This window comes from Leptonotus elevatus, chromosome 7 (assembly GCF_054856555.1).
Source record: "Leptonotus elevatus isolate MCC_2025b chromosome 7, RoL_Lele_1.0, whole genome shotgun sequence".
Lineage (NCBI taxonomy): Eukaryota > Metazoa > Chordata > Actinopteri > Syngnathiformes > Syngnathidae > Leptonotus > Leptonotus elevatus.
Genome location: NC_141245.1, coordinates 14,320,093 through 14,381,885, shown reverse-complemented (window position 1 = coordinate 14,381,885; position 61,793 = coordinate 14,320,093). Strand labels below are relative to the sequence as shown.

At 40.4% G+C, this 61,793-nt stretch overlaps 1 protein-coding gene, 1 long non-coding RNA gene and 1 other non-coding gene across 3 annotated transcripts; all 3 read left to right on the top strand.

Moving 5' to 3' along the window:
- Window positions 1–4,118: 4,118 nt before the first annotated feature.
- On the top strand, window positions 4,119–12,902 carry LOC147171039 (uncharacterized). The gene is made up of 3 exons (XR_015095609.1): window positions 4,119–4,176; window positions 6,569–6,667; window positions 11,626–12,902. It is a non-coding gene; the product is annotated as an uncharacterized LOC147171039 (long non-coding RNA).
- Window positions 8,328–8,399, top strand: trnaa-cgc (transfer RNA alanine (anticodon CGC)). The gene has a single exon. It is a non-coding gene; the product is annotated as a tRNA-Ala (tRNA).
- A 12,855-nt stretch (window positions 12,903–25,757) lies between the features above and the next one.
- LOC147171038 (protein c-ets-1-B) lies at window positions 25,758–54,500 on the top strand. The gene is made up of 8 exons (XM_086081056.1): window positions 25,758–26,095; window positions 41,234–41,353; window positions 41,898–42,098; window positions 42,359–42,436; window positions 44,171–44,416; window positions 46,112–46,372; window positions 50,238–50,356; window positions 51,759–54,500. Exons 1-8 carry the CDS (start codon window positions 26,029–26,031, stop codon window positions 51,972–51,974), a joined length of 1,308 nt encoding a protein of 435 aa, XP_085937182.1. The 5' UTR covers window positions 25,758–26,028; the 3' UTR covers window positions 51,975–54,500.
- Window positions 54,501–61,793: the final 7,293 nt, after the last annotated feature.

The following is a 61,793-nucleotide window of genomic DNA, read 5'->3' as shown; positions in this document are numbered from 1 at the left end:
CTTATTAATTAATTTAAGCATTAAGCAATCTTAGACATGGATGACACGACAATAACGACAAACACATGTGCCAAACACCTATCGATAAACTCCAGAAAAATATTAAATGGTCTTGAATTGAGATCGAACCCGGCAAATTCAGCAACATTTTGATTGTCAAAGGTCAGTTTGCCAATGAGAGGTTTTTACATCAATGATGACCCCATACCAACAATTACGGAGAAGGCCATCAAAATCTCTTGTTGATGGTATATCGCAGACCTCAAAGACTTTGAGCAAGTGTAACAACTCAGGCAGGATACCATGAGCGGCCTCAAGCAGATAAACAGAAAAAAAACCTGAAGATTTGGTGTTTTCGGTTTGGACTGCTTCCCTGTCTCATGTGGACCAGCTCCACCGATAAGGTCGCCCTATCCCATGGCAGTTGGCTGGAGAGATGGTGAACGTTCACGTAGGGAAGTGGCTTGGACTACCAAGATGTTTCACTAGCATAGAGAACTCTCCCTGCCAATCGCAAGCCTAGTGGAGAAGTACAAGTAGCCAGAATTGATCCCCACATAATTCCAGGACCCACTGTCAGACATGATGCTCCAACTCTAGCATCGAAACAAAATGGAGGCCATCTACAACAGTTTCTGAAGTGAAGGCTTCTCTGAGACAACCGGACGTATAGTAGTTGGTCATGTCCAATATGGCAGTGGGTCTTGGTTTAGACCAAGGACACCAACATTGCAAAATGTTGCTCCATCTGAATGTCAGCACCTGGTAGAAGAGGAGGTTTGCCACCGGGAAGAAATGGGATGGCGTGGAGAGGAGGAAGATCACATGGATGGAACATCAAGTCTAACAAAGTAAACTTCATCATAGGAGCCGATTATGTACTGCCATCTCCAACCAACCTACACCTCTGGTTTGTAGAGGATCCACTGTGCTACCCCAGATACCCTAAGACACATCATGGAGGGTTGTAAGACCAGTCTTGCTCATGGAATATACATTACATTGTATTCAAATATCCCTTCAAGTCACAAAATTCAACTTTGCTGACAGAGTTATCAGATCCAGGTCCAAAAAGGGAAAACCGTGCCACAGTTTGGCTTTAGCCACAGGTGCTTCTACTAAACCAAAAAGCAAACTGTGGCAGGATTTTGACTTTCCAGACCTGGATTTGACACACCTATTTATTAAGCACTTTTCCACGCCCACTGGAATTGCAATTTGAATCACCCCCGATTTGTGCACAGCACTTACTACTATTTAAACAATCTTAAGGCGTTTCCAAACTTCAATGTACCACTGCACTGAAATCTAATGACGTTCTGCCAAACAACAGACATACAGATTGTGGATCCTACAGACAATGGACGCTTGGTGTTTTGTTGCCCATCCATCCATTTCCAACACGACTTATCCTGTTCAGAGTCACAGGATCCTATCCGAGCTTCAAGAGAAAAACGTAGTCCACCTTGAACTGGTCACCAGTCAGTCACACCAACAACCATTTATATTCACATTCAACATAAACAAGAACTGAACCCATACTGCCTGCACACAAGGCAGACGAGTGTACCGCTACACCATCAGTGACAGTACGTTGTTGTTTATTTGCAACCAGTCCTCTTTCCATATTAGCAGGTCTTGAACCCGGCACTTTCCATTCCCTTTAGCCTGGCATAAACTCTTTTCATAAGATGAATGCCTCTCATTCAGTGTTGCATGACATGAAATGGGCAAATCATTGATTTACTGAATGTTCCCACTGTCTGATTTGACGGTTGATAGTCACACTTTCACTTTCTGTTTATAGAAAAACGCTAACAAGGCATAGACAGAGGACTAGGAAAAGAATGGCAGATTGGTGTGGTGGTAGAAAAAGGCACGGGGCAATGTGATGATAGTGTCTTCAAGTACACTTTGAACTGCTGAGCCATCTAATCGAAACAGCATTGCTGCAGATCCAGCCAAGATTCATCCTCATTTTGATTTAGTTTTGTCTCAGCACACAGGAGTGCGTTTCACTCTCCACATGGCAATAAGTCATATCCTTGCCTTTTGCCCTCGACGTGTTGCCCATGTGTGTCCCCCGAGGGCCCCGCATGACTGCTGAAACCCATCAAAACGAAGAAGGGTCTTGAGAAAAGGCAGCCTGAACCCCTTCTAGTACTCATTCATGCCCCTCACCTTGGACTTGACTCCCTCCCCCCTACTTAAGCCCCACACTTCCAGACACACATCCCCTTACCCCTGTATCTGAAGATTTACTGTTAAGAGTAGTGGCTGTCAGGAGGTTTGAAGCGTGCACTTTCTAATTCAAACAAATACTGAACCGGGGTCACAGAATTATCATGGAGCCACAAGGTGTTTCAGATGGTTCACAAGTGTTCAGCAGGAGAGCGACGGAGGTGTAATCTGGTCCATATCTGAGCCCTCTAAAGCTTGTAAAAAAAAAAAAAAAACTAATAAAGTGAAAAATAAGCAAATGGAGATAAACCTTCACTGTTATCTGGTGCCACTATCAAAGGTAAGCAGGTGGCTTGAAGATGTGCTGAAGCAAATTTCTCATTTCGCAGAAGACTGCTCAACGTTCATGTGCTGCTGCAGGGGTCAGCAGGTTGCATAGGTAGGACAATATGACATCTCCTCTATGTCATGTACCGTATACTGTATATTGAACACGCACAGGCTTGCACACAATCGTGACAGTCACACTCCAGTTTTTGTTTTTTGTTTTTTTACAGTAGCGTCGAGCTTCAACTGCATTCTACAATTTTCTCAATAAGAAGATGGGTAATGTAAACATCTAACTAATCACATTAAAATTGTTAAAACACGAGCATGCCGTGCCAGATATATCTAGGTGACATTTTGACTTCTTTCCATTGTACACTGAAAAAAGGGAGTGATATCTTCTTGAAAAAAAACTTAGCAAAGTTTTTTTCACTCAGAAATTTTGACTTTATTTTTCAAGGAGAGTTTTTTAGTCAACTTTACTTTATATTAGTAGGCCTATACTTAAAAAAAGGCACTCAGTGGTTGGGGAACAACCTACAGGTTAGGAAAGGACCGCTCTCCCACCTGACCCATGCCACGTAGCCTACTCCATACTTCCAAAAGCAGACCCCAACCTGGTCTTCTTTTGGAGATATGAGTATTTTGCTTGACACTAGGTTTATTCTAGTAGGTATTGTACATATCACTCCATTTTTTTCCAGTGCACTTACTCTGCGATATTTTCCCATCAGTATCAGGATCATACCAGGCCTTATTTCAAGGTATCGATGCTAATTTCAGCCAGCTTCTTGTCGCGATTTACGGTCAAGAACCAAAATGGAGAAATTAGAAGTATAGAAAATAGTCATTCATTTCATACAATTTTAAGGAAAAATACTATATTGGCATTTATTGGTCTGTCTTTAATATTATCTATGATTTATGGCTAATTTTATGTATCAAAAGTACTAGTGGTGTTGGTACTTGGTATCGGTATCGGTGAATACTCAAGAGTTGAGTACTCTATTGGTATTGGTCTGGAAAAAAAGTGGTAGGCCTATTGAACATTCCTATAGCTACTTTTAGGTTAGTCATCAGATACAGAATAGTGCACTAACCAGTCACGTGACAATACGGTATAGGCTTTAGGGAAAATGTAAGGATACATATAAAAGGTATATATAGGACATGTGTCAAATTTAACAGTGTTTTTTGCTTATACTGTAGCTGTATCTGGCTGTTTTTGTCAGTCTAAAATATACAGTATGTCACACGACCAACTACAGTACGCTCAACAATTTTTGATAAACATTGCGTACGTGTACCTAATGTTAAGGCTGGTCACGATACTGTCTATTGAAATAAAGAAATAAAGAAAGAAAGAAAGAAAGAAAAATACAATACAATAAAGAAAAAGAAAATAAACCATGTCGTTTTTCCACCATGCTGACCACGATTAAGACGCCTGCAAGTTTAGACACCTGTGCGCACGAGTGCAGCTGCTGCGTGTGAGGTGCATGAATCCACGCCAAAAGGGAAAAGAGGATTTGGAGAGGATCACCGTTATGATCGAGGGAGGGACTACATGTGTGTATAATATTCCTGCTTCTTTCCCGCCGGGACTCGCTCGGAGCAGGTAGAGCATCTCTCAAGTCTGCAGCGTCCAAACTCCTCTCAACACGGTCGGTAAGCTATTATTTTTGAAATCCATTTAGTATTGTTTACTGGAGAAGAAAAAGACGTGGTTGATATTGTTTTGGGACTTGATTCATTTAACCGAAAGTGTCCGGTTTAAAGTTTCTCGGCACTTATTTTCTTTTTCTTTTCATTTTTCTTTCAGCCTTTTTTATTTTTATTTTTTATTTTTTTACTTCTGCTAGTAGCGACTGGTCACATCATCGTTAAGTACAATTACAATATTCTTGAAATGTAATTAGAAACTGTTTTCCTTCATTAATTCTTTGGCGCAACGTAGTTATGTGAATTTTTTTTAAATGTTCTTTAATAACCGATTGCCGCACCTCATCAGCAAATAAATGCCAGAATGAATGAGATTTGAGAAGTGATTTGCGCATTGCTCTCCTCGCGACGCAAGTGACTCCGAATGAACATCTGTAAGTGTTGAGCGCTCTCAACATTCCGATATACAAAGGCTGTCAAAGCACACGTGGGGTTGCGCCTTTATTCTACTTTTGTTTTGTTGTTTTGTTTTTCTTTCTTTGTTTGTTTCTTTTTTTGAATGCGAGGGAGATGTTGTTCACGTGTACCAAATGCATGCCTTTTTTATTTTTTATTTATTCCAGTTGTGTCCATTTGATGTCTTCAAGAAAGCAGTGTCACAAATGAAAGCAAATTAGGCTATGTGGGAGGGGAGGAAGCCCAAATGAGAGGAGGTTCTAAACACGCAAAGCGAGTGGAGTGATGGGAAGTTGATGATTTGCAACTGGGACACTTTGAGCGCACTTTGAGCGCAAGTACAAAGTTGTAGCCAAGGTTTTTTTTTTTTTTAAGCACATTGTGACTGTACACAGCAAAATTGGCAGTGTTAATTCAACACCTACAGAGTTAAATGTAACACTTCAATAGTGTCTATATTGTCTATAGTTAAAACAACACTTAAAACATTTATTTGTTTGTTTTTACACTGAAATTCAATTCTGATGGCAGTTGAAATGTAACACTATAGTCAACATTGGTATGTGCTAATTTTACACTAAACTAGTGTCTAACCTTTAGCTATATTCGTCATTTGACAGGTGTAAGGGGGTGATTAATCTAACACTAGGCGATCAACTCTGTAGAAGAGCACCATTTAACTCTGAAAATGTTAAAATTACACTTCAGGAGTTAAAATCAACACCCCAAAATCCTGAAATATTAACACTCCAGTTTATGCTCTGTAACATACTTGGTAAAGTTGGAGTCCCTGGCTCTTCATCACCATTCCCCATACTATGTATTCAAATTGACTCTGCAACTGTAAAAAAAAAAAAAATGCCGTTTAGAACCATAAAATAGGCAATCAATTTATTGAAATGTTTATTATCATTATGGCAAGACATGATTTTATTTTTTATTTTTTTGAGGCAGCACAGTGGAATCATTGAATACATACCGGTGTTAATATGAGTGTGAAGAGTTGTTTGCCTATTTACATTGTGATTGGTGACCGGTCCAGGATAAAGCACATAAATAAATAGATAGATAAATAAATAAATAAATAACAATTTTGAAATCATACAAATAAATAAATAAATAAATACAATTTTTTTAAATTGATAGGTGGATCAAGCAAATGAGGTACTAGTACCACAACTAGTTGACAACAGACACTAAGGTGGTCCAGTTGTTTGCACGCCTGACTCCCTATTCTAAGTATGTTCTTCCCGTGCTTGTGAGGACTTGTGAGGCAACCAGATGAAAACTGCGCAAGTCTCGTGCAAAGTCTAACTGCGTATGATGTTTTTTTTTCCTTTTGTTATTTTGCTACACTAGCACATTTAGAAGAGGGCATCTGCGCTCTTATGCGCCATTGTGGGACGGAACGCAGCCGAATCCCGGCCAGTCGAAGCGGCTCCCCTCATTCTGTTTATTAACCGGCGGTCGAGGTGCACACGGTGCTTGACATAGTCAAGGTCAGCTGGGATAGATTCCAGCACAATGTTTATCGCAGCCACGTCTTGGAGAAATAAGAGAAAAGGATGCATGTGTTACAAAATCTATTTTCAAATCACTGACTGCCTTTCATGCAATGATGAGATTTTCCAATGTAGACGTAAAATGTAGACTACCCCTGTGGACTGAATAGGCCTTTGAGTGGGAATCAATCCAATGTTATGTGAACCACTACACTACCATTAGGATTAGGATTTCTTCTTAACAAGGGAAAACAGCTGATTGTACAAATCCCTTGTCTCTGTTCCTACCTCCCACTCTTATCGCTCACTGTTGCTCATACACACACACACACACCCCTGCACGCACGTGCGCACACACACACACAACAAGTGTAAACAGTGTTTGATTGATGACTGGCCTCACACTGCTTCATCCGTTGCTGTGTTGATCCCTTCAACAGGCCCAGCTTCTGCTGTCCACAGTGTCCGCGATGAGTTACTACGTGGATCCAGTTTCTTCCTATCCAGCCCTCCACCCCTGTGACCGTCTGGCTGCGATGGTAAGACCCCAGCCCCTTTCTCCCCTCTCATAAATTACCTCAGACTACCTACCACACAGCCAGATGGGAGCGTGAGGAGATAATTTTCCAGAATGTGATTTTATGTGTGTGTTTTCAACTCTGGATTATCTTTTCCTTGTTCTTTCTTATGTATGGCGGCATTCAGTATCCCTGCACATGCAGATTCATGATTTTGTCGGATTTTCTTCATTGCGCACACACACTCTTCTGTGTTACACAATCACCTGCGCCAACATGGACTTCTCTTTCGGCGCTAGTGTGGAGGCCGACCAGCCTCCGACCTTGGACTAACTAGTGCAATTGGAGTCGGAGCATCTCTGCCGCTGCTTCGCTAAGCCACCATCTCAGTGCGCTGGATGCAGTTCATTCCAAATAATACAGAGTCAGAAGTAGCAGGGAACATTGGGATTCCTGGCGGGTGAGCGTTTGAAGGGTGCAGGCCAAGGAGCAGCAACACAAATGCCTCCATTTGTATGCAGAGCTTCAGCGCATTAGGATAAGAGACGGAGGTTATATGTTAATGGAAACCCCACACTGGCCTGATAGAAAACATAGAAGGTTACGACAGCGCAGGTCCTAATTGGCTCAGGTGGCCGGGCTCGCCTTTGGAATTGAGGCGCTTGCATATGAGGGCAGACTTGGTCAGAAGGTGAATGCAGCACAAACTTGTTTGAATGGATGAGAATCATCAACAGACAGCAGAAGACGCCACGTTTGTTTTGTTAGCGTCTTTCAGTAGCCCGACACACATTCAGTCCAAATGATGTGTTTGGATATTATGCTTAACCTTCACGCACAAGGGTTATATTGGATTTTTATAACGGCCTGGTCATTTGTATTGGAGGTAAAATAAATACATTTAAAAAAGTTAAAATGTCTATGAAAACTATTTTACTTAATAAATGATCTAATTTTAAAACTGTATTATTTCTAAATAATTTAATCATAATTTCTTAAACATTTAACATAATAAAATAAACACATGTGACATATTGTGATATGTTTGATACCACTTTTATCCAGACCGATACCAGTACAAGTACTTATCTACTGAGTAGTCACCGATACCAAGTACTGATACCACAAGCACTTTTGATACATGAAATGTCCTAAAAAACTAAACAAAAACAAAAACAATGAAAGATAATTTTAAAGACCTTTACAAGCCAATATAGCACAATTTTATATTCTTCTAATTTCTAGTTTATGATCGTAAAACAGAAGCAAGAGTGCAGCTGCTAGTGGTATCAGCCGCTGTCGCGAGTACCTATCCCTTGAAATAAGGCCTGCTATTGGCCTGATACCGATGCCTGTTATAATAATAATAGTAATAATAATACTAAGAGTAATGTAATATTTCACAAATTTTAAATTTTTTATTTGTAATAAATGACCCATTTTTTAATGAGATGCATTAAATAAAGAATATATAAATATTAAATAATCATTTATGTTTTAACCAGTTTTTTTTTGTGGGGGGCAGCTAAATTAATGTAACAACAATTAAAAGACTATGAATATTGTAAATGCTTAAAGAACGCAGTGGGCTGTATGTGATCTGCAGCCGTACTTTTTGGCACCCCTGCTCTAACCAGGCAAGTATTTTTTTTCCCTCAGATGTCACAGTGATTATTTATATGGGGATGTAGCTCAGTGGTAGAGCGTGTGCTTCGCATGTACAAGGCCCTGGGTTCAATCCCCAGCATCTCCACTTTAGCCTGAATTTTCTCGTTGTGAAACTAATACAACACAATTCAACACAATTGAAAATTAAGCTCAGTAAGCATCTGAAAAACCTACATGTTTTTTTTCTTCCCTGTGATGCCAACACGTTTCATGTTAAGTTAAACAAACTGACACATGCAAACATGCAGTTGAAATGATCACAAATACCAATGTTGGGCATACACTTACCAAGCACATTACCAATGAACAACCACAACGCTCAAGATGTGTCCTTATGCTGCTTGCTGAGAGTTTTGTGAACCGTCCTGCAGTGTCCTCTTACTCAAGTATGTTTAATTGTAGACATTGTTATTCATGATCAGAGACTCTCGGTCATAATTATTAGATAAGCTGCCATAAAGAGACAATGAATGCAACATGTTATACACTTGTTTAAAATAAATAATACATAAAATATCCAAAACAAAGCTAATTTAGTGAAATACTTATTTATTGATCATTGCCATACATTTATGAGGCACGCTAATTCAATAGTGACATCGTGCCATTAACCCCCTCCCCCCAACATACACACTGACCTCTGCATTTCAAGTTATTGTGTTATCTCAACTCCTCACTCAAATCCATCCATCATCACGTGGGCCTTCATGCATTCTAACTTTCGCCGTTTACTGACTGCACTGATAGGAGACAGTTGCATCCCACTTGGATATAAAAGGTCTCATAAATTGCCCTACCATCCTCCACCCTGGTAGCCATCCATAAAGCTGGCCAGCTACTGATAAATTTTGCAGTGCTTGTACAGGGGGCGCTTATCAGATTGCCGGTCACTCTGCCAGCCAGTCGAAGTTGTATGCTGGATAATACAAAACAATGATGCATTGCCTGGGGGATGTACGGTATATCTCATTTTTTAAATAATCTGATTTCTAAAAAACTGGTATGATAACTTAAAGTATTTGTATATTGGTTCCGTTCATATATCAAAAGTGTCTAAACGCTCCCAATCCTTCCCAAATGTGTTTTTTTTTTTTTTTAAATACTGTCAAATGACTAAATGATTTGCAACTGGAACTTTTTCCCTTTTAGAGGGTCATTGTGTGTTTAGACTATAGGCAATATTGTAGACATTTAGTTCCCAGTGTAATTTATTACGGCCAAGACAAGACTCTGCTAGGCAGAATTTTCAAGAGGTTCAGGAAGATTCTAGATTAACTTTGTAAGAGGAAACACTTTGTACTGTATGTGGCCTAATGTTGAAGCACAGAAAATGCAGTTACACTGCCTTCAATGTTAGGAAAATAAACAAACAATAAATACTTAATCAGATTTGAATCTAAAGATGAGGTGACTGAGGTTAGAAAATACCCAACATACGGGGCAGGGGTGGATGGGGGGCTGTGGACCGGTGGGGTGCCTGGCGGGCCTGCAGTGCCCCATCCTGCTGCGTTGGGTTGGGGGCACGGGCCATGTTGGAGTGGGGGGCGCTCCTGTTCCTGGGTTTGCTCTCCGGCCGGTGGCTCCTGCGGGGCCCGGGGGTTGTCCCTTGGCGCTGCCGTGGCCTGGGGGGCCCTGAGGTGTTGCACTTGCTCTGTCCTGGCAGGGGTCGACGGCTCCCCTCTTTGGTGAAGATTTTCATGCATGCCAGATCCACCACACCAGCATCTACTGAAACTCAAACACAATCTGCTTGTTCCTTTGATCGTTGAATCGGTGGAGGCTGGTGTCTGTGGATCTCACTCTGCTTCGTCTTTGGTCTCTTGAGGTCTCCCTGATTTGTTGGAATTTAGATGTTTCTGGGGTTGGTGAAGGACTCTGGTTGGGGGCCGGGTGGGTGGTGGGTGGTGTCTGGTCTGTGCTGGATTTCACTTTCCTTTCTTTTCTTTGGTCCTTCCTCGGGTCTCCTGACGGCCTCACGACTCCGGCTGGAAGTGTTCGGTTTAGGTGAACGGTATGGGATTTTTTAATAGGTTTTAGGTGAACTAATGAATACACACTCACACGTACGCACACACACACGCACATGCACATTCACATTCACATACTCACCCACATACAAAATAAAAATGTATTTAAAAAAATTATTTTAAAAAATTACCGAATGAACAATACTGAGCTCTGCAGAAGAAAAAAAAAGAAGAAAATACCCAACATACTCAAACTGCATCATGAGGCAGGATCTCTTTTGTGGTGTGGACGGAATGTCACATTTTTCAATTGAGCAACATGCTCTCAGGTTGTGAGATGCATTACACTCTGATGAGGAGGGCTGCATTGAGAGTTCAAGATGGCAGTTTGATGAATGCAGAAGAACGACAACATCTGCAAAAGGCTGAAAAGTAGTGATGAGAAAATGAAGCTTCATGACACACTTGCAATATATATATATATATATATATATATATATATATATTTACCTCCTGTAGATAGTGCTGTTGGTTTAAAGATAAAGGCTAGTGCAATGTAAATTGTTTAAATTTACACTACATCTTTAAAAAATGAGTGCCATCTAGAGGAGTAAAACAATTCACATGTGCTTCATGAAGCTTTATTTCTTCATCACTACTGAGGCCACCAAACCAGACACAGTCAACACCTCATCTGCGCCTAGGAGTTCTGTCCATAAAGGTTATGAACAAAATCTGTGACAAAGGGCGGCCTTGGCGCAGTTCTGCTCTTACTGGAAGAAAATCTGACTTACTGCCAACAATGTAGATATCATTTTACATAATAATATAAATTGATACAAAGAAGAAGATATTAACATTTTTATTTAAAAAATATCTAACAATATGTTCTCCATTATGTTTTTCAATGTTGTTTCAAATATGCAAATTCTGATTATACTGTACATTATAAAGTATTAAACACTCATCTCTTGGTGCTTGTTAGTGTCAAATATAACATTTAATTAATTTATTTATTTAAGTCTACGTTGACTTTGGTGGGAAAATAACTTTTCCCTGTTCTCATTTCCCTCAAACAGAAGCTCCAACAATATCTATTGAGGCTTTTTGTTTGTTGACCAATGTGGGTTTAAATAGGCTAAAATGGTCAAGTGGCAATCTTTTGCTATCTTTTATATCTACAAAGAATTTCATATCCCTCCTACTCCGTTGTCAAATCTTGACTTCCCCTCTGTGCAGCCTCTTATGTTTCGGTGATAAGCTTCATAAACAATACAGAGAAGATAAACTGCCATGTCGCAAAACTCAACAATTTACTGTATCGCACTGTGTCTTTGGCCCCAGAGGCAGAATGGAGGTGTTGCTGTGGGGCCCCAGTTGAATTTCCCTGCCGTGGTCCAACCTCAGCAGCAGTACTATCCCTCACAGCCCTTCTACGCTCATGATGTTCCCCTGCAGGAGGTCCCCAGCGGGCATGACATGTGTCCCACAGGTAAGAAGCGGACATAAGCAAGCATGTACACAACTGTGTTTTTGTACTGATTTTAATAACAGATCTGTGGCCTATTTATATTGTCCTTGGGGCTAACTATTACCCACTGGCACATTAAAACCTATATATATTTGATTTGATTTTCCAAGACATTGTACATTAATCAACAGAGCAAAATAGGCATTCATGTTTGCACACTGTGTCTTTTCTTGATTCATATTGTGCCCTCACCCTTACCGTGACAGCCGGTATTAGAGATTGTTAAAACCTTGACTTTATAAAACCACAGTAATTGTTCAAGTAATACATCTCCAAATTGAATCAGTCTAAACTGATTATCTTTATCCATGGCAAGGCATAATGAAAAACCAAACAGCACATCCCAATATGCGAATGACAGATTCAATTGCTCTGATAATTGCCACTACAACAACATACAACATTTTAAAGACTGTTTTAAAAATTACAGCAGCGTTTGATGTTTTGGCAAAAAACAAAACTGAAATGAAACCCAGTAGCATCTGGCTCAAGTTAGGGGGAACACTGCGGCTTCCTTAACACTCAGTTAATGCAATGTTGCTGGATATCAAAGTCAAAGAACAATAATCTTGATTGTGCCGTCAAATAAATTACAATCATGGTTTAATGCGATGCATGTGGTTTCACACTGAATACAAGCAAAGTTTATTGGTCACGAAGCCATCTAAAAAAACACTTGAAGACATTAGAAAAAAATCAAGATTAAAAGCACTGGCTGCAAGCTTTTTAATGGAGATTTCTCGCTTCATCAAGACTTCATATCATCGTTACATGAGAGGGTAAATGCTATTTAAAAATGTCACTCTTTAGAAATCGAAGGTCTTTGTTAAATATATTTTGTTTTCCTCAAAGATATTATCGTGAATAATATGTACTAGCTACCTCCATCAACAGCTTGTTTGGTTTGTGTGTTAAAAATGTTGATTTAAAGAGAATTTTTTTTGTATGTACTGATAATATTTGTTCAAAATTAGACTTCAAACTCGTAAAAATACACCTGTTCTTGAAGTGGTCCTTTTTCCTTATTTCAAATTATGACATTATACTCATAATATTATGATTTAAAAAAAAAAAGAGTAAAATTGCAAATTTGCAATTTCTCATAATATTACATCCAAATTCTTAGTAGTAATAATCCTTTGTAATAAAACTATTATTCATTTTATATATTACTTTTTGTCCCCCCAAATTGTTTTCTTATTTTGTAATACATAACTTTGTTCTTTGAAAGTGAAAATAAAATCTGTGATATAAAAATTCGCAAGTATTATTATTATTTTTAATTCATGATGATGATCTTTGTTCTTGTTAAATTAAAAAATAATATTAGGGTTAGGGAATACCAAAAAAAATAATCGATACGGGAATCTGTCATATCTGGCCTCTCTACAATCCATGTATTGATACGGAGGCATCAGAATCAATATCGCACATTCATTCATAAAGTTTTTCGCCGTGTCTCTGTTTCTTGCTATGCGTTGCGCAGACATTTCGACCAGGCACAGCACTGGCGGTAAACCGGAAGCGCTGCTAACATTTGAAGAAGAAAAAAAAATTGCCGTCCAGAATAATAAAAAATATAATTTGGCTGTACATATGACTGTTTTCATAAAAGGTATTTCAATTAATGTAACATATCCGGACACATATCACCTTGAAGACCATGTATCGAGATACATGTGTATCGTATCATATTTTGACTCCTGTATCATGATATGCATTGTATTATGTGGTTGTTGGCAATACCCAGCCCTAATTAGGATATTTATGCACAATTATAAGTTTTTATTTAGACATTAGTCTCGTAATTTCAACTATATTCTCATGATTCTGTTGTCTTAGCATTCTTTTTTTTTTTTTCTTATTTGTCAGGCTCGACTGAATGTTGTTGTTATTAATTTTCAGTCAATCATGGCCTTTGTTCATAATTCATGTAAACAATTCCAATAAGAGATTTGATTTCCAACTACTAAGACAAAACACACATCTGCTGTTCATTATCATCATTGTGAATAAACAACATTTTGTCTTACAGTATCTGGGATCCCGACCCATATTTAAACTTTGTTATTATTATTTTTTTTATCAGTGGCACGTGCACGCACTTTTGTTCTGCATGTGTTGTTGGTGATACTGCACCGCAGGGCAATGCCTTTACTAGAAAACCCAAACTAATCGGCCCTTTCTGTTTTCAGTGTTTTTCCATGTCTTTTTCTTCTTTTGTCATGAGCGTTTTATTTTAAACTGGAACATTCTTTCCAGTGCATTTGAATCTGGCCTCTTCTCATCCTCAAGCGTGATTGATGCTGGCAGCCTGGGACGCACGCCACAGCGTCAGCATAGGCCCGCTGGGGTGCTTTCTCCTGTCACCTCCCTTGGCTCGATGCAGGGGTAAGACGGAGAAGGGAGGGAAATTTACAGGGGCTGGCCAAAGGGTGGCCATCTTTTTTCCCAAGCCTCTGCTTTGGTCTCTTGAGAGGAGCAAGTGTGTGTGTGTGTGCGCGTGTTCGTGTGTATGTATGAAAGGGAGTCGGGATTTGATGGGATTTGCTGGTGTTTGTTGCCAGAGACACACTCCTTTGCAGCCTTCACTTCATTGCTCCCAGTGCGAAAGCGTTGACATAAACATTGCTAAGTGGAAAAAAATGACCCAGTCATGGCCTTTTAAAAAAAAAAATTGGGAGGGGGTTTTTCATCCCGCTTCCACAGCATTTTGAAGAGCTTTCAAGCCACCTGGAGATATTGTTAAAAGTCCTCTAGCGCTTGTCAAGATTCCTCTTTTTTTGGACCACCAGTTCGCTCATATAAGATTTGGGCAAGTTACTACCAGAAAAAGTCGTACTTTTATGAGAATATTGATTGAGTTGTCATTTTGTGAGAATGTATTCTAAAATTACAAGAAAATGCAATCATTTTATTTGAATAACATATATTATTACAAGAGAAAAAAAAGAATGAGAATAAATAAAACAAACAAAAAACTGTCAGTTTGCTAGGATTCTTTAACCCTTAAAATATATATGCTTGATTTGTTAAAGGCTCAAAATTGTCCATACGTGAGTATTTAAGTATGTTAGCGTTTTTTGTTTTTATGGTTACACTTACAGACACTTTACTCAAAAAGTATACTCTCTATTCTGCATTAATGCAAAACAATAATACAATTTGGCAGCCACTTTAAAAATTCAAGAAAATACCATAAATGTGAATTTTCTATAATTAATAATTGTAAAAATAAAAAAATTATTTAATGACGAAAATCACACAAAAACAGTCAAATACTTTTTGTTTTTGTTGTACTTGCATCAGTGGTTTTCATTAGTGTTTAGTTTTGCATCTTGCTGATATTGGAGAAGTTGTGTCAATCATTGGCCCTGATAAAAGTAATAACGATGCTAAAAACTAAAGGAATTGATATTTGATCGGCCATTTCAATATGATAAAATATGGTAATTTCATACAGTTGCTCAGGGCTCAGGTTGTTTTTTGTTTGTTTTTCCTTGCCCTCTTGTAGTTCGATCAGGCGATGTATTAATTAATTTTAATAATTTAATTTATTAATTAATATTGGTCAACTGTGGGCATGTGAAGCCCTTTGAGACTCTTTCGTGATTAAGTGCTATATAAATAAACTTGACATGACTTGGCAAAATGGCCGCCCCATGAGATGAATAAAACCATGTGGATTTTGCTGCTAAATTCACATTCCACATATATAATATTAATCTGAATACCATGTTTGGACTAGTGTGGCTGCGCAGAACATATTGTAAAGAAAATGTTTTTGTTGACTTCCCTTTCACAAAGAAATAGGGGACAAATGAAAGGAAATAAGAAAATGAAAAAAGCAAACATTCCCAACTTTCCTTAGATGGGTGATTTTTGTTTTTCTCCCCGTGTGAGGACTAAATGGGGAGCTGTTAAAGTGACATGTTGATTGTATGAGAAAGAGTCCAGAGCAGATGTTGGATGCGAGGGGACCATCGCATGTTTGGCCCAGAGCCTGATGTCACACACTGTGCTTCTTGACAGCCTACAGCCATGCCATGGTCATGTTTACACTGACCCAGCACCATAATACACTCACACTATCCGACACTCGCGCTGCTGTAAACCCTCCTTGTAAAAACTCTTACTGTGCATGTGTGTGTGTGTGAGGGGCTCCCTATTCCAATATGTACAGTTCTGACCCTGATTCCCTCTCACGGCCATCCTGCATTGGATGCACTGTACTCTCAGATTCATTCATTAAATTCCCACCATGCACTCTGTTGAGTATTGTATTACAGCATCCTCCCATTCAGCAAAGTGCACACACACACACACACACACACTCACATTAACTCTTTAGCACCTCTGAGTTCAGTGTACATTGAAACATGTCCTTCCATGTAGTGCACACAGCTGTGATCTGGCACTCAGGGACCATTGGCCTGTGTTTTATTTGATGTGATTTGACAGCTGGACACTTGGAAGGCCGGGCAGGGGTGTGGGAGTTGGTGGTTTGGGAAAGAGGGGTTGGGGGAGGAGGGTCACATGGTGGAAAGTAAGAAGTGAGTGGGCGGGATGGAGGTTGTGCAGAGAGGACAGATAAGAGGAAGGAAAGTCACAGGAGCAGGATCGGCGCTCGTGGTGGGAGAAGAGGAGTCGAGTGGGCGAGGAGCAGCGGTGGGAGGGTGATATGTGGAGCGCCGCGGGGGGGGGGGGGGGGGGGCTTTGAGGGGCACGTCCACACGGGTGCAGGCCCATTTTTTATTTCTCCAAGTAAACAAGGGGCCCGCGGGGGTCTTGGGGGGGTTATGGGAAAGGAGGAAACATTGATGCTAATCAGCCCAGCGCACACTTCCCCCCTCCAACAATAAAACAAAACAAGAACACAAACACGGAAAAGCGACAGACAACGGCGGAGGAATGTACTGCATAGATACTGTGCTCCCATTATCACTGGTCAGAGGTCACAGGTGTTAAGTCAGAAAACACACGTAACATGTTGCGCTGTATTTTACACATTAAAGGACCTCGAGTGGCGAGCTGTCGATGAGGAGGTACCTTACAGCTTGGTAACATACAGTACATACGGTACATACGATGTTCCTCATAGTCTAAATATTATTCGTATGGATACATGAGCTTGAAGGACACAAACAGACTCCACTGAGTGTACTTTATGTGCATTAATCAATCAATTGTATGTACAAGACAGTACATGCATGTACTGCCACTTCAAAGATCTCCTCCGATGGGATCCCAAGGCGTTCCCAGGCCAGCCAAAAGACATAGTCTCACCAGTGTGTCCTGGGTCGTCCCTTGGGGCAGGATCTCATCCCTGACCCGAAGAGGGCACGCCACCATTTCCGACTGAGGACCATGGTCTCGGATTTAGAGGTGCTGATCTTCATCCCAATCGCTTCACACTCGGCTGCGAACCGCTCCAGTGAGAGTTGGAGATCACGGCTTGAAGAATTCAACAGCACCACATCATCTGCATAAAGCAGAGATGGAGTGCTGAGGCCACCAAACCGGACCCCCTCAACGCTTCGGCTGCACTTAGAAATTCTGTCCATAAAAGTTATAAACAGAATCAGTGATAAAGGGCAGCCTTGGTGGAGTCCAACCCTCACTGGAAACAAATCCGACTTACTGCCAGCAATGCGGACCAAACTCTGACACCGGTCGTACAGAGACCGAACAGCCCGTATCAGGGGGCTTGGTACCCCGTACTCCCGAAGCACCCCGCACAGGATTCCCCAAGGGACACGGTCGAACGCCTTCTCCAAATCTACAAAACACATGTAGACTGGTTCGGCGAACCCCCATGCACCCTCGAGGACCCTGCCGAGGGTGCAAAGCTGGTCCACTGTTCCACGGCCGGGACGAAAACCACGCTGCTCCTCCTGAATCCGAGATTTGACCTCCCGACGGACCCTCCTCTCCAACACACAAAAACATTTTTTCCAAGAAAACATAATGTTTTGGAGACTAAAGTTGGATTTCTTGATAAAAATAAAAATAAATCAGGATTTTCGGAGTAAAAATTAACATTTCATGAAAATATTCTGTAGTTGCCATTGTGTGAGAATACCTATTTTCCCTTTCATAATTTTACTACTTTTGTCTTTTCAGCGTGGCCCCAATAATCCTTTTATTGCTTAGTCCTATTTATATGTTCATGTTAATTCTGTTCAAAATGGACCTCACATGCTTCTTTATGAAGCAGCAGAATCACTAACAAAAAATAACAATAATAACAATGACTATAATCCGAAAGTGATGAGTGATTATAATGATAATAATAAGAAAATTGCATATACAAATTTTGCTATAATGAATGCCAAAAACTAGGGGGTCAGGGGTCAAATTTTGAACTTCGTATTTCAGCAAGTACTTTCATTCACAGCGTGAGCCAAATGCCCACACTTTAAACTTCCCTCTTCTTGACTTTCGTGGTTTATATTTCTATGAAAAGTTTGTCAGTTCCTCTTCATAGCACAATGACTAATTGTACACCACTTAAGAACATGCAGTACCAAAAGACTTGCTGACGATGGCTGTTATGATTTTATTAGGCAAGGTAGTTCTTCAATGACCTTCCATTATTAAATATATGACATTGCTTAGTTGTTTTTCCTGATATGATGTAGTATTTATTATGTACCATTCAGACAGCATGAACCACTTGATAACGGGACAGAAACCACAAAGGTCCTACTGTTTTGCTTTCATCACCCTACATCTGTACACATCTGGCTCTACGTTGAGTTGCCTGACAATGAGTGACTGATTGATTAGATGCTCAATGCCACTTATTCACAAATGTAGTTTGTGCATTGTCAGACATGTTCAAACCATGGATTTATTTTTTACTTTGGCTGAGACATTTCTTCTCATTTGCTTTGCATCATTACAGAAACAAACATGCAATGCTACTTGAAATAAACAATCCAAATTAGGCAGGCAGGATCTTTTTGACGTTTTCACTATCGTCTGACTTTAATAAAATGAAGTCATTATTGCAATAAGAGTCGCAATTTGACTTGAAAAATCTCACAAATTATGAATAAAGTGTGTAAACAACAAGGATGGACGAGTTCCAATACCAGGTGTCAGTATTGGACCGATACCCAGCCTTTATCGGTATCGGTGCTTACGACGATGGCTGTTTACATTCATAGCATGCAATTACGATGAAAAATGCTATATTGGGATATATACTTCGTTACTAAAACGATCCGTCATTGTATTTTTTTTTTTTAATATTATGTATCAAAAGTACTAGTGATATTGGTATTGATGACTATTTGAGTACTCGCATTGGTATCGGGCTGAAAAAAAGTGGTACCAAATATTCCTAGCAAATTAATTTGTGTTGTAGGCTGCTAAATAAAAGTGCTATTATTTTCTGATTGTGTTAATAAAATCGTAATATTGTGAGAAAAAGTCATCACTTTGTGAGGACAAAATCAAGCTTTAATGACGTAAAAGTAAGAAGTTTTTCTCATATTTCCTCTTTCTTGTTTGAGGATAAATACATGATCTTACCAAATTTTAAAAAAATGAAAATTGTGGTTAAAAGCTGAATAAGTCGATTTCGGTAGTGTAATGTTTTCAGCAAGGACTGGTAAACAAAGCTGGAGCTGCTGTCTCCTTCTTGCACGTGTCTACTCCCTCCAATCTGCAACCTTCATTCATTCAATGTGAACCAAATTAGAGCGGCGGACTGATGCATTTTCCCTTCAGCTGCTCCAGCAGAGCTTTATCTGAGAGCATGTCGGCAACATTATGGGCTGGGTGGAGGCAGAGAGGGAGGGGGGGAGGGAGGGCAAGGCGGCGAGAGGGAGGTCTGGGAGGCAAAAAGACTCGGAGGGGGGTGGGGATAATTGAATTATCTGCACAATGGAGTGATGGGGGGCACGTGGTGCCACTAATGGAGGAAGAGATGTCCTTTTTAGCGAAGCTAATTGTTCAGAAAAGCCTTTATAGGGGGGGGGGGCTCCTCTACTTTCCCAGTGCACTTACACTACACACACGCAAACTGAGCAGACTGTGGAATGCTGAGGCACAAGAGAAAGAGGCACAAGAGCGCATTAAACACCATTGGAAAGTCACACACGCAAATAAACCCACTTTAAGTTATGCTGTGAGTCCGCCAGCTAAGCCTTAGATCTCAGCAGGGGGGGGGGCGTGGGGCATCAAGCCTGTGGCACCTATAGACAGCATGATAGAGCTGCCACTAGACAGCAGCCACAAAGATCCTACTGTTTTACTGTTTGACTGTCTGAGCCCTGCATGCGTGTGCGCGTGCATCCGTCACCCATCTGCAGCCATGTCGAGCTGCCTGAGAATGAGCGACTGATTGATTGCATGCTAAGCGCCTACTCACACAGAGCGCATATTGTCAGACACGTTCCACGCATTGATTTTTATTTGGTCGGAGCCGTCGTCTCATTTGATACGATGAATGCAGACAAAAACGCGCATAGGGCGTCGCTACTCGAAATAAACAACCCAAGTCAGGCAGACGGGATTTGTCTGAGACTGACGGGAAAACATTCAGTTGGCAGCCGTATGCATTGCCGCAAATTGAATAACCTTTCAGTAAAGTCTGGTAAAAGGAGCAGGTGCTCCATTTGAAGATTATAGACGTGCAGATGTGCCGGAGAAACTGCAACATCAGCGAGATGTGCTGAGCTGCAACGCCAGTCAACTGTCAAAACCATGGCAACGGCTTTAAGCAGGTGAAGAAATTAGAACATGCACTCAGACTTTCTGTCCTCAAATGTTCCCAGTGAACTTTTCAGGTTATATATAGTGTACACCCACTTACAATACCATTGTCAAAGCAGGAAATGACACCATGTTTAACAACAAAGGTTGTTTTTTTACTTTGTCAAGTGCAATGTTGCCCCAGCTGACAATTACACTGAATGTTTGCAGTTGATCGGATTTCACGGCTCGCTTTGTGATCATGTGATGATATTCTTTCCATAAAAACAAGCTGGACAGAAGTCATCATTGTCCAGATCAGCCATTTTGTAAAGCAGCCAAAGCAGCACAGTGTGGTTACGCTCCCCATTGGTACGGTTTGAAACTGTCAACCATGTGTTAGCATCGCAGCATTTTTGGCTTTTGTCCTGTTTCTAACAAGTCGAGTGATCGGCATTGCCAACTTGCCAACTTTCTAAAGCCTCTTGGGATTTTTTGTTGTTGTTAAAAGCAACTACAGGTAGTTAAATCTAGCAACAATGGCATCATAGGACAGCTACTTTTCTTACTGGGGGGGTTGGCAACGCTGCGTGTGATTAGGTTGGTGTGTCTGGTAACCCGTAGACTTTTCCTCTGCGTTGTGTTCGGGCTTTTAAATAAACAGAGCCAAATTTTGTCTCACAGCATCTTTTGGATGGTCACCTGAACAAGTGAGTGTTGCCTAAAATGGCGACCTCCTCGCTGGGCCTCTTGAAGGTCAGAACTAGTTTAAGTAGGATGCACGCTATTCGGCGTTAGCAATAGCAGCTTAGCCCTTGGCTCCAAAATGTCACCTAGCGATTACATGAGCCCAAAATCATGCAGCAAGATATTGTCAACATTTGATTCATATTCATCTACTGTACATTAGCACATTATCTCACATCATAAATGCACGGTTATAAATAAAATAAAAAATAGATTTGATCCCAATAATAACTGATGTGTTTTTGATTAAATTAAGAGTACCGTAACCTGTGACATGTCCTCTCACAGCAAACCCCGGGTGCCAGTCTTCATGTTGCGTTTCTGTATGTAATATATTTAACTCAAAGAGAACAAAAACAAAAATTGAACACAACGTACTGTAACCTGTTTGTTTTATTGTTTTAATTGCCTAATTACGTGGCGTCTCACTGGTATGCTGTGATGTCACATCATGTAGACACAGGCTTGCCTACATACTCGCTGTTGGGTGTGTAGGCAAGCCCGATCAGGTTTACCCATCTCGTGTGTACTGAACAGCACCGCATAGTCGAAACATGGCTTATAAAAGTAATGTGATTTCATAGTAGCACAACACAACGCACCATGCAACAATGAACTTAACAAAAAAGAGAAACATATTTGGAATTCCTTGGCCTTACATGGCGTTGACTTTTTGCAAGACCAGAACTATTCTGTGGTTTGTTCCTCTCTCAGTTCTTTCTTTCATTTTTTTTTTATCACCCAATCAGCAGACAACAATGCTTTTACTGTAGCTCCAGACCATACAGTAACCTACCAATGACATTTTTACCAAAAAGCGATACTGTTGAGTTAAACTGACACACTTCACAACATTTAACTCTCATAAGCTTCAGTTGTGTCCATACCTTTTTTCAACAACTATAGCTCTGCCAGTTTTGAGTAGCACCAGCCCAGGTATTAGTCAGCAACATCGTAAAAACTCTAATTGCCACCCCAAGGCACCAATGGAGGCGGGCTGTCCTTTTAAAAACACATACAAGGAGTTCATTAACAGAAAACAAAGATGCCCACTCAGAAAGACTGACTGACTAGAAGATGAAGTAGAAGGCACTGTAATCCCCCCCCCCCCCCCCTCTTCGGCTCCCCGGTGAGGCAGCTCCCCTCACCACAGAACCCACCAGCACTCTTCCCAAACGAAGCTCCTATCAGGACAGTGAAACCTGACCCAGGCCCGCTAATGGAACCGGTGAAGTAGCGCTGGTTTGAAAATCCATACGTGATCAATATCCTCGGCTCCTCTGCCTCCTTCCTTATCATCCCATTTTGAAACACGCATGCATTGCTTGCAGTGTGCTATTGATGTTCATATGCCTTAAGACGAAGTACAAACAAGGTTGTTCATGATGAGCTTTGATTGGAACAGAGGCGTTTATTTGAGGGGAAAGTAGGATTGTGTTCTTGCCATACCTCCAATGTACCTGAAGACAGGCTTTTGCTCACAGCCGAGGAGAAAATTACTGCTCTATTCTGTAATGTTTCAGTTGCCATGGAAGGTGTTTCTTAATACTTGTGGTTAGTTCAGAACTGTTTCTAATTTTTCTTCTTCTGTGGCAGAATTATTATTTTGGTTTATTTCTAGGAAGTCATGCATGGTATTTGTTCTTGATTATAAAAACAAAATATGGAGAACCTTTGATTAGTTTCAATATTAGTATGATTAATCTGTTTGGAAAACTATGCAACCATTTTTCACGTTTCCCTCACATGAACAATGAACTGTATCTACTGTAAGTATTTCATTTCTCCCCATTTGTTTGTTGAGCTGGAAATATGTTTTTGTCATTCATCGCTGCAAGGAGAAGAAGAAATAATCAGTGTTTATGAGGCTTCAATACATCTGATGACATAGGCTGCTTTTAGCACCTTCTTCAGACATAATTACATCTCAACTGTTTGAAGCTCTCCAAATACCCTGTTGGTCATGAATAGCTAAAACATTTATATAATACCATATGCTTCTAATAGAGGCTTACTTTAAGAAACCATACAGCATTATTTCCAACCATTACATGTTAATCACACATTGTATTCATAGTGGTGGACTTAGTCATGGAAAATTGTCCCGTGAAAGAAATGATGCAGGTGTCGTCTAATCATGTTTGCACAGTCATTGTCTGGAAAGTTAATTTCTACCAATACAAAAACTGTTTAAGAAAGAACAGAATACTGTTTTCATGGTAGGATTGTTAATTAATTACTTTCAAGGAATTGCATATTAAAAAGTACCATAGGACAAACTTAAATACTCTATACCTGGCTTATATGCTACTTGGCTTATAGAAACAGAAAATGTATTGGTTGACATTTATACTTACTGTAGCATTTTTTTCAACCTACTGCCATCTTTGGATGTATAAAATGTGATGTCATATACTTTTTGTATACAATGCACGCAGATGGGAATTATAGTACTGTTGTCTTTGTAGGGTAAAGAACCAGATTTAAGAAATGGTTGCAAGGCAAACATAACCATGAGATTTTAACAAAATGTGTATTATATTAGTATACCCTTATTCCTTATAAGCATACTGTGATGAAAAAGTACATTGATAAGCGCCATTCCCTAGACTTAGACTATGCTTTTCTTGTTTATGATTCTTAACTGAAAAATGACCCAATTTTCTCTGAAAATGTATGAAAAAAGATCATCCGTGCCACTATTGCATTGATGTTGGTAAACTAGAGAAAATTGTGCTTCAGATCACCCTATTATTCGAACTCAGGGGTCACCAATGTGGTCCCTGCGAGTACCTGGTATCCCCCAAGGACATGTATAGCCCATGGGCTAGTTCCAAAAATAGCTCACCAGAAATGGGGCATTGTGATTTTATAACAATGTTGTCTAAATTAGTGGTCCCCAACCTTTTTCCACCATGGATCGGTTCATACAAGTACAATTTCCGCGGACCAGCAACCCAGTGGATTGGTGGGGGTGTGCTTGGCTGTTCGGCGGCTGATTAATAAAAGGCTACAACAACAAAAGCAAATCTACTATGTATTTGTATGTACCGTACCTGTACAAGCAGCACAAACACCATAACAAGGGTAACAACAACGCTTTAATATGGTAATGCTTATGAATGATACGAGCAACACAAAAACTGGTGTATTTTGTAGATATAACAAAAAATGTGAAGCCACATTTTTTTTAATGTAACTACTGTATATTAGCAGCACCCTCCTTAAATGCGCCAACATAACAAGGCACCACAGAACAAATCTAAAGTCCAAGAGTAACTCACTCACCATAACGCTAAATTAAGAGCCGCTCGCCCCAGAACGGGCCATCATGCGTGGGAATCACCTGTAGCTGTAAGTCCATGCACCTTTATTTTTCTTCTTGGTCATAGGCTCTTGTGTTGTCTCATCACTGGGCTTTTTCTCCGTTGCAAAGAAACGTTCCAACTGTGTCTGTTTTTTTACTCATTTTGCTAACTTGTCGATTAGCATCAGCGCTACGCGACGGAGATAATTAGCATCTTGACATGCGTCAAGAGTCCGTTGTAAACAGAGATAATCCGGCAACTTTTCAAAATAAAATATCTTTAAGGCTCGGCTAATCAATTAACAGGAAGTACCGTAAGTTTGTTTTAATTCTTTCAACTGTGCGAACCGCCGCGGCCCAGTCCAAAGTGACCCATGGCCCGGTACCGGTCCGCGGCCCGATGATTGGGGACCACTGGTCTAAATGATCATTGGAAAATGCAACCAATGGAAGTGATACAAAACATAGTGTTGCATATTGCTATTTATTTGTTTCCTAATTATTGTGAGAAATCATTAACTAGTATAGTATCTTCACATAAACTAATTAATAACAAAGAACTGTCACTAACAAATCTTGTAGAATTGATTATCATATTGATTATTCCACGGATTACTTGTGTAATTGCAGACAAACCGAATGAGGCAGAAATGTTTGTCGTTTGTGGTCACTTATCCCGAGTTAGCCATTCTCCCCACCCCGACCCCCAGCCCTATAATAACATATATCATAAAAACATTTAATGAAATGTAATTTGAACAAATATGGCATTTCAGAAGTGTGTAGCCTATCAAACTGGTAGCCCTCCACACTAATCAGTAGCCAAGAGTAGCTCTCAGATTCAACAATTTAGTTCTAAATGAACATTTAAATTTTCTTGTAAGAGGAACTTAACTTCAAAAAGCCCCTGGTTGCTGTTTTTTTCCACTCTCTCTCTTTTTCTATAAAACATCTCTATGAAACATCTGTAACATCATTTTCGGGAACGTGTAAACTTGTGTGTCATGACGTTTTTAATTGTTTGGGGACGTACACTCCCACTATGAGTGTGCGCGTGTGTCTGTGCGCGCGCTTGTGTGTTGCGCTCGTAATTGAATTGCGAATCAACTGGCACGCGGGTCCACCTTCCTCCTCCTCCTACCGCCTTCAACCCCGCCAAGCACCGCCCACCTCAGCTGTCGTCGTTCTATCAACGCAACGCCCCTCATCAGGGACGTAGCGGAAGGAGTGAGTGTGTGCGTGAGTGTGTGAGAAAGAACGAGGAAAAAAGGGAGTGTGGGCAGACTGAGTGAGTGCCGGGAGAAGGAAAGCCAAGTTTGGAAGTGACACAAACGAGAATTTTGGTTGAGTTTTCGAGACTTAGAAAAAAGGCTCCATTGAAAGTGACCGGCGCGCGCCAGCTTCCCTGCCCAATATTGAGTGAACGGAGCGGCTAGATTCAAAGCGGCACACTGCTCTGATGATCATGACGGCAGCTGTCGATATGAAGCCGACGTTGACAATTATAAAGGCTGAAAAAATGGACGGTGAGTAGAGCTATTTAAGTTTTTCTCCCCTTGTGTGTGTTCACAGTATGCGCGTGTCGTGCGCTGGTAGGCATCCACCGTACATCAGTTTTTCGTTTAGCGCTAATTGCCAGGGACATGACGTTCATATTTCAGTGTCACGGTTGCTCAATGTGGGACTACCGATTGAGAAAAATGCAATCACGCCGGGCGGATTTGACAGTGATGCAATCTAAGAGTAGCTTGCGTGCTTCTGCTTTTATGACTGAATTAATCATGTTGTGATCCGAGACAGACGTGAAACCAAGACGCAACAGTGGGAAAAGTTGGCATGCCAATTTGATGTCTTCCTTAGCCATTAACTTCTTTTTCATGTTCATGTATTGCGTATTGTTTTTATCTTTAGTCTAAGTATCACTCTCGCTTTGATCCCAATCTATCTCCATGTTTATCTCCATCTTAACTCTCATCCTTGACCCCGCCAAGGCTGCTGTCAGCAAGGGAGGCTCGATGGTCCCCTCCATCACCAACTCCCTGGTCCTGCCCCCCCCCCCCCCCCCTCCCACCTTTTACTAGCACCCTTCTCCTCACTGCTTGACTTTTTGAGGCAGGCTGAGGTGATGAATCTGCAGTGTTGAGGTTTGCCTCTCTGCTGACCCTGCTTGCCTGGAACTCTTGGCTTACTCCAGGGACAATCCAAGGCACATCCAGGGGAAGACCACAACTGTTGTCAGCTGGGTTTTAAGCCTTGTTGGTTTGACTCGTTTTTGTGCGCGTGTGTTTATTTTTAGGTGTTTGCATTATTTGCACTTAGCCGCAGCGTGCCCTCGCAGCTCAGGTGGTGTTTTTAAAAGCAGCATTTGTTTGTGTGCATCATGGAAAGTTGCGCCTTACTTACCACATTAACCACTATCTCATTCTCAGTACATGTGCAGAGTATAGACGCACACAGACACGTCACACGGTTTCATTGCAGTGATGGTGTTAAAACAGTGCACGTTATCTTGCAAAACCAATTTGTGCTTGTAAGTTCAAACACAGGTGTACAAAATGTCATGCTCTGATCAAGACCAAGGGGCTCAAATTTTACGAGTAAAAGTAGAAGAAGAAAGTAGCCTGGGATTATAAAGGCTGCTCTGTCCCCAGGATATAATTTCAATAAAGCTTATTTGAACAATTTTAAAACAAATCCTCATGGGAGGAGGTAATAACTTAAAAACATCTACTTTTTGAATGGCTAAAGGGGCTTGTTCTGTGGCCACCTGGTTTCCCAGAACACCTGCACATGCTGCATATCCATAACACTAATAGGCTAAAGTTGTTTATAGGCCACCATGCTGTAATATATTTTTATTCCTTTATGTGACAAGTGTGAGGTTTCAGTTTAGCCAAGGTCACTGAGCTCTCTCCGGGGGAAGTAACTCCAAAACTGTCAGGGTCAAAGGTGCGTCCAATGAAGGCCAACATTCCACTGAGTTTTTACTTCTCCATTGAGTGTTCATGTAATCAATTCCTTGTGAAGCAAAGTTACAAAAGTGGTGTTGTAATCAAGCACATATTTTGAAATGCTTTAGGTGGAACCTTTGAGGTCAAACAGTTTGTTCCCGGGCACTGCATGGTAAACTTCCAATTTGGTCATATTGCTATGAAAAAAAAAAGGAACTGAATGAAAACAATTCAGGTTTGAACCGTCACTACATGCAATGTATGTTCATCGCCACAGAATACACTAATAAATACTACATTTCGTCCTTGTAGTGTGCCGTAGGGAAGTAAGAGAAGGAATTATGCTAAAGTCTGAATTTCTGGCTCTATTAATCATCACATTTTTCCTATTAGCCATCAATGGTAGCCTTCTGTGGTCATCACGCACCACACAACAATCCTGTGGCCAGTCCTTAAAGCAGGGGTGGACAATTAATTCTTCAACGGGACCATGTGAGAAAACTGAAATTTCTATTCATTTCACTTTTGGGGATTAAAAAAAATAAAATTATATATATATATATATATATATATATATATATATATATATATATATATATATATATATATATCCACGTCAAAATTTAACAGTAATACATTTATTAATAATGTATATATTTCTGGAGACTAGGGTCAAGTTGCCTTTTACGTGTATTTTAAGTGTATTTAACACAAAAAAAATTGCAGAATTTCACAAGTTACTTCATGTTAAAAATTATATAGCTCTAAATATGAAAGAAAAATGCACCGAGCTGTCACCAATGGATTACAAATGCAATTATGCCATCTCGTGGCAGAAAAATGACCAACACAAATCAATATCACACTTTTTTGTTTTGTTTTACAGTACAGTACATATTTTACTCAATTTTATGAATTATTATGAAATTATTGTATCAATGACTAAAAGATGCAGCCATAAAAAAGAAAAAAAAATAAAGAAGAAAAAAGAAAAATTGATTTTCACAAAAATCATGTCAATAGTGGGTGCACCATTTTTTTCTAATGTGTTGACATTTTGAACATAAATGACCAAACTCCTAAGATGTTTCAAGTCGGACTGTATAATATATTTGACAGTGACATATGAAGAACATATGGTGATGAATTATAACACCCACTGCATAAAGTCATTGCTTGCTTGCATAGTGAGGGCCGATCAGACACTGTGCCAGATTTGGTCCGCGGGACATATTTTGCAAAGATTGCCTTCAATGCGCACTGAGCTGAAAATTTACCTAACATTGTGGACTATGGATTGTAAGATTTCGTAAGACAAAATATCCGTATGTTTAGATAAGTAAAATTAGTGTGGCGTATTTTCAAATAAGCCTTGGATTTCTTTATTTTGTCTTTTTCCAATCAAAGCTCTAATGGAGAAAGTTGTGAGTTTCAGTTTTCAGTGAGTTGAAATTTCCCAGTATCTTGGTTAGGCATTCAAGTCGGGGTTTAGCAACAGACAGGAATGTTCTTGTTGATCATGCGTCATGCATGGTGGCATAGAGCAGCAGGAGTTCAGACTGCAAACTTTTTTTATCTGATCAAAGTATTGTGTTGTAAGTGGCGTTCCCGCTCTTTCGTCTTAAAAGCCCTCATAAGACGTCCTGATTCTTCTGCTGTGACGTATGAACATCAAACCAGGAGGTCCCTCCTTTTGCTACGGCCAGGAGAGCTTTGCCAGAGCGCTGTGTTGCACAAGATTCTGTTTTGCTTTGGTGTCTTTGTGTCAGCACTTTTTTTGTAGTGTGTGCTGTATAATATATGCCATCGTAAGTGTACACGGCCGCCTGGCAGCTGTGCAAACATTGTTTGGCCGATCATGGTTTTGCTTGATGTGGTCCGTCGTTGAATTGAGCCAATTAAAGCTAGCAGGTCCCATGTTTTTATTCCCATTATCGTGTATGTTGCAGTATGTCAAACTGGGAACTCAATGGTTCACTGAATCAAAGCCTTTTGTAGGTCAGTATGTACCCTTTATGCCATGTGTCACCCGCAATCAATCAATGTGTTGATCAGGCAGAAAAGTCCATCAGTTGAGTGGGCACAGGGGCGGGCTTTAGTGATGTAAGGGACCCTTAAACTTTTATTTACATTTTCAGTTGTAGAGTTTCCTAACTTAATGTCACAGCCATTCATAATTCCTGAAGACGTTAGTACCTGTTTTGCTCGACTCAATCCACTTCTCAAGAAATGAGCGTAGCTGTTTTATTGCTTGAGTGATTGAGTCATTGCCAGTAACTAAGTACAAAAACTCACTTGTCCTTGTTTTATAAAATGTCATAAATCAATTACTGTACAGTACATTGTGACGAAGACTGAATGACCACTAAGTAAAAAAAAAGAAAAAAAGAAGTGCATTCATGAAAATACAATTTACACAATGACCCACAATTCAACAATGTTGGTATGTGACATCAAGATGTCATTTCCTTCATTGCCTCGTTCATCTGCCTGTCATCTGCTGTGTTGCCCGTATAAACATGTAATCATTACACTGAGTCGGCCCTATCTTAAAGTTTCCCTAGCGACTTCAAGCCTTAATCATTGCTTATAAAACTTAGTCATAAAGCAAGGCGTGTTACGCCAGCAATCTGCTAAATAGCAAGCATATGGCGTGAGCCAGGGGAAGGGGATGCGGGGGTTGAAAGAGCCAAAGACCTTGCAGGGTGTGGCCAACAATTGGTTATGACAGCTTACCAATATGCTAAAATGTTGAGGTGTGAGAAGTGTCTGCCTGGACTTCAACAACTTGTCGTTTAACTGGCACGTTGCGCAACTGAAACACGAGCGTGATGAGAAAATATGTGCCTTGGCAGATGACATAAAACTAGCTTTTCTAACTGTTTCCAAAGGTTTACACATCCACCCGCTCAATCAGCTTTCTCCCGAGTGTTCCTCTGATTCCATCAGTTTTGCATCCCCATCACCTTCATGTGGGTTGGCTCCTCAGCAGGAGTTCCAAGCTTTTAATCCCTGAGTCACGGCACTTGACGTCTGATGTACCTTACAGCACCGCAAATGTGCTGGCGGCTTTCGGCTTTCTTAAGCCTTAGCCCACTGTCTAGGAAGACAGCTGGTTTGTTTCGCCACTTGGGCCCATGTTGCTCGTTCCAGATTTTGTTCGCTTGTTTCCTCGTTTCTAAGTGCTTTCTGCACAGCACCTGCTCACACAGTCTGCAAGGTTTTTGGGTGAAGGTGGGCAAATGGGCTTCAACTGTAGACCCAAGCATCAGAGGTGTATTGATGATGAATGACTGGCTTGCCGAAACAAACCTGATAAAGAAGGGCGTGTTTGTGTGGGGGCGGCTCTGTCAGGTTTAACTCTTTGGTGCCTCATGTTTAGGGGGTTGTAGTGGAGTAGGAGTAAAATATTTGCTCTGAATGCACTTGAATATTTTTTTTTTCTTTTTAAAAATGTCCCAATTACAACAACATATACTGAGGCTACACAATGGCAGCTCATTAAAATAATACAATTACTGTTTTATTAAAGACAAACATTAAATTCAAACTTAACACAATTAAGTTGCATAGCCCATTCGAAAAATGAATTGCCCACCTTTGACTTGCAGTATGGGACCCCCGTGACCAGCTAGCTTATTTAGCACAGTTCTCTAGGGTATGCCATCCAGGCCCCACTCTTCTTCTTTTTTTTGCACCACTGACCACTTTCGCATAAGAAGTATTTTGACGGACCGCCATAGCCGTGGCACAGCCGCATTGAGATAACCGTCTCACTGCCGGTCCTCCTCAGACGCGTTTGGTCATGTCTCATGGCAAATGCAGCTGTTAGCAGAGAGCCAGCCGAGTCAAGCCAGCCGCCCCAATGGTTGTTCAAAGGCTACTTACTATACAATACGCCGCTTGGGTCAGATAAAAAAACAAATCCAGGTTGATTAAATTGAAGTCCACTTATACAGCACTACATCTTCATCATACTGTAGGTGAGTGCCCAAAGAGCTTAACAGGGCCTCATATTCACTATTTGCAAGCTTAATCTATTGAAATGTAAAGTGCAGCAGTGGCAAGCTAGTGGCTGCCTGTTGCTCTTTTAGCTCCTAAAATGTCATGTTGTACTTTTTAGTTTAAAATGGCTTACTTTAACCAGAAACCTGCTCCACATTGTAGAATACAGGTCAGTTATTGCACCCATTTGTGACGTACAAAATACATTTTTAACACCGACGGGCATCAGCAGTATCCTAAAGTTAAGCTAACTAATTAGCTGAGGATACGTTCTCTCTGGGACAACTGATTAAAAAAATTGTTTTTGCATGTGATGGCGTGAGAGAGAGGCTAATGACGGAGGTGTTGATACATTGCTGAGATGGGCTTCAATGAGCATACTGTTGACAAGTGTATTTTAAAGCTCATTAGCTGGCTAACTAGCTATTCACATACCCGTGCATTCACTTTGAGGTGAATGAAGGAACACACTTTCAGATGAAACACTTGCCCCTACACGACGCATGTACACTCCCCACATATCTACGCCATACATATTAAGCTCTCCATTAAAGGAACAGTACACGCATCAGATGATTCATTCTGATCAGAGTGCAAAAAATAAGGATTCAATAAGCTGTTTTCTACGCCCACTCAAATCCCCATTCGAATCACCAACGTTCCCAGCCCTTCTATACATAAAACTTTTAAAAAGCACAGAAACTAACTTAACCATTTCACTAAGTTGTTGTAAACATCAAGATGGATTGACCTCTTCAGCAAGTTGTAATGGAATATGTTTATGTGCTGTTTTTCCCCACACATCAAGTCATGGATCGCAAGTCCTGGGCAATAGTTATAGTCATTCTTTTGCATGAAGAGAAAAGCCTTGGGTTTCAAATGAATCCATATGTGTTTGTTTAATGCGTATTTACATGGTCAGGTGGTCACATTGTGAGTCAACAGGCAACAATTTTACAAGACATGGTCATTTGTTTTCATCATGACCAGTCACACTGATAGTGTGACGCTAATGTTGCCCCCCCTTTCCCCAACACTCACTTTGATGGTATGAGTCATAGAGAGACAAGAAGAAACAGATTTTATCGTCAATGATAAATTCAAATCAAACCCATCTCCGATTGCTAAACACCGAGTTGTTTTTTTCGCTAATGTGGTGGACTTATTTATTTTTTAAAGCTTTATGAGCTCAGCCGGTTACTTTCACGAAAACGCAAATGTATCTTAAAAGCATGATGTTTTAATGCTCTAATAGCCACAGAGTGTACACCAAGTCTAAAATAGAGAAGTTGTTAATCATCTGGTGCTGAAGCAATTTCGCCACTTAAGTCACTCGTCACTTTTGGTCACGTTAGAGCAATATAAGAAAGCTTAGTGATTGTAAAATGGAGGAGGAATGTTAAGCATGTGGGATGAAAACACTGTAGTATGGGGGAGGCATTTATTTATCAAGTATCCATCTGTAGCCCATGCTGCCTCCTGCACATGCATACTTTCCCACCACTAGGACTAGGGCCTCGGTTTATTCAAGACAAAAAAAAAAGTTGAATGTTTACATCATTTTAAATGTCATTTCGGCTATGAAGACATGTTTGCTGGGGATTTGCATTTGACCAAATTGTTTATTCATTTTTGATGAATCAATTGTTTTAGGGATGGCATCATCTTACTTTGAATGATATGAACTCCTTTCTTGATAAGACTGTATAGTATAGTAATCATGATTAACTTGACATTTAAACAGCCAATTAGTTGGACAGCTCCACTTAAGATTGCAGCCTCAGGGCTTTATTGTGCAATTGATGATTATCTACAATTAATATAATTCCTCAATGAATTGAACAAATTATATCCCTAATTTCCAACAGCAGTTTTTGTATGACACTGCCAAAAAAATGTGTAGTTAAAATTAGCTCTTTGACCGCCATAAACGTTATAAAACGTTTAGCATAAGCCTAGGGAAGGGCGCCGAGGACGTTAAAAGACGTCCCCTATGTTTTTTTTTGGAAACTGGTGCAGGAAAGCCTTGGGCAGCTGTGCTGAAAGTATCAGGCAGATCTGATTAGTAAAAGACTCATTTTGGCCCCTAGAGGGCAGCGATGACTCTCTTTGCACAAGGTTGGATGGGCCGCCCACCGTGGGCGTCAGTAGAAGACGTGAGGCGGAGCTAGAGTGTTGAGGAGACAATGGCTGATGAAGCCACAATGGCTGACCAAGCAACCGGTTGCAAGCAGCTCACGCTTGAGCATTTTTTTCAAAGACGGAAAGCATCAATCAATACTAAAAAGCGCATTGATGTCGACGATGATGATGACTCCGAGCTTGACGCCAAAGTTGAAAACCTTGACGCGACTGTTATGATCACGTAGTAAGCCTCACCGGCTAAGCGCGGCTAGCGCGGCTACCGCTGCTAAGGCCGGAAAACGCGCACAATAACCGACCGGACATTCGATCGGACAATGAAGAGTACCCCGAGTCCAATGCATATTCATCGGAGGAGCGGGTACAGTCTCATCACGGAGAAGACACTGTTTCTGGACTACGATGCCACCATGAATGGAGTGGATAAAATGGATCAAAACATCTCTTACAACCCGGTTTAGCAACTGAAGGACATGAGGAAGCGAGACGTAACATCACCGCAACGAAACCGTAGCATGATCCTGATATTAGACTTGATGGCAACACACACTGCAGTATATACTTGCTATTCCCCGGAAAAAACGGCCTGCAAGAAAGTGGAGCACGCGAAGAGGCAATCTGTTGTGCAAATGCTGTTGCGTCTCCTTGCACGCAGGAGAGTGTTACAAAAAGAAAAACTGTCGTTGAAACATCCACATATTTGTAAATAGCACCACAGTTGCACACATTTGTAAATAGTTTGCCAAATTGTTGTCAAATTGTTACACTGTTGAATGTAAATAAACGTATTTTGCTATCAAAAAACACTTTTTCATTCTTGGTGGTAGTGTTTTATAGAAGTAAAGCACTATTTAGGTGTTTGTGGCATCATTCATGGACAAAAAGAAGTGTAAAATTCACTAGAATGCATGAAATAATATCGTTTCACTAAAAGCTTGATTTCTCCGTATTTTGGTCCAAAACAGGCGAAATTGGGTCAAACTAACCATTTTCTATTGTTGATTACTAAAGAACGGAATAAGGTAGAAACAAACTTTTTTTTTCTGATGAAAGATGAAAGTCCAATCTTTCATTTGGTAGTACGTGTGTTTCCATAGTCCAAACAGAACATTTTCTGTGGACCTTGAAAGATCAGTCAAAATGCTTAAATCGGCTGGCACTGACGGCATCCCTTTTCTGAAAACGTCTGGCAGTCAAAGAGTTAGGGATGCACGATAATATCGGTGGCCGATAATTATCGGCAATTATCAACCTATTTGACGTCAAACAGATAAAACAGATAATAAAGAAAGCTGCCGATAATTATCGGCAATTATCATCCAATTTGACGTCATACAGATAAACCAGATAATAAAGAAATCTGCCGAAAATAGATATGCCACGTTGGTCCATCTATTGTGGTTGTGGCTCAAGTTGTGCCCAACTCCTCAATCCCTCCCCTCTCCTATGGTGGTGTTGCATATTTGTGATGTCATAATGTGCACGACCTTGTGTTCACAGAAGATGCATCATGGCGACATGATAGCATTTTTAAAACATGACTGTTTTGTTTTGGCAAACTCAAAATCAGTTACTGGTTGTCTTTGAAGCAGATATATCAATAAAATGCTGCTTCATGGTTCTTTACACAATGTTTCAATGTATTTGTACAAGTTAGGACTTGAAAGTACATTTGTATTCAAGTTCATTTTGCAAACAATTATCGCTTCCTTATCGGTTATCGACATCTGCACTTTATAAATGATTGGTTTATCGTATCGGTTGAAAATAGCATTATCCTGCATCCCTAAATCCAAAATTGAAGTTGTCTTTAATTCCTTATCGGTTATCGACAGCGGCACTTTCTAAATGATTAGATTCTCGTATCGGTTGAAAATAGCATTATCCTGCACCCCTAAATCCAAAATTGAAGTTGTCTTTAATTGTCAGCATGTTTAATTTTATTCATCAGACAATAGTCCATTGACTGCGGGGGAAAATGTGACTGTTCCGAATAATGCACACTTGCATAAGAGACCTAGTTTCAAAATGTATCAGCTTAAATGAAAAAATGGGCCATGTTTTGTGGAAAAATTGCAACACGCAGAGTAAACTGTTTGTCAGATGTGTCGTCTGTTTGGTTTAATGCCCAAACAGTCTCCTCAGAGCATCCCCTGTTTGTTTACAACATGGATGGAGCCTGGACTCGAACCACCTGCATTCTCCAGTGGAACACTTGGATGTCCGTTTCATTTTTTCCTGCTTAGTGTGGGAATATGCCTCTGTAGGATTCTAAATATTGAACACACGGGGCAGCATAGTAGTCCTGTGAGATGGTGAGCGCTCTACTAAAAAAAATATGTCAGTGGTTGCACACTGGTTATTGCTGTTTTAACTTAAAGTACAGAAGAAAAGAAGGTTGGGTGATGTACTGAGAAAAGTGCATTACTGAAACTTGAGGCACACCTAAACCACAGGCCTTTTCACACTTTGGAGACTCAGAACGTTGCTCATAAGCAGTTACGCAAACACATTGGCAACCAAATCATGCTGAAAGTGTTAAGTTTCCCTACTTACCGCAAAGAAAGAGTACCATCAAACTATTGGTGAAGATATATTTAGCATCTCTTCGGGCTAAGGGCAGAGTGTTAAGCAGAAACAGTAGCACTAGCACATCATAAGCTAATGTGATTTGAGAGACTTATGGAGAGGAAATAGAAGGACAGTATGGCAGCCGTGCTGTATTAGTCTCACTTATTGTCTACTCCAGTAGCCGGCGTGTCTGCGGTGGTGATGATTCGGGACAACTCCAGTTTAATTGCCAAAGACAGATGTCAGCAGGAGTGGCCTCATGCCACACAGCCTCTATACACCACCGCAGGCTTGCGCTCCAACAGGGCAGCCAAAATACAGTGGTTGCTGTCTAAGAATAAAACTACAGCTTCAGCTTCACGGTCTGTGCTGGAGGGACGATCCTGGTTTGTGTTCGGATATCGCCAACGCTGTCCCGCGTTAGGTGCAGTCTGGCCTTCACGTTGGTTTGAGATGGTTCTACACTTCTATTCCTGGTTCTTGGAACTGAGATGGAAATCTAAACAGCTGTCTGAACAAGCAGCCCTCTCAAAACCAGACTGCAATGCTGCCCTCCTCCTTTTGCTCCACTGCCGCCCTCAGCCGCCACTTCATCACTCTGTGGTGCTGAATGGGCCCCCTTCATATGTGTATGAGCCCATGGTCTCAGACCAAAGGTCCCTGATAAAATCTCCATCAAAGGTTCTCTCAGATAGAAGTGTCACCTCTGGTCAGCTGTAGGTAGACACACATACCTTAAAATGCCAATTGTAAGGCTTTGGCATAAAGCAAAGGTATCCCTTCCTTTTACTGCTTCAACTGGAGCTACATTCATGTGGGATATTCAGAAACACCTTACTACCTTAAGTATCTGACCTTTACCTGAACCCACAACATGACCTACTACTACCCACAGGAAGTTAACACTTATCCCCAGGAAATTGACTCTTAAACTCTTTTTTTTTTAAGACCAAAGTGGAGCATAAAGGAGCAAAGAGTCTTTTTTTGCATCGTTCCCTCATTTTCCCCCCAAGTCTGCTCTTCAGATCAACCCACAGCTAGTCACTGTATAAACTCTGCAGGGCTAATTATAGCTCAGTTGTATGATAAAAAGCATGCTGTCCCATTGTATCGGGTTTGGTTGCATTCAGTGCTTGTATCATTGCATCACAAGAGTGGAGACTGCAGTTCGGGCTTTATGAATGAAGCGAGTCTCCAACAGAGGTTGTCAGATGGCACTGATCCCACAGTGATGTCACACCAGAGACACTAAAAAGTGAGGGAGTCTTGTGAGACCTCCCGTTCATGGGATCATATTACAAGCTGGTGACTCATCCTCTGTACTTAGCGGTCCTGAAGCACCCACCTCCTCAGGATGTTCCCTGGCTATCCTATTCAACCCCTCTTTTAGACCCAAAGACTACACAAATCTTTGTCACACTCATGCTCTGGTGCTTAGGCTAATTTAGTTCAGGAGTGGATGTTTGTATATTTTGTAGTTTAACATCTTTAGGCCTAATCAGAACCTTTGACAGTTGTTAGGAATGGACTTGGATGGAAAGCCTGCAACTTTAAAGGTGCGCACAGCATGTAAGACTCCCTTTGTGAAAACAGCACAGTCAGCAACCTGCCCATTACTCATATATTGGTGAGAGAGGTGTAGCTAATAAATGCCTATAAACAACTGATTGACTTCTCAGAATAGACAACATACAAACTAAGATCATTCTATATGTTCTACAATGTATTTTCCACCGCGAGTCTCGACAGAGCTGCTCCCGCATTTTGTAAGCTAAGTGGGTAGAACCACACTGTCTAATGTGGAAATTGATGACTTGTGAATGCTTGAACTTGCTTGACCATTGTGTTTCTAATGGGACTAGCAGGCACTGAAATCCTATCAGGGCATCATTTACTAGATACTGCCTCGAATGATGCTAGCTTTGCCTCTTTCACTAATGGACGCACACTGCACATTAGCTCTCTGCCGCAGATACGTTTCATATGGATCATTCTCAGAGATGATAGCGCTATTACCATTAGTCCTTTAGTATGGTGGATCTGCTGTCTGCACTGGTGTGCCTGTCTTTAGTGCAATTCACAAAAGCTTAAAAAAATCAATACATGTAGAAAATGCTCTGTGATAAGTGTTTTTTCCCTTAAATTGCAACATATCAACAAACTTCGTTAAATCACAAATCTCATTTTTAACCTTCAGTAGAGTGATGACCTCCACCTGAGTGCATCACTATTAATATGGATTACTATTAAATTGTATACTATGCCTTCATACAGTATAGCTATTTTGTTCCCATTACAAATTCAAAAGTGAGAATAAATCAGCAGGAGTTTGGAATGTGTGTCTCTGACACATGCAGTAACTGGAACAGCAATGACTTGAACGTACAGTATGGACACTTCGCTTGTTGGCTTTGACTTTAATTGTACAGATAATTCCTTGCATATGGATGCCAAGACTGAAGAGTGAAATTGGATGACTGCTGTTTCGAGATCGTTTTAAGTATTTTTGAGAAAAACGATAATCCCCAGTTTCCACTAATGCCATTTCTCCCATTACTAATGTAATTATTTACTGTTTGGCTAATGAGGGATTATCTTCTTCACTATCCAAACGCAAACAAAATAAATCCCTCCCATTGCAGTTTGCTGTCTACGCTCACCATAGCTCATGTTTCTCTCATCAAAGAGTGTTTAATGGCATCTCTTAGTGTTGCATGTCTTTGATGGAGGATTTTGTGTTAGTGGATTCAGGTCTTCAATGACAAGTTCTAAGTTGCAAGGGCTGATAAAAGCGATGAGGAGGGAGAGACTCAAGCAGTTGGAAAGTGCAGACAAACTCGACTCGGTCGAGTTTAAATAAACGGCCACACTTCGCCGTGGCATTTACATCAAAGCACAGACTGTCTGAGCCCCAATCCCATCTCAGCTTGCAGCAAATGTAACATGTCACCATTTTTTTTTTCAAACACATGGTGATGAGGAAAGCATGTTTTTGTATTTTGAAGCTGCATGTGTAGTTTTCATATAACAATTTATCCCCAAATGGAAATAAGGATAGGACAAGTCAAATGGAAATATGGGATAGGAAATGTGTGTGTCAGCGTAAATGACCCTGTAACGCCAGTATTTACTCTATTTGGAGCAAATTATAGTATACTAACTTTCAAATTTATGATCACCAACTTTGCCATTCCACATTCATATACTTTTTCAAGATACTACTAAATCACATACATTGTGGGGTAAAACTATCACTTATTTTCTTTTTGACCCAGAGGATAGAAACAAAAAAAAGCTAATCTAATTTTACACAGACAGAGCTTGGTTACATGGAAGAAAGGAGGGAAAGTTGCTGTGAATTCCAGACTAGGTCGAGGCGTCAGTGAGTGGTCATGGTAGGCATGAAGCGTACGCCGCTTTAGTGCACACTGCTGGTAGATAAAACCACCAGCCCAGTGGAGCTGTCTGGACATGTGGCTTTGATGCTGTTGTGACACAACCGTGTTGTTTTCATTTTTCTTTTTCTTTTTTATCAGTTTGCCTTCTATGAACTTTGGCTTAAAGCAATATTTTTGCAACAATTTGCTCCTCTTCTAGCTACACCTACATCAACAGTTTGCATAAATCATGTACACTCTTTAAATATACATTGAGAAATTTAGCATGTAATAGAGTTTGAAGTTGAGGCCCACAATCCTAGCAACAGTTGTTTGTGCTCACATAAGCATTAACGCAACATACACAAAACTGAACTGTCCAAACTAAAAACAATTTCCGGAAAAAAATTCCTGGATACACATTCAGTTCAATTTTGTCATGGAGTGTTTATTTCACTCCCAAATCTGCAGGATACACAATTTTTATTAACCAGCAATGAAAATAGTTTTACCTAGCACGGCACACATCTTTGCTAACGCTAATACAACACTAGAGCTGTGACATTTGGTAAACCTAAGTTACACATTACTAATGTCAGTGCTGATTAAAATCCATTCTATCGTCAAATAACTGAACTGCTTTATCAATCAATGTAAGCCTTCTGTGGAATGATGATGCATCTTCAAAGCACTCAAAACCTAGTTAAACTGTAACTCATATGACTCAGGCTTATCAGACGAGATAATACAATGTCTGACTGGCAGTAGTAATGGAACACATTGTACCCATCCATCTTGGTTGTACTCACAATAATGCTTTAAATAATTTGAATTTTTTTGTGATTTTTAGGGCATATTTGTCCCATTTCGGTTTTTGCAGCCTATCCTAGTAATCTTTGTGGCCTCAGGGTCTTACCCATTGTTCCTTATCATCTCCCTTGTTGGCCTGTGTATCCCACACTTTTTAAGTCTGGTCAATCTAATTAGATGAGCGCGAGTCATCAGGCACTGTTTAAAGGCATCAAAGAGAGTTCTGTTCCCCACTGGGTGCCCACTGGCTGTGAGCAGAGAACAGTGCGGATAGTGTCTTACTGAGACCCTCAAGATAGCTCCCCCACAACTTGGCTAGCCCTAGCCGACAGCCTAGATGACATCATCACCTCATCTCTTGACTCCTGACCCTTCCCAGGGTTTGACCTTATGCTTGGTCTGGCGACAGTAGGTCCACTGTGTCAGGGCAACATTGTAGGAGGGCTAAGAAGGGGTCATGGTGTCGCTGATGGGCACCAGGCGTTAAACCCCGCACCCACCCAACATTTGAATGTATGTGCGGTAGAGGTTAGCCTTTTGAGAAATGGCAAATAAACAACGTGTTTATCTGGAAACAGAACACCCGGTGAAAAACATTTGCTTCAGGCTGATGATGATGTAATGATTGTTTGTTTCAGTCAAGACTATGTTTGCAATGGTTGTTTGTATGAGTACAGTTTTTTGACAGATTTTTTCTGTAAAACAGCATATTTTGCTTTATTATGTGCTTACAAATCTCAATCGAATAGATAATATGATTTCGCAGCATTATCAAACTTATTCCTCTTTGTAATTTGTGTTTTGTCAGATCCGGAGTGTGGAGATGTTCCCCTGCTAACTCCCGGAAGTAAAGAGATGATGTCCCAAGCTCTAAAGGCTACGTTCAGTGGCTTCACCAAAGAACAGCAGCGACTGGGTATCCCCAAAGGTAGTTTGCTTCTACACTAATTACTTGTTTTAACGAGGAGGGGGTTTCCATCTTAACAAATACCGAGCACTCAAAACCACAATGTGCTGTATACAAAATATCAGATCCTCCGTTATATAACAGGATATGCAAAGTATGGCCTCGCATTGGGTATGTTTCATTTCAGGCTGACTGCAGCATTCTTAGAATGTAGACAGCAAAGTAATTATGCAGCTTCCTAATTGAGGCCAACTGCAGAGCCTGTTCCTGCTATTGGTAACAGCAGGACTGCTGTACTGTATTTGTCAGTGGAACTGTACAGCCACACCTCCATTTGCTTCTGCTTGTTTGCATCCATTGATGCCTGACTGTTTGATTTAAGTGGACTGATTATAGCCAGTTATATTCAGCAGATTTCTCAAAACGCAGCTAACACCATCACGTGCAGCAAGCTAATGCTGGAAAATTCAGCCATCCTTAATGTTATGAAATATTCGTGTCAAAGGCAGCATACAGACGTCAGATAAAAACGTAAGTGCCAATCACTGCTTCTGATCCTCTCTAGACCCCAGACAATGGACAGAAAATCACGTAGCAGCGTGGCTAACGTGGACTGTGAACGAGTTCAGTCTGAAGAATGTAGACTTTGACAGATTCTGCATGAATGGCGGAAGCCTGTGCGCCATGGGCAAGGAGCGCTTCCTGGACTTAGCACCTGACTTTGTGGGCGACATCCTTTGGGAACATTTAGAAATGCTTCAAAAAGGTAAGAGTTATTTTCTCACACAGAGGTTATAAGGTTGAAGACGCTAAAATGTAATACGTGAGAAACGCGCACAAGAGATGTGATCTTTGCTTGTATTCATTTAGTCGATATTTGCTATAGTAACAGGAGCCAAACAGGAAGGCACACGTTAGCTGAGGTCATTAATATTTCATAATGCTGCATGCAGTTACGTGATACATAAAATCAATGTCGAGGTCACTGACGCTCAGCAACTGATTCTTTATCTATTTTTCATGAAGAGGATACAAAGCATTACCCCAACAACGGACTGACCTCCAACTTCCAGGAATCCCGTTATACCTCAGACTACTTTGTCAGTAAGTACTTGCCACACTCAATTTCAGTCATGTTGTAAAATTACAGAATGCTATCTTAAAATAGACCAGGGCATTCAAACCTTGAAGAGAACACATTTCTCTGTTCAATTGTGATACAGTGGAGGTTTTGCAATGATTGTGTGCTTATAAATGAGTAATCTCGCCTAATACGTTTATTCTTTACAGCACAGTCTATTTGTTGTCTTTTTGAATTTCATTTCATAAATAAAAGCAAGCTGTGGATTTTTTAAAATACTGCAATGCAATTCAGCATAATCAGTCACAACATTGTGATTGTGCCAATGCCATCGGTCACAAGACTTCTATTGATTAATGTGTATTCCTGATCTAATGTTGCTGTTCACATCACAAGTCAGAATGTTTGGGACATGCTTATGTCAATTAAATATTAATCGCCGTTGAATATGTGGCAACGTCGCAAATTACAGCCCAATCAAATGCGCAGAGGCTGTCACACATACGAAAAATAAGTGTCTGAGTCTAAGCTAACGAGAGCCTGCTGCCAAGGCATAAAAATACTGTATAGTCAGTATAGTGTATACAGTTCTCATAGATTGTATTTTACAACAATACTCAAACATATTTACAATTTCATATGTATCAATGGATGAAATACATAAGCTTGTGGTTAAATTTTCACAAACTATGTGCACGTCGCCAGGTCCATTCACTTGAATGAGCAATATAATCGCAATATTTCATCCATAGTGGTCCATATGAAATTGTAAATATGGTTCAATGTTGGCGCAACTTACCACTCTTGAAATGTTATGGTAGAGCTGCACGCACTGCGGGAGTGCAAGCTTGCTTGGACAGTTCAAATGATCCTGACCCCTTTCCGCCGCGCGTCTGCTGTAATAGAAATGCAATGGAGGCCGTGTAGTGTCGTAATATGCGATGTGGTGTGGTGTGGTTGCGTGTCGTGCCAGGCTGGAAAAGCGGCATTAGAATCCTCTTATTCAAGCCAATGGACCCGGCAAACAGTGTGCTTCGCTGGCTAACATTTTTACCATAAGCTTTATTCATTAGTAAATATGAACTTGCAAATATGGTTAAGTATTGTTGTAAAAACAATATGTACTGTATATACTGTATTTTTATGACTTGGCGGTGGCCAGCTGTCTTGCTTACTTAAAACCAGCAAATGGGCATATGAAATGGCGTTCCTAGCCACATTACTTAAACAAATGCCTACATCTGTTGGCCAATCAGATGACAGTGACGTCACGGTCCTCTTCGGCCCGTGTCCTAGAACCAGATTGGAAGAGGTTCTGAGAACATTTCCATTGTAACCGCATGGCACTGAAAACGTGTAATGTAAAAGTGACCGCATAAGTGGGAACCAGGCTGTTTTGGGGTAGAAACGGCACAATGGAAAAAGGGATTAAATGAACACGGATTTAAGAGGTACTACTGTGACGAGCATAAGCACAACTCCTACTCATTTTGAAAGACAGCCAATCAAAGAAGCTGTAGACAGCTGTCTTCAGTTGACTTTGGTGAATGCTTTTGTGTTTGGTAAAAGTCTTGTGATTTTCCTAAATAATTTATCAGTGAAGGATTGGCTGTGTCCACACATTGTCATCTGCCACAGTTGTTATAGTCTTCACAATGAGGGATGATCACTCTGCTTGCTCAAAAGATTGATCTCACTCCTCTGTTTTGCTCTTCTCTTTCCTGCTCTGCTTTCTCTCTGCTCCCTCCCATCTTCAGGCTATGGTGTTGAGCATGCCCAGTGCGTCCCTCCCTCTGAATACTCGGAGCCCAGCTTCATCACAGAGTCCTACCAAACGCTTCACCCCATCAGCTCAGAGGAATTACTGACGCTCAAGTACGAGAGCGAATACCCCGCTGTCATCCTACGGGACACGCCCATCAACCCCCTGCAGGGCGACTACTTCTCTGTCAAACAGGAGGTGGTATCCCCTGACAACATGTGTGTGGGACGTCTGAGCAGAGGTGAGGAGGTCATGCATCAAAACATATGGGACAGATTTGAGATTGAAGTTCAGAATAGTCTGCAGGTCTTTGTAATGTGCAGATTTCTGTTTTGTTTATATTGTGTGTTTTCTAAAATGTGCATGAAGGGTGGGTGTTTGTGATTTCATTGCTGCTGTGTATCTGAGTTTGCTGATGCTAACAGAAGCGATAAACAGATCCTCCGGTTGGTTTGTGGTCTCGGCAAACCTGCTTTTCACACCATTCTAGGTCGAGGGAAAGTAGCAAACTGATACAAAAGACACACCACTACCTGCCTTAATAGCTGAAAACTAAAACATAAATAAATACTGTAAGTACCTTTTTCCAAAGTTTCACCCCCCCTTTCCCCCATCATTTTCCTTCACTAAGCTTAATATTAATAAAATAACTTTAAAAGGGTTTGCAAACTGGCGGTTTAGATTTTTTTGGTTTTAATGGAGGCTTTAATACTAAGAGCCATTTTTTATAGTTATTTAAAGGAGAGCACAACTCTACCTTTTTCCACGCATCAACTGTGGTTAATGAGATGTGTGAAGAACCAAGCAACCATGCACTTAGCAGTGATGATAACATTTATGTATGTCAAAGCTTCCACACATGAAGTGTCTTGTGTAATCTACAAATTCCCCCTACCTAGTGCAATGCACAAAATCCAATCCTTGTGCATCCCACACACCACATGTTACTTTTCAGCCCCGCATTGTGCACTCATGGGAAAGTATTTTTGTGGCTCGACTGATATCCACATGTGGCTCCAATTTGGCCGGTCGAAGATTTCAGCATCAATCGAGGTGCTGCATTATCTGTCATTTGTTAATGACCCACCAATGAAAGGCGGTCCTTATCTTTCCCAAGACTAAAAATAGCACAACAATTTGTGCGATTGTCTACTATTTGAAATTTAATCCAAATGGTGGTTATGCAAGTGAAATGAGGTGTGGAATGCAGAAGTTGAACCATACAAAGAACTACTGTACAGAAAGTGAGGAGTGTTACTATCTGCCCTACACAAGGGTGCCACTGCAACAAACATCCTAACAACAGGGTTTACGCCAGATCTGTGGTACTGAACCCCACCAGTTTCCTATGCGCATTCACCGAACCCTTTTGATTGTTTTTAAATTCAACACAGTTGCATAGGTATAGAGTTTACTGGTGAACAAAATGAACAGGGCCAATAGCCTTTTTTATCAACTCTAGCTCTCTTCACCTTCAATTCAGAAGGTGCGTTCTTGTATTCCCCATGTCCATGCAGCTTAAGTGTTCCTTTAGTTTTGCAAGATAGCTTGTTATGCTGGACTACAATTGCTCAATTTATAAAGCACTTTAAAACAACCACCGCTATTTTCTTAAGATGGAACCCAGGGGCAACAGATGCAATGAAAACAGCAGAGGCCCCAGAATTGAGCCCTGTGGAACACCATACGTTCCGTAACATGTGAATTCATATTGCACATATTTGTCCGACCAATTTCTCAACATGGTTGAACCCATGAGACGAGCTCCCTGAACCCCTGGAGTTTAATCAAACCCAGGTTAAGATCCACTGTGTCAGACATTTTGGGTCCCTTTGCAATCTAACAGAACTGCTTGAAGAAAACAGTTTAAAGTAAATAAATCAGGATTGTTTGGCATCTAATGAGACGTTTTTTAAACCTTCCCATTTGTGTGCAGGTAAACTCGGTGGTCAGGACTCTTTTGAGAGTATCGAGAGTTTTGAAAGCTGCGATCGTCTGACGCAGTCCTGGAGCAGCCAGTCGTCGTTCAGCAGTCTACAGCGGGTACCCTCGTACGACAGCTTCGACTCAGAGGATTACCCCACGGCGTTGCACGGCCACAAGCCCAAGGGCACCTTTAAAGATTATGTCAGGGAACGTTCTGACCTCAGCAAAGACAAACCCGTCATTCCGGCGGCAGCACTTGCAGGATACACAGGTGAGCGGTTTGGTAGGAAATTCAAAAGTTGAACACTCATGTATTATAAATTCACACTGGACCGTCAGCATGTGCACACTTTTACAATCAACCCAAAATGGAGAGTCCACAAACATGACCTACGTGCTGCATTGAAAAGCATCACGATGTGTCAGAAGAAGAAAATATTTTAGCTTTATTTCTGAGCTGAAGAGAGTTTGGTAAATATATAGTACTGGAATAATGTTTAATACCTTTAAAACACTTTCGTTGTTATTAATTTGCACAGTACCCAAATTATTCTTGAAAGAAAACTTTGTCCAAGACGACCCATAGCCTCAGGTGCAGTTCACCTCCCCCTTTTCAATCAAGAAATAAAAGTAACCCAATGCATGCACATTAAAAGAAACAAAGTATGTAATGCTTGTGCAGTCTTTTTTTTCCTTTCTTGCTTTTGGTTGTCTCTTTTGTTCACTTCTAATCTGCCTCTTCGTAATCTGTAGCCCACATTTCAACCTACATTTTGCAGGTTGTTTTAGCAACGCTGCTGAAACTGAAATGATGCCGTCACAACCAGCCACAGTCAGATTATCACTTCATCTCCTGTGGTATTTTCAGGGACAGATAATGTCAATCTTCAACCTGCTCTGATGCAAATGTATTTTAAATAGACCAGTTTTGGCCAACACTCACCGACGTGCTGCATGTAGTATAATAGTATGCAGACCTAAAAACGGATTTTAACAAAAGTTTTGAGGTTGTATAATCTCTATACTTGAGTAAATCATGGTATTTATCACACATTCATTACGTTAAAAGATTAATTACTGTCTTAAATAAGCACCTTTTAAAACCCAGTCTAAAGATCTAAACCGTTGCTTTACCAACTAGATACATTTGAAAGGAACATTATCAGTGTTGAAAGTGACGATAATCAAAAACCTTTCATTGTCAAGTAAATTACATATTAGCTTCAAAATAGGAAATACATTTTGTTCAGTCTAAAACATAAATACTATCACTACTGGAATAACGGTGGTGACTTATTTGGATACAATGCAGTTCCACACCCACAAACATAAGCACATTTAATAAGTGTCAAAATGTATTGTCAAAAGTGAGCATTATTCGGCTTTATTTTTTATATGGCGCCTGCATTATAACACTGTGCATACATTTTTGTGTGGGTGGTTTAAAAAAAACAAAGCAATAGGTTTAAGTGCAAGCTTTCACTGGCTTGATCATCTGCTCACTTTCTTATCATAGCGGTGTCATGATACGTGACCCAGTATTGTGGGAATGAGGTGGCCGCTCAGAAGAAAACGCCCCCACGGTTTCTTCTGGCTAACCAGCAGTTTAACAGCCATCTGCTCTATAATCTGTCAGCATTGCATCATATTTAACTCTAGCTGTTCTGAGATTATAATGCTCACAAGTGTAGGCACATTTTACAGAGAGAAAGATGCATAAATCGGGTCAATTGATTATTTAATTAATTGAGAGTGACTCAAGTCAATGCCTGCAACTCAGGTTATCTTTTTTTGATTATTTTATCAGGATAAAGACCAAAAAAAACTTATTTGAATCAGGCATACAGCTTAGAGCAGTGGTTCTTGACCTGGGTACGATCAAACCCTAGGGGTTCGGTGAGTTGGTCTCAAGGGTTCGGCGGAAATCAAGACACACACACACACACACACACACGAGTCATATTCGTGATGGCACGCCCCGGGCTTGGCCGTCATTAGCTGCAGGGAATTGTGGGATTTTTGACTGTTGTGATGGTACGTGTGATTTATTTATTTGTATCCCTTTATACTAACTGTGTCGAGCAAAAAACAAATATGTGCAATATGAATTTACATGTATGATGGAATGTATGGTGTTCCACAGGGTTCAATTATGGGTCCTCTGCCGTTTTCATCGTATCTGCTTCCCCTGCAGGGTTGCATCTTAAGAAAACAGTGGTGTATTTTTTTTTTTTAAGTGATCTACAAATGTAGCTGAGTGATGGGAGTCAACCTGCTTGATTTGCAATTCCAAGTTGAGCAATTGTAGTAGAAGTTTGAAGAATTTTTATTTTAAAATTTTCAATAAAGGGCACGGTGAATGTGCATCGGAAACTGGTGGGGTCCAGTGCCTCCAACAAGGTTAAGAACCACTGGCTTAGAGGTTAATCAATTTTATTTAACCACACTCTAGAATCTATAATTGCTACAGCTACTTTGCATGTAACGCGCTACCAGTTGAGTTGAGTTAAAAATATTTGTTTCAGTTATGGGCGACAGCAGCACTTTTGAGAACAAAATGCAGCATACCAGGAAAACTATAGCTTGCTATAATTCTATTTTGCTCAAATTCCAATTTACCGTTTATTTAATATTATAAAGTTTGCAGTGACACAAATAAATGTTCATTCATTATAAAACTCCACAACGGAACACTATCCTGCAGGCACAGCAATTTAGACGATTACCTTTGAGGTTTAGTCACCAAAAATCCATAGAAAAAAACTTAATAAAAAAAAATTACAACTTTTTTGACTTGATTGTCCATCAACTAACCATAATTATCCCACTGGCCATTTTGTAGCCTGTTAGCCTTTTTGCCAGTTACACTTTCATGATGTTAGCCTTTTTGCCAGTTACACTTTCATGAATCAAATTTTCCATTTGGTCGGGTCACACACTGAGAGTGTGCTGCTACTGTAAGGCCCCACTGTTCACTTATTCAGTACAAGGCCATTGTATGATATTTTTGGAAACGTGTTTCTTTTCATAAAAATGTAGTCTGCGTTTTTTATGCACGAGAGTGGCCGTCGCTGGTGAAGGGCCTTCGCTGTTGCAGCGGCAGACGTTGGAATGTGAGTCAAAGCTGTGAAAGAGAGCCAGTGTTACTGCCATATACATTCTTTTCTGCGCTCAAACACAAGCCGCATGCTCACAAATGTCATGTCAAGCGTGGAACCCACATGCTCTGTTTTCCCCGAACGCTTTTGGGTACATTATACAAAGATGCGTTTGAGAGGTGGCTTTCGCTTCTTTCTTTTTTTTCCCCCCTTGCTTTTCTGCTGGGGCGGTGTGCTGCTTAAGCAGGTGTAATTTCAAAATGCACGCCTCAACACCAGGTTGGTTAGCGTGTATGCTGAAAAGCCACAACATCAAAGTGTGCTGCAGTCAATCTAGCAGACATGAAACCATTTTTTTAAACTGTCTTTGTTCTGCTTTCACTCAGTTTTTTTCCACTGTAAGCCATCAGCCTTAAACTGGTATTTACTGGTATTACTTTATTACACAATAAATGTGACCCTCACATACAATTTATTCTGTGAATGGCCGATCAGTGATTTAATCAGTGTAGCATTTTAAAGAAACACTACTCTTAAGTTTAAGTATGAACTGGGCCACCACCAGATGAATGAATACACAATGAAGGACATTTTAGGAGGACATTGCTTTCCTTCCTTTGGGTTCAGGCTGCTTCAAAAGGTTTATTTTAACACCCTTGTGACCCATATGAATATTTAACAGCCATGCATGAAAGAAGCACAAAGGCATACATTGTACTCCACCTATTAGCACGGGTTATATTGTGACTTCTTTCTCAGTTTATATTACTTGAAATGAATTACATCGCTGTGCAGCAGTGAAGTAATTTAGCCAGGCTTTGATACTTTTCTTGGCACGCCCTCCATTGCACAGATATATAAAGAATACAGGCGATTGTTGTCCTGTGTAGGACACAGCCACTGCCTGCCAGAAAAATTCCTCCCTGAATGTCGCTGTACATTTTCTAGTAGCTTAAATTAAACTATTTCAAGGACACTTTGAATCGAGCCATGTCTTCCAAAATGTGAACACCTTGTGTTTTTTCATGCGCTCTACAGGCACGGGCCCCATCCAGCTGTGGCAGTTTCTCCTGGAGCTGCTGACCGATAAGTCTTGCCAGTCCTTCATCAGCTGGACAGGCGACGGCTGGGAGTTCAAGCTTTCCGACCCAGATGAGGTGAGAGGCTGTGACCCCGCTGGTCACTGGCACACGTGCTGGGAGGTCCTAAGTAGTTAACCACATGAACAAACTCTGCTTTTACTTTGAAACAATTCTTGTTTGGTTCCATGACTTTAATTGTAAAAGAGTGTGTGGCTGATTCCTATCACATAAGCGTTGTCAAGAGTACTATTTATTCTAAGTTAATTGATCATAAAGTAAGTTCTTCAAACTAAAATTGGGTGGCATAAATTATTACTCATGGCTAAGATCATCGTGATTCATGCACTTCAGTGATCTTTGTTCATGTTTCAGTACATGGGTGAAGATATGAATGTTAAGAGTTGTGTACAAAGGCATGTGCGTTTCAATTAATATGTGTGATTGACAATGGTAAAAATTAACAATTACAAGGAAGCTTGCCATGAAGCATAACAAACGGACTCATACCAAAATACAGTTTACAGCATCCATTATAATTCATACCACAGGGACCATTCACATAGACCAGAGATCGGCATCTTTCTGAAGGGTTCCACAATTTGTCATCATTAAAACAATAATTCTATTTTAAATAGGGACAAAATATGTGCATATGTGAAATATGTACTCTTAATCTATTTTATTTTTCACTAGATATTTTTCAATGCATGTATAAAAGATCCACGGTCCTAAACCAACGACAAAGAGCTTGAAGCAAACAATAAAATAACCACGTAGTGTGATTTTTTTTTTTCCAGTGCAAAGGGCCTCCTCACAAAAATCAACTCACACAAAATGTTAATGTTATTGAGGTGCTATATTTGTCCTGCATATCATTCCAAAGCCCCCAAAAATATATTAGGCATACGCCCAGTGTAAGGACAGATAAGCCATATATGCCATCTAGTGGTAAATTGTAATATTACAACATAAAACTACAGTCAACTCCTACATACTCGACGTTCAGCACCCGCAGGTTCGCATATTTTACTAGTTAAATAGCATTATTGGAATATTATTTTAAAATTGATGCTAAGGAAAATGTATATATTTTTTTCCGCACAGTTGATCAATCATAAGCTTGCCGTCTTGTGCCTCATGACGCTTTGTTTTTATGAGGCTTTTGTAGTGCACCCCATTTTGCCTGAACAATCAATTCCACACAATGAAAACAGTTCTGAACAATCATGTAATCAAATAATTATACCCGTCCTTGGTGGACAATTTCTAAACAGATATGCAAACTTTTTCACTGTTTGCTTAGTACGTTTTCCTTGTTATGCAGTCTAGTTGTTCTTCTCACGTCCTTCATGCTGTAATGTTAATGCTAATGCTGATTGCATCGTTCCAGATTGTATTCTCTGCTGATATTATAATTTCATCATCCGAATTGCAAATCCTAACCCGATCCTTCCGTCTTCGTCTCGTGGCGCTTTAGGTTGCACGCAGGTGGGGAAAGAGGAAAAATAAGCCCAAGATGAACTACGAGAAGCTGAGCCGCGGCCTGCGCTACTACTACGACAAGAACATCATCCACAAGACGTCGGGGAAGCGCTACGTCTACCGCTTTGTTTGTGACTTAAAAAGCTTGCTGGGCTACACTCCCGAGGAGCTGCACGCCATGTTGGACGTAAAGCCGGACACGGACGAGTGAACGTCCACAGAAACATGAAAAAGACAATGAAGCCACATGGACTGGCACTCATTAAGTGGTCTTAACGAACCTTTATTTGGGGGGAGGGGGTGGGGATAAAATGTTTTTAATGACTAACTGGTTTTGTCATCTTAGCGCTCTTGGATGGGGTTTTAAGAGGACACAAAGCCCAAAAGCCTGTATTCATACCCTGTTGCATTGGAGGTGTGATATATATTCTGCTAGTATTTTTGCAGATGTCGTTTCCACCGTGCAGGTGGAGCACAAGACAAGAGGACCAAGACAGACAAATGTTAATTTTTTTCAGCTTGGACCAAAAAAACGTCAAGATGATGAGTATTATTTTACTGATGCTGACTTTAGCCCGTGCAATCCCAGCAGCAGGCGTGTACAGTCATTTGTATCAACATTAAAGGTGTAACAGTGAAACCAAACATGCTTAGCTGTTGAAACCTTAAGGAGAAGCGTGCTGATGGGATTGGAGGGTGTGAGATCACTCATAGCAAAAGTGTCTGCGAGACAACTGAAAGTAGCCGTTGCTTATGAAACTTCTCTTTTTGTATGTGCTTTATTGTCTAAGACATTGACTGAAATTGTTGATTTTTTTATTTTTATTTTTATTTTTTGCATATACCAGCAGTATTAGCAAACGGTAGACAATCATTGCGGGAAATTTTATGGTTGTTTTAAAGTATGAAATGTCGGTTCACTGTCGTTTTCAGCAGTGTTTGATTAGTCGTCTTCAAAGTCACAAGTGAAGTTTAGTTGATTGAGGAATGCTCCGAATGTCTGATGGAGTGATTAGTTTGGGAATAGAGAGAAAGAAAGCGGCATGTGTTTGATGGAGAGAAAGAAGGTGAAGGAAATCGTGCTCTCATGAGAATTTAGCTGGAAATAAAAATAAAAAAAGTTAATTGCACTTCACAAACAAAATTTATCGTTTTGGACATTATTTTCATTGATGTAATCCAGCCCCCCCCCCCCCCCCCCTTTTTTGTAAGTCTTTGTGATTCATGTTGAATTATTTTTAATGATAGTCTAAAAATGTGTAGTACTTTTTATAATCGGGTGTGTCTTTGAATGTTTTAGACTCCCTTGTGTGATTCTCCATTTTGCCTCAATTGCATCAAGACATAATCATCAACCAATTGCACATAATCGCCATTTAGTGATTTATTATGCCCATCTCTAAAGTTACTACGACATCCGTGATGTACTTCTGATTTAAGCGCCCTCTAAATATAACTTTTGTAGTGCATTACTTTTGATAGGAAACCACACAAAATTCTCATGAGAACATGCTCAGGAAATGTGTGGAATGAGACTAGAGATGATTTGAAGTTAGCGGGGAGCGTATGATTCCATCCATGTATGTTTGCGCATTAAGATTCACTGGTTCCAGATGAGTTTGGCAAACGGGCTGTACACTGGCTTTATGGGAAATGCCAAAGTTGAGCATCATCTTATAAATACAATGTTATTGTTTACAGTAGCTGAATGTTACCCATATTGATGAAAATAGCTTTGGAGATGTCTATTTGTACAGATTGTGTTTCATAATGCGCCACAGAGATCCAGATTACGCAAATAAGCAAGCAACAAAGCCGTGATAATAACCAAAAGCCTTGTGAGGTCTTTGGACGCCGTATTTTGTGTGTGGACCCAAAAGTTGGGAAGACGGGGACCGTGAGTCTCTCACAGTTTTGGGTTTTGGAAACGGAATGGCACAGAGACTAATTCATGTATTATTTAGCTTATAGGGGTCTCCCACTGACTGACGTGATGTTTCATTGGGTAGATGTTTGTCCAGCCGTCATTATCAATAGCACTGATTTCACCAATTTGACCTTGAACTGTTTGGTTGTCATCAGCTACACAGTTTTTTTTTCTTCTTCCTGCATGTTTAAAACACTGTTTTTATATCAGTTCCCATTTTAAGGAGAGGGACTTTGCCGTAGACAAACTGTTTCATTTTTTTCAGAAGAGGATTTTTAGTTGAATGTGCCAGAAGTAAACCTTGTGTTGAAATGTTCACAATTATTTTAGAGCAATTTGTACTGTCACAGGTCTACTGTATGTCTGGCTAAGAATCTTAGTTTGTGGCATATGCATATCCCCCCCCAAAAAAAAGGATTCAGAAGGAAAACCTTTTTGTTTTCATGTTGTTTTTTTGTATATTTTATAGTATTTTTGTTATGAGATCCTTTTTTATTGTATTTAGTTCACAAACTATTTGAATATTTTTTCAATAATTTATATTTTATATGAAAAAGGATTTGCATACTTAAGGTGCTTTCATGGGACATTAAAGGTAGCACAGGAATGAACAATGTAGCGATTTCTTTTCATGTATTTTTTTCTTTTCATTTTTTGTTTAATATAAAACAGATCTGTCTGCTAGAGAAAAAGGCTGATGCTGGCCCATCAATAATTTCTGCTGGAAAGGTTTTATAAACTGTAGCCTCTATTTCTAAAATGTACTTAATGTACTTCAAAAATGTTATAAAATATATGTGAACAAATAGACTGGTTGTATGTGTATGTTTGAATGAATGGAGCAATGTGATGGTAACTATAGAACCAGGAAGTAAACTTATTGTGATGTAAGGAAATGTACACTCACCTGCCCAGGCTGCTCAGTACAAATTGTACTAAATTGTACTAAGTCATGAAAAAGAGAAAACTGATTTTGGACTATAGGAATGGGCGAGTACTGACACAGGTATCGCATTGGGCCGATACCAGGCCTTATTCCAAGGTTTTGGTACTTGCGATGGTCGTTGTGGCCATTTTACGATCAGGAACTAGAAATTAGAATAGAAAATTACCATTAATTTCATGCAATTTTAAGAAAATATTCTATTTGGGGATAAATAGGTCTTCCTTTAACCTATTTTGTCTTACTTATGAATCAAAAGTACCAGTGCAGTGGTTCTGAAACCTTGTTGGAGGTACTGAACCCCACCAGCTTCCTATGCCTATTCCTATGATTTGATACCTGAAGAAATTGTAGAGAAATTATTTTTTTTATGTGGAGATCACATTTTAGAGAAGAAAAAAATGGGTGTTGTGTGTCTATAATTAGCCAGGTGGTTCTTCTCCTGTTGCATGATCCACGCCAGACATGAATACTCAGCAGGTCTGAGGAAAATCCCCAGCAATTCATCATACCACTCACACTTGGTGTATTTCACACGCGAACCCAATGACATTACACTGGTTCTCAGCCTCCCCCCCACCAACCGTCCACTTTAGTACCTCACTCTAAGGTGATTTAAAAACTCTGTTTTCACTGCGTCACACAACGAGGACGTCTGCCGAAATGAGAGCAAAATTTCACACACGGCAGTTTTTCAAAGATGATTTCTGCATCCTACTGACGGGAAAGTATTGCTGTCCTGTCTCCGCCAGTTTACAGCATCCCATTTGTCAGACCTTAAACCTAAATATTTGTAAAGGGTCTCGACACGCTGTATCTTGTCTCCCATACGCAGTCTTAACATTGCAGTGCGAGACAAGAAAAGTGATGAAATAGTAGAAGTTTCCCATTCATGTAATATGTATTAGTGGACATGTTGGCTGAGTGGGAGTGTAAAGAATTAGACGAGAGAAACGGACACTGATTGGCAAATGAGGATTGCAACTTAGCAAACTGTGCCTGTGAATTGTGAAACAGCAGGGTTCAAGATTGTTTCCAATTCCGAGGCTCACAATAGTGAATGCGCACAGGCACAAAACCATTACCTATGATCAAGCCTTAATTAGATATTCGTGGCGACCGAGAGGGTCGTTCAGTAACCAGAAAGTCGGATGTTCAAATCCCCACTCTTTACTCACCCCAAGTCATGTGTCCTTATGTCCTTGGGCAAGGCACTTCACACACATTGCCACCAGTGCTACTCGCCTTGGTGTATGGAAGGTGCGAATGCTTGGTGGTGGTCGGAGGGGCCGTAAGCGCACACTAGCAGCTGTGGCTACTTAAGTAGCTTACCGCCGTAGCTTAGCGTCTTTGAGTGTCTAGAAAAGCGCTATATAAATCTGATGCATAGATATATAGAATTAGGTGGATAACATTGAAATTAAAATGATTTGGGAACATCGTGGGTGAGCATCTTTATATCAAGCCGACAATAGCAGCATAAAGTCAAACATGTACTTCATATAAAGTGACTACACGGTGGTGCATGCCACTCTTTCTCTGAGAGAATTTTTAAATAAATAAATCTGCTCACTATGGAAGTGTGAAAACATTTTTGCATGGCAAACTTGTTTGAACATATTTGCAAATTCGTTCAAACGTACTTGCTAAATGTTAAATGCAAAAACATAGCATCCCCCCATAATTCCACAGGATATTGACTTGACAAGTAAAAAAATAGCTTCTTTTTTTTTTGTTTGTTTTTTGCATTTGGCCTACATTATACCAACAGGTTTGAATATTAAGTGGGTAAATAAATCATAATTTGTACGTGTTTTTTTTTTGTTTGTTTTTTTCTTAAGTGCATGATTTCCAGTCAGCATTTTACCCCATAATGCCACTGGTTATGCACATGCAAGTCAATACCCCATGGCTTAAGGTTATGGGGGAAAAAAATGCTAATTTTTTAGCATTTAGCCTACAAGTATGTTCCAACATATTCACAAACTTGTTTGAACGAGTTTGCCGGTCAAAAAATGTTTACTTGCATCTTGATGTAATTCCACACTTCCGTAGTTCACTTCACAAATCCATATTATAACAAATTGTTGTGCTTCTTCTGAGCTTTACTCACAAGTTCCGAAATTTTTTCTGCGACAATGTAGCTACACGTGTGTGAAGGTGAGATCTGGTGTTCGACAATAACAGTACCTTTTACACAGACACCATCACGCCCCCGCTATGATTTAAGGTAGCATAGTGGAACAGTAATTAGCACATCTGCCTCACAGGTGTGAAATTTCAGGTTCAGGTCTCAGCTCCTGTGTTTACATATTCTTGCCAAGCTTGCGTGTGAGCTTTCTGCTTTGACTGCAGATCCCTCCCACATGCCAAAAACATGCATGTTGTCCATATCTGTCAGCTGGGATAGGCTTCAGCTAACTCTAATTAAGACATAACAACGTATTGTAACCTTCACTAAATTTCTTATTTGATGGAGCTGGATGGGTGGTGGAATTTCTAGATACATCGGTGTTAAAACTGACATTTACAGGACGAAGATATAAGCTAAACATATTGTAAATCGACTTTTTTTTCTGACAGTTTACAATGAGAACATACTTTTGATTTAACCTTTTTTTTAAATCTGAATCTGACTTATATATATATTCCTACCTTCCCTTACCTTCAGTCAAGATACTTAAACAGCTTGTGAACTTAAGATCTAACAGATGTTCTAAAAACTAAAAATATGCTCAATGTCTTGCATGGAGATCCCTTTGAACGATAGAGAATTGCTGTGACGCACAAAGGGCCATGGAAGACGTTCCATTACGTAGACAAGCAGTGAAATATGATCTATGCGTCTCCCAGGGCCAAGAATGCCTAATTTAGAAACACTAACACATGCTCATCTTAATGTGTCCTCTTCAACGTGACCCTTCTCATGGATTTTTGAAGAGTTTCGGGGTTGATAAAGGTGAAAGATTTCACTTGTGGCTTACTGCACTGCTGTGACTCTAGAAATGTCAACTTAGTCCATTTGATTACAAACAGAATTTGATATTGCAATGTCCATTTTATCAATAGTCATCAATAGGGGTTAATTTGAAACCAAAAATGTCCAGATTGACCACAAGACAAACCTATTTATTTATTTTTTTTTTCCAAAGAGCTCAGTATTGTTCATTCGGTAATGTCATCATCATTGCTCTTTTTTTTTTTTTTTTGTATGTGGGTGAGTATGTGTTTGTGTATGTGCGGGGGTGTGTGCGTGAGAGTGTGTGTGTATTCGTTAGTTCACCAAAAACCTATTAAAAAAAATCCCATACCGTTCACCTAAACCGAACACCGCCGTCAGGAGACCCGAGGAAGGACCAAAGAAAACAAAGGAAAGTGAAATCCAGCACTGACCAGACACCACCTACCGGGCCACCAACCAGAGTTCTTCGCCAACCCCAGAAACATCTCAATTCCAACAAATCAGGAAGACCTCAAGAGACCAAAGGAGAGACTGAGGAAAGGAAGGAAGGACAAACGAAGCAGAGTGAGATCAAGCAAACCTATTTTCTATTTATCCATCCGATTATGAGATAATTTATCACCTCACCTAGTTTAGGTAATGCTCAAGGATATACTGTAAGTTATCCATAAAGATCCAATCTACCCATATGGTTTCTATTCTGTTTATGTTTATGTCTGTTCACATGAAGCCTTTCGAAGCAGACTTGAAGCAGGTGACGCACACATTTGCCACATTTGCACAGTTCAATTCTCGTTCATAGGGTAAACCCTGATCGTACTTGTGCATTGAAGTAAAAAGAAACAAGCACACTATGTGTGCTTGTGGATAAACAGACCGCTCTATGTTAACAGTTAATTTAGTCGTGCCGCCAATGTGCTTTGCAGCAGCTCGCCATCCTTCATAAGAGTCGTTACCTTACCATATTCCGTTGAAAGGGAAACAAACAGATCTACAACACTCACAAAAATGGGATTTGGTGACAGGCATCCCTTCATTTGCTATACTCGTCCTTATTAGTGTTGTGGGTGAGCTGAAAATGAAATCTACAGACTTTGGGCAAGAGGCGGTGTACACCCTGGATTGGTCGCCAGTCAATCGCAAGGCAGAGAAAGACATGAATTCCAATTTACATCTCCCCTCCCACATGTGCAAGTATTCGAATCGCTGTTGGAATGTCTTTATTGTGGGTTATGTGCTGAGTTCTTTTTTTTCCAGATCCCACACTGTGCCCCCCTTTAGAAGCGTAGTTTGTGAGTCGCTTTTTCACCCCCCCTCATAATTCCCTTTGTTGTCTTTTTTTACCCCATCTAAAATCAGCGCTCCATCTGTCACCTTGTCAGCCTTCCCGTTCTGTCACCCCATGTTGGTGTCACTGTCTTGTATGTTCTTGGACAGGCTGAAACCGTTAAATCAATTTCATTGCTCAGTACCTGTGACGTGTACAATGAAAATACATTTGATGTATTTGTTCAACTAACATTTCTGGGTGCCAATCAATCACATGGAACATACATTTCAGGCAAACAACAATTCACACTGACTTAATGTTCCCACCTACTGTCAGTTTTAAAGCGGAAGTCAACCTTAAACATTTCTTGACAATAATATGTTATATGTGACCTCACTAGTCTAAACGTGGCATTCTGATTATTATTACATTTGTGGAATATGAGTTATGAAGCAAAATCCAGATGTTTTTATCCATCTCAGGGGGCGGCCATTTTGCCACTTGCTGTCGACTGAAGATGACATCAATGTTGCGGTGAGCTGTGACTAGTCATTGCCATCTTCAGTCGACAGCAAGTGGCAAAATGACCGCCCCCTGAGATGGATAAAAACATCTGGATTTTGCTTCATAACTCATATTCCACAACTGTAATACAAATCAGAATGTCATGTTTAGACTAGTGAGGACAACATATTATTTTCAAGAGTTAACTTCCCCTTTAATGAACCTAATGTGAATGGGAGGAGGCTGGGGTAAAGAGAGAAAGCCCATGCAAAGGCTCATAGAGTTGAACTTCAAACTTCAGAATTGTGATTCAGATGTGCCATCCAATAGGCTGTGCTGTGCAATTGAAATCAAAAAATCTCAAAAATTAATACATAGGGATGTACTTTATGTAGAAAATAAAGCAATTTGAAATTCTGACAGCATATCGACTTGCGTGGTAAGTAAATCGCAGACATTTACATGAAGTACTTCTACGGTCTCAAGGTTGGCCTCACATTCAAAAATGTTTCCTGTGTTGCTTCTATTCATCACTTATTGTGGCTGAGGCGTGCTGAACCACATGTCTCGGCAGGAGTAGCGACTGTATTATACCGTCTTATGAAGGGCAGATCAGGGCCATCCCCTGCTTTGGCTGTTAATTTGCATTTTTATTGCCACCGTCGCATCCCGAGTTAATACACCATTGACTCCGGCTGCCACCCCTAGACCGGGCGCCATCACCTTGCTATCCCGCCTGAAATGAGAGTGCCTGCTGGCCCCCGAGGTCTACGCTGGCTAGAGCTCAGGTACCAGTCGACCCGGCGTTCCGTGGCGGAAATGGAGTGTCTTCACAGGCTAATGTGGAGTTTCCATTAAGAAAGATGATTGATTTGTGCCATGCCTTTGCCGTGAATAGACAATAGGCTTGCACGATGAAAGACTAAAATGGGGCTTTGTTTTGCAGGTGAGGCCGCGTGTGAACTGGAGTGTGACAGCGGAGACGAGAGATGGCAAGCAGGGAAGAAAATGAGAAGGTGAAGGGGTGAAAAAAGTGGAATACAAGATGAGAGTGTGAGATGGCAAAGGTGCGGAAGCTTTTCATTCATTTTAAATGCCTCTGGAAGTCAACTTTCTTTTCCTATTAGGATGCAGTTGAATCGTAAACCATTGAATTGTTCTTGTATGGTATCTGTCACGTTCAAAAGGATCTCCAACTACTTGCATTAGAAGAAATAAAGTGGGAGGGGGGATTTGAACACATGTTGGTAACGCTCCAGCTGAACAAGAAATGTTCTTGCTTTTCTTCTGCTGAGAGTCAACTGGGACACAAAAACTTTCCCAGGGCATCTGCTCCAAACGCCCACGTCTGCGTCTTCATCCAGTAGGAGGGCTTCTTTCACCCTCGAGTCGAGCCGTTGCTGGGCCGCCATTGGCTGTCTGGGCCAGGGCCCAGAAAGGGAAGGCCAGGCCCTGAGAATTTTCCCAAACATTTTCTTCTTTTGCTTGCCTTTTAGCCAACATCTGCTTTCAATCAGCCCTAGTCAAAAGACCGTTTCTCTGCTGTTGGGGTTAAATACACACGCACACACGCATACACACACGCACACACACACACACTGAGATTGAAGTAGAACAAGTATTCTCTACTGTTAATAACAATAATAAATGTTTTCATTGGATGATGATTGATGAACAAAAATGACAAATCATAGATACTTACCTGCTATCCATCTGACCATCTATCTATCTATCTATCTATCTATCTATCTATCTATCTATCTATCTATCTATCTATCTATCTATCTATCTATCTATCTATCTATCTATCTATCTATCTATCTATCTATCTATCTATCTATCTATCTATCTATCTATCTATCTATCTATCTATCTATCTATCTATCTATCTATCTATCTGACCATCCTTCCTTCCTCCCTTCCTTCCTTCCTTCCTACCTTTCGGCAGTTGGTGTCTGTCAAGGTCTCTTAATAATTAGATATGTGACTTGAGCTAGGTCATTGTGTCAATGTGACCTTCCCTCCTGGCTCAGCATCCTACTATCTATCTACACTCTCACACACATATCTAGTTGGAACCAGTTATGACCATAGAGTGACATATCGTCACATGGGCTAGGCAGAGCTTCTCTCCTGCGTGAGTATGACTCAAGGAGTATAAATAATAGAAACCATTTTGAACAGATTAGGCCTTCTTCCGCGCCCAGCAGAAAAAAAAGGCTAATCAATCTTTCCGGCATCCAGTAATTGTTAAACTGATAAAATGCAAACTTCAAAATTGATGCCATGACCCGGATAATACCATAGCAAACATTTACATAAAATCACTAAATATACATTTAGACATTCATTAAAATATACAAAACTACACAAAGTAAACAAATACAAAGAGTCATGAATTATGCTAATATAAAGTGGTCAACA

Bases quoted from the DNA above. Each gene is read 5' to 3' on its own strand.
- LOC147171038 (XM_086081056.1), top strand. From the start codon at position 26,029: ATGATCATGACGGCAGCTGTCGATATGAAGCCGACGTTGACAATTATA. The intron at 26,096-41,233 runs GTGAGTAGAGCT...GTGTTTTGTCAG, and splicing joins AAAGGCTGAAAAAATGGACG to ATCCGGAGTGTGGAGATGTT. The intron at 42,099-42,358 runs GTAAGAGTTATT...TTTTTCATGAAG, and splicing joins TTTAGAAATGCTTCAAAAAG to AGGATACAAAGCATTACCCC.